The sequence below is a fragment of the Nyctereutes procyonoides genome, unplaced genomic scaffold (assembly GCF_905146905.1).
Source record: "Nyctereutes procyonoides isolate TBG_1078 unplaced genomic scaffold, NYPRO_anot_genome, whole genome shotgun sequence".
NCBI lineage: Eukaryota > Metazoa > Chordata > Mammalia > Carnivora > Canidae > Nyctereutes > Nyctereutes procyonoides.
This window is the reverse complement of record NW_026575135.1, coordinates 29,566,048-29,638,136: the sequence shown is the minus strand read 5'-3', so window position 1 is coordinate 29,638,136 and position 72,089 is coordinate 29,566,048. Positions and strand designations below refer to the sequence as shown.

General features: G+C 36.7%; 1 pseudogene; it reads right to left on the bottom strand.

Annotated features, from left to right (window-relative positions):
* Positions 1 to 13,674: 13,674 nt before the first annotated feature.
* LOC129494581 (arf-GAP with GTPase, ANK repeat and PH domain-containing protein 1-like) lies at positions 13,675 to 52,064 on the bottom strand (annotated as a pseudogene).
* Between the last annotated feature and the right edge of the window lie 20,025 nt (positions 52,065 to 72,089).

The window sequence follows — 72,089 nt, the reverse complement described above, 5'->3', positions numbered from 1 at the left end:
TATTACCTATGACAATTTAGCTTTCAAATCTTTTCTCACATTAGCTCCCAGATGTACCTTTATATACACCCCTCCCACAAAAAAATTAACTTTATGGTGTTTTACTAACTAAAATGGCTGCCTAGGACAAATCTCTACTCTTAGTATACCACTAAGATCAAACAGCATCTTGAACTTAGCTTTTCTTAACCTTGAGCCAAATAAAAGCCTTTGAGTTCCCTCAATCACCAACCAGGATTCATATTTTAAATAATAGTAAATTTCTATTTTCTGAGAAGAGGAATCCAGGGTTAATTTAGAAAGCCTGTGAGTGCCCAAGAAATTTTTTCTTGACCACAGAGTACATTAGAATGAGGATAAGAAGAGGTCTTGAGTTCTGCTTGCTTTCCATATTTGGGGGGCGTGAAAGCAGTGGAGATACAGAAACAGAAAATAGAGTAAGAGAAAAACCATAAGAAAAAGCCCAAAATCTTAACAAATTTGGTGATAGGCGATATACTACAAGATTCTAAGTACATAGAATTGTGATGGAAAAAACTACATTCAGATGCTGCACCAATACAAGGCCATTTAGGTGGATGATTTCTAGAGTGGCAAAGGGGAGCAAGCAGGGGTCATTTGCAAGGACTTTCGCCTCATTGACTTTTGCTTCCTCCAGGGTCCTTTTTTGGCTGATCTGTCATCTATGGTTCAGTAGGAGAGGAGTTATTTTCACTTTCTTCCTTTTCGCCTCTTGCCTCTTGGCTCTTTAGGATGGTGTTTAGCTCAGACAACAGCTGGCTACTGTCAGTTTTGTGTAGGGTTATGAGATACAGTACTTCAGTGTTTATTTCAGATGCTTTTTGAAAACACTTCTGTTTGGCTTCCACCTCTGACTGCCTGGACCTCTGTGTTTACTCATTATGGGAAAAAAAATGGAAAGGAAAAGACAAGAGGCTCTCTGAGACAATAGGAACACTCTTCAAAAGGCAGGCTGTCATATTTAGGGGAAAGAAATTCAACTAATGGAGAGGCTAATGCAATCTACACCATTCAGGCTGATGGTCTGGAGTCTGATGATGACGTCTGAGATCATGTCAATTTTCTTCTGAAGCTTGAGTCCCCCACACTCCCCCCGCCCCCCATCTGTGTCTCATTTGCTCTCCTTCTCAAGAATTCTCAATGATTCTCCTTCTGGCCTCTTTTTTGGCTCTTTCTCTAGGTGGCCTAGATAATATTTCCTTCACCAGCAGTCCTTCAGGAAATCTCTTCCTCTAGTATTTCTCTAACCATACAGGAACTTAAATGATAGGAAAAGCTTCAGACTTCAGCCAGACTTACATGGGTTCAAATCATATCTCTTGCCACAAACTACAAGAGCAGGGGATGTCTATGTCCATTTGCTGAGCCTCAATTTCCTATGTCAAAACCTTTGCCTATAAGGCCTTTTCATCCAAGCACAGCTGAAAAGAAGTCATGAAAAAGCTCATTTTCTAAGGAAAAACCAAACCAAACAAATATAGTTGCAAAAAGAGTCACTGACCACCCAACGGATGTATGTCTATGCTGTCAATATGTGGAATCAAAGTTTTCTAGGATTCTAACTTGCAATAATCTGGAAACTCCAGAATTTTCAGAGCCAGTCCCTTAGCAGAGGTTCAAAAACTTGAGAAACTGGAAGATTTGGAACAAAGCCACCCTTTCACATCAAAGAGCCCCGAGTTCAATTCCTAACTCTGCCACTTGCTAGCTGGGGGATTTAAGGAGGTTCCTTGACCTCTCAGACTCCATTTCTTCCCCTATACAACAATATTCATAATGTCCATCTTTTGAAGATGCTGTAAAAATTAAATAGAATTATATACAGTCTGTAATTCCAAAATAAACATTCAATACTTTTAGTTATATCAACCAACTCTCACTTCATGAGGATTCCTGGGCAAGAAGATAGTCTCAGAACTCATCTAAGGTGGACAAACTGAGCATCTTTTAAGTGACTTACACGCAATCCTACCAACACCAAACATTAGATCATAATTTACACAAAGATGTGTTTCTGTCCAGGAAATAACCCAAAATGCTCAGAAAAATATACAAAAGGAGTCCCAGCATAGATAGAGCCTGTCCAAACATGGACTCTTGCCTTATCCTAAGGCTGAAAGTGTACATAAAGGGATCAAGAGGGGCTAGTACAGCAATGAACAAATCTGTATAATACCTTGGTCAGAACACCTAAGACTCTCTCTTTGCATTCTGTCTTTATTTTCTCCGTTTCTTCCATGGGTGTCAGAGACACGTGAAGGGAGAAAGATTTTTTTCAGAAAAAAAAATAATTTTCAGCAAGAAAAAAAAAAAGGCATCTGTAGTCAAAGCTACAGAAGTAGAATTGAAAGAAAGAAATTGTTTCCTAGTGTCCTTTCTGCTCTTTGCAGAGGACAGTTTTCCAAACGTTGGGACTCAGCCAGAGTTCCTGCTGTTCAGCAAATCCACACTGCCCTCTGTTGGAAAAGCAGCACACGTGCACCCTGCCGACAAGACCCGCATGAGGATTAACTGCAGCACTTTATTAAGTAAAATTGGTGGAAAATTGTAAGTTTCCTGTCTGAAACTTGCAGAGGCCCAGCCCTCCTACTCAGAACAAAAGAAATGAACAAGAGCCCCACTCCAGTTTAATGCTACAAAGTCTCTCCCAGATACAATCCTTGTGGGAGATTTTTCAAGGAAACAAAAGAAGCACGTTTTGTTACAACAAAAAGTCTGTAGTTCAAACCTTTTCTGTTTGTAGTTTTTAACTCTTCCTGTGATTGCCAAAGGTAGCTGAGGCAGCTCCCTGACTCCACTTCCTCTAGGACTGTCAAGGGTCACTTCCAGCTTGCAAAGTTGAGGAAAAGACTCTGCTGGGCTGTTTGCTTTTAAGGACAAAAATGCCTCCGATTAAAGTGGAAAAGCAAGGAACCGTAAGGAGGCTTATATTTGCCATAATGTCGTCTAGTGCTGCCACTCTCGTGCCCTAAGTATTACAATTTCAAAATGATAGTAGCATTTAATTCCTCTTAGCACTTTCAAGCCAACCTAAATAGACTCGGAGATTCAGCCCCAACTCTAGCCTCTGTCAACTCCAAGAAGCAAGTGGAAACACGTTTTCAAACGCAAAGAAATGAACTGAGAAGCCTTTAACCAAGTAGTAAAGGGACAATCTTAACATGTGGATTAATGAGGGAAGGCATTCAGTAAACAAAGATAAAATAAAACAGAACGCACACAGATATTTATTATTCAGATATTCAAAGAAGCGGGCTGTGAATGTTGAAGGGAAATACAAAAGAATCTCTCCAGAGACTGGATTTTCAGCTATGTTAAAATCCTTAGTGAGCAATCTGACCGCGGCCATACACTCAATTTTAAAATAAACTCACAGCATGCTTTTTATTATAGCGTATATGTAATGGAAATGTGGATGTTTTCTCACTTTGTTCAATTGCTCTGACTCCAGGAAGAACAAGCCAGACTTCCAAATCAGACAACAGCCTTCGACAATGCGACGCATCTGTAGCCACTGAGTTCTAGTACTCTTTAGTAATTCCAAACAAAATAAATCCACTCAAAAGTCTCAGTTAACAACTAGAATTTCGAATCTATTTACATAAACAAACATATATATATATATATATATATATATATATATAAACCGATAATACATCTTTTGAACAATTTGACCCACACCAAATTGATCTTCCTGTAACTCGGCACTACTACCAAAACCGCAAGCAGAAACTCAGTGGTGATCCAAAGCAAAGAGGAGAGACAGAGGAAAGCTTGACTTTGGCCTCATGTGGGCACAATCAACGCTAGTGTTTTAGGATTCTTAGCCTATGAACTCCAGAGATGGGTCTTTTAGAGCTTAATTTTGGTGTTATTCCATTTAAAATATTGAGGAAGGGAGTCCATCCATGCATGCAATCACCAATAGGAAAGACTTTAATAAAACTCAGAAATCTGCAGTTGTAACAGTCTTACTCACCAGGTCTTGCCTTATTTTTCCTTCTTCTGGAGTTTTTGAAAACCTCTCAAGCTCCACGGTCCAGAGGGCCAGACTGGAGGTGGGTTCCCTACAGTGACACTGCACCCATGCTCCCTCGTGAGCGGGGATTTTCTGGGTCTGTTTCCATCATGGCTTTCTCTACCTCAGAAATAGGCTACCTGAGAAAGGTTCCTCTTGTTCTAAATAATTAACCAATCCAGAGCCTCCTTGAGACACATAGAGGAGGTACTGTTCGTGCACCTGAAACCAGTAAAATCGAAACCAGTGCTCCCTCCGTATGTATCTTTGGCCCTGAATACAAAATGGAATTTAGGGCAGCCCATGAAGGCCCTGACTTGCTTGGCCTTTCACTGAAAACTGAGAGCCCCAAACCCCTGCAGATGCCAGCTTTCAGGGCTGCAAACCCTGTTCTGTTCGTCCATAGCTGAAGGGCTGGAAGGCTCTTTCCGCCTGAGGCAAAAGCGCCAGCTGTAGCTCCACCCTGAAATCCTCACCCATGGAAGCTCTGAGGCCCACATGCCTTTGCTTGTTTCCCTGGACGTGGAGATCAGGAATGCACACGGATTGGATCCTTGCCTCTGCTGTGCCTGTTCACTAAGACCTCTATGACTCACTGTCCGCAGCCAGGCTTTGTCCAGCCTCAATCCATTCACATAACACTCATGTGGGCCGCCTCACAACTTTACCATGGCCAAGTGCTTTTGTGAAAGCCACTCACTTAAGGTCACTTACCAATGTCAGAAGACCGTGTGACTATTGGAAAGCCTCTTGCCCAGGCCATGGCAGTTAAGAGCAAACAGCACAACCATAAAACTCCCCCTGGCCTAATATAAGCCTCCACAAACTGTCAAGGTCACAATGGCCTCCCTTACCAAAAGACTTTCTACAGTAGATTTTGCTTCCCTGATTTCAAGTCTTTTATTTTTAGTTCTCACTGTCACAGTGTACCAAACACTGGAGTCTCTAAGAGATCCCCAATAAACAGCACACCTCTTCCCTGCTCGGGTTCTGACAAGCTAACACATGACAAAAGGGGGTTCCAAACAGCTGACTTTTATCATTGATAAAGGCCAAGTTGGAAAATGTAGCTTAGCAGGAGTGCCTCATGGTTTTCCTACTCCTGAATCCCTGAATTAGAGAGGTTCCTGCATCTCCGTAAAGTAGGACTGGCTTTCCTGCCTCCAAGCATAAACCATTTTTTTCTTCCCAAATTTACCAAGCCTACAAGTTATTTTATCTCTCCACAGGCAGAGTGAGTAAAGGATAAGAGAAAGGATAGAATATGTTCAGAGAAAATCCATCCTCATGAAAATAGAGAAGTGGGAGAAGGAAACACCCTCATTAAGCTGACTACAATGTGGGGAAACTGCTGGTTTCCCGGTGGGACTGCCCTCCAAACCGTGGTATTTCTTGAGCATAGTCCCTGTCCTATTAATTATTGGATCTTCAGAGCTCAGCATTGTGCTTGGCATTCACCTTTCATTATGCCTCATCTTCAAAAAAGATTTAAGAAAACTTTAAAGTTTGAAAAATGACGCATATAGACACTGGAATTAAAAGTGAAATGAGAATAAGGAAATAAACCTACAGAAAATGCAGTATGCAGAAAGACATGACCTTCAAAATAAAATTGTTTTGAGTTTTTCACACCTGGTTCAAAAAGAAAACACCTACAACCTTGCTATTCAATGTGATCAACTGACATCACCCAGAAGCTTGTTGGTACAAATCCTGTCAAGTACCTAAGAAGCAGAATTGCTGGGAATAGGTGGAAAACAGCATTAGGAGCTACCTCATTTTGTATGTGTAAATATATGGCACAGTAAGAATAGGCGCAAGGAGCAAAAGTGAGAGAGAATACAGAGAAGACCAATAATAAAAAGCCCCAGATCACAGGGGCTCTGTGTTTCTCGCCAAACTGTTTGAGCTTTGGCTCGGAGGACAATGAAGAAACTTGAAAGTTTCATTTGTTGTTGCTAGGGTTTTTTTTAAGCAAGTAATAATACAGTAGATCTCTTCAGGATTTTCTCCTCTATAAAATGGTAGAGTTGGATTTTGGTGCATTGTGTGTAGAACCAAATAATGTATTTCCAAATCAGCACATTTTTAAGGGTGAAAGGGAACACTTAAAATTGGTCCCCAACAACAGGTAACAACCTGGACTGTCTTTCCTCAAATCCTGTGATCCTCTGGCCCTTTATCTGTTGATAAAGTCACTATAGCACACCACCCTGAGTCCATTTTCCTTAGCACAAAGAAGCAGTGACAGCCAGTCTAAAGTGTTATTCAAACAATTTTCTTTCATTTCATAATTCCTCAGATGCATATTATAACCCATAAAATTCAACAGCCCATAAAAATAGAAAGCCTGATTTTGTAAAACTCTCTTTTTACCACAACTGCTCAATATTAACCCTCTTCACCTTCATTCCAGAAGTATAACGGTGATTTTCAGAACAAATTTAGTGCATGCATTTAAGAACTTTTGGAAACATGAAGACACCGGGGAATAACAAAACATGACAAATGGAAATTATCTCTCCATGATTGTTATTTGCAGGTTGAGGTTATCTTGTCTTAGATTGATCATAAAAGACTTGTCCTTACTGTATTTTTGTTCTCTTAAGCAAGAAGCTTAGACCAGTAGAATGTCCCACTGGGATCAGACATGAGTGGGATATGTTATTGAATATTGGTGACTTCAAATCGATTATTAAAAATAAATTTCAAATTCTTATTTTTATTATATGTGAATAATAAACACATAGTAGGACTTTCTACCAAGAGTTTTTCAATGGCTCAGACTGAGCTGTCTCTGCTACTTACTTGAAAATCCATTACAAAGTCACTTTCCATTAGAATTTGGTCATCCATGTTTGTATGAGATAGATGTGGGGATGGGGGCGTGGGGAACAAACTGCCATCCCTCTAAAGAAATTATCATGGAAAAAACTAGGGACAGTATGTAAAGGAAGCAGCAGTGGCAGCCTTGAGGAAAAATGGAACAGAGAAGAGCTGTGAACAGAGCTCACTTATTTCAAATAAAGGTGTTTAAAAAAAATCATGAAAAACTCACAAAATCACGTTCTGCGATGCAACAATAACTCAAATAACTAAAAGACATGGCATGAAACTGTGTAAAAAGTATGACCTGAATAATGTACATAAAACACAAAGCCTATAATAGTGTATTTATAGAGATAGGCAGAAAATAACAATGGTGAAATTCTGGATAATTTTGATCTCCTGCTTTTATTTTCAATATATTAAAAAATTAACTGTATCAGCAGAGTTATTTCTTTTACATCTTAAATCAGAAAGCTGGTCCTCAAAGTTTACTGTGCATATAAATCAGCTGTGATCTTGTTAAAATGCAGACTCTGATTTACTAGTAAGGGTAGAAACTGCGATTCTCCTATTTTGAAAAACCTGCCGGGTGATGCTAATGTTGCCAATCCAAGGACCACACTTTGGGGTCAAGGCCACAGAACAATAACTCTCCAAGGTAGCTGCACCTTAAAATCATTTGGGGAGTTTTTAAAAATACCAACGTGTGGGTCCCACAGTGAGAAGTTCTAATTTAATTGCTCTAGGTATCAGGATTTGAAAAACTTCTCAGGTGATACTAATATGCATCCAATTTTGAGGACCACTATTACAAAGGTTTGTATTCTAAAAGGTCTGATCCTATTTTATTACATATAGCATTTTTAATACTGGTGGTTCCTCCATAATTTTTAAGTTCTCTGTGGTGGTAGGACATGAGTCTTTGTAGTATACACCTTAAGATTTGTTTCGCGCAAGTTATGGCTTTTGAGCTCTTCAGAAATAGTAAAGCAACATCATCATTCATAGAGTAGAATCTCAGTGAGTTAACAGTGTTCCCTGGAAGCCGAACTCACATTACCCGTAGAAGAGCCACATTGTCAAAGACATATTACACATCACAAATATGAAAAGTTCATTCTGTGTTTCTTGTTTCATATTCAACATTTACTCATGAGAAAAAAATTTTTTTTTCTTGCTGTGCTTCTCAACTTGGGCAAGCCATTCCACTCCTTGGTGGTTTATAGAGGAAATGAAAGGACACTATCCAAGAGTCCCTATTCCTTTTCAATTCTCAATCTGCAAGTTCTAAACTTCCTTTTCCTCCTCTCCTTCTTCCTAATCCCCCTTATCCCTGTTCATATCATCAACCCCTGTCATCCTCAAATCCTTTCCTCGACAGCAGTGGTTCTGAAACTTCAGCCTATGTAAAAACAGTAAGGCTTACTGACAACAGATTCTGAGCCCCACCCCCTGAATGTCTAGCACCATGGGTCTGGTGTAGGGCCTGAACAATGTATATTTCTAACATATTCCCAAGTGATGGTGATGGTGGTGGTCTAGTTTACACTTTGAATACTATTACATGGAGCGTTCACATGTACAAAATGAGAACAGTGCAGTGGGAAGTAATTGGCAAGCATGCTATGGGAAAGGAATGGGCACTTCACTACAAAAACCACATTCCTAGAGAAGAATAAGGAGTTTTACATGTGTGTTATTAGAAAACTCTGCTTGACGGACCTTGCAGATCAATCTATCTTTGCTTGCCACTATTTGAATGCAATTTGATAACAACTCTAAGAAGAGACTATAGGATTTCTCCCCTATTCCAAAACAAACAGGCTGAAATAAAGCAATATTTTCTTAAATCTGATGAACTCGCTGCAAAACAGGGTTGGCCTGGAGAAAGTATAAGTAGCATACAAACAAAACCATACATACAAACAAAATCAATCCAAGAGGACTGTAAGTGAACTTTTAAAAAATGCCTTTTGACAACTCAGTCATAAAACTCCAGAAAATGAGGAATGATATCCAAGATCTGACACATTCCTCCTGGATATATGTGATTCAGACCATTTAGATACCAGTTCCCTGACTCTGAACCTTTCCTAACGAGAACATCATGATGAAATGTTTTCTTTTTAAATTTCACCTTTTTCCATGTAGATAGAAAAGATAGGGTAAATCTTGTTTTTTATTAGATATTGGCAAATCCATTATCCCATGTCACCAGGAGGAAATTTTAAGTACCATAAGCCCACCATTCTTGTGTGAAATCATTCCTTTGTATCAACCTATAGAATAGAATATATATATATATATAGAATAGAATATATATATTATATATATATAAACTACACACACGTATGTAATATAATTTATACTTGCATGTAAATCCATGCAGGAGATGAAAATACACATATAGAGCTAATAATCACATACATATTGTCCTTCTAAGGAACTGGTTGAGAGTTGAAAAGAAGAATCAAGTGTTTTGCTTCTGTTTGCTCTAGCAGAGAATGTCCTTCAAGCCTTCTCCAAGAGCAGGTGGGGAATAGGAGGCCACACTGGCAAGGTTGAGCCCCAAGCCAACCCCTTCCCTGCCACTCCTGGTGTTCCCCAAACCTATTTTAAGATCAATGTTATTAATATTCCTCATTAGGCCACTGTAATCGAAACAGTTTTCTTTCATAGAGAGTGATTTTGAAAAAGCGTGAAATCCTCAAAATGGTTTAGATGAAAGAAAAAGGAAGTAGTGTGGAAATAGCTTGGGTCTTTTTATTATTTTGTTTAAAGGAGGATATTAAAATGTTCACCCTGAAGCTTTATCAAATGTTTTGGAGATTCTTTGTACCTCTGTTCAGTAGTTATAAATTTGAGGACTCCATGCTGCTTCCACCATGGGCATTTTTTTCAGCAACTTTATATGAAGAAGAGGGATTTTTGAGTTTCGTTGTCATGGTAACCCTATATTCAGGTTGAAAAGCTTTATTGAATGTTTTGGGTATTTCTCCATCGCAGCCTTCATTTAATAGATTTTGATGTTCAAATGTTTAAATATACTACTTCCTCTCTCCTAGGATTGTTTGGCTATATATATATATATATATATATATATATATATATACACACACACACACACACACACACACACATATACATATATATATGCATATATACTGTTAAATGCTTAGGTACCACAGAAAAGAAAATATGCTAAATATTATTTTTCTTTCTCTTCCTCTATCCCTGTTGGTCCCTAAGATTTTCACTTGTGAAAAGCAAAGGAAGATATGCAGATAGAGTCTCAGATACAGGGAAAGTACATATCCTCTTATTGTATCTCAAAACAGTACCTCAATGTATTTCTGGAAAAAGCCATAATTTTCCCACATTATTTTCTTTATTCAGAAGGATGAAGTTGATACAAGGGTAAGGGACAGTGGCAATAAGAGGGGACAGACAAGTGAAACAGGAAATCACAGGATATTAAAAATGTGATCCTAACTATTTGTCCTTTTTCCTTGTCATTGCCCAGCATTTCTAAAAACATTTTTCTAGAGAATGCATGTGTGCCATCAAGGGTCAATGCGAGTTTCAAGGTAAAAAGGACTTGCTTGTCTATATGTTAAGATGACACTGGGTTAGGCAAAGACTTTAATATCCTTCTGTGCATTGTGATATCTTTGAAGGATCAAATATTGGTACCCAAATATTGGGACCAAGGTCCTTGGGGGGTGGGTCACCTACAGAACACACTTTGCGCAATGCTGCTTTCTAACAGGTTCCTACTGTTCCAAATGTGAACAGAATAGAAAAGATTCCTGAGTGAGTCAGCAAAGTGACCTCTTGCCCTACTCCATATCTGGAGAATACACTTGAAGAGATAGTGACTCAAAACAAAATAGGACAGAGCTCATGCGGGGAAAATTAGAGACCTCATGACGATGGGCCTCTCCATCTACTAGAATAAACTCTACATATGTGCCCCCAAGAAACTGATGGTAGCCAGCCTCCAAGAAGCAACTCTGGGAAGGACAGGATGTGGGTGTCAGAACTTACCCTGAAATTCTGCCTTGAGGATGATTCTATGGAAGCAAACTCATAGGGCAGGACATACAGAAGCAGCTTTGACAGCCTCCAGCACAAATGCTCTGCTATTTTTCCCCACTCGTGTATTTTATTCTGAATTTAAGCCTTTTATTATCCAGTACAGTAACTACAGTAATAGGAGCCTAGAGAATAATTTTCAATCAAATATAATTTTCTCTGAAACTTGAAGAAAAAAATCACTTAGTTTCTCAAACTGAAGCTTTATACCTTTTAGACTACGGTTTGCAGAGACTTAATATTTCTGTTCCAAATGCAAAAACAATTAGAAATCATTACCTGCATCATTCCAATATACATTATTTGGACTTCTTATTTTGTACTGAAACACTCTAATAAGGGCAAGTTCATGATGATGATGATGATGATGATGATGATATTATTCAATACTTACCACTTTTAACTCGACATTAGAGTGTCTCTTCCCAGCGGAGTTATTTTATAAATACAATCCCAAACAAGGGTTTTGGTGATTAATATCAGCAAAAACACCTAATTTTTTAAGGATTGTATTTATTTATTTGAGAGAGAGAGAGAGAGAGGGAACAAAACGAGCGGAGGCATGGGGGAGAGGGAAAGGGAGAAGCAGACTTCCCGCTGAGCAGAAAGCCCAACTCAGGGCTGGATCCCAGGACCTTGGATCATGACCTGAGCTGAAGGCAGACATTTAACCAGCTGAGCCACCCAGGCACCCAAAAACCAAAATTTTTGTTTATGTAACATTTGTTAGCCAGAGATGTTTCTCCTAATTTCATCTTCCAGCACCCAACCAGCATCCTCCTTTGCATGCCATTACATAACATACATCAAGAAATGAGTGGGAACGTTGCTAAAGAAGCAGAAAGTGTGCTGTCAGCCTGACCATGGCCCTTTCATACCATAGCACTGTGGCTTTGCTCGGGAACAAGAAATCTCTCCCTGACAGAACCCATTCCATAACTAAATTGTTAGTTGTTGGGTACCTCACTGTCTTAAATCTGTCTAAATCAATTCTTATACTCTCACCATAAAGGCCCAGTTTCCCCAAAGCTCACTGGTGGAATCTGCAGAGTGCATGTGCTCACATAACACGGGCTTCTTCAGGCTCTGCCGAATTGGTTTCTCCACCGCAGTGAGTTAAGGAAGGCAGCTCAGTCGGTGGTGGTGGTGCAAAAGCCAGACCCCTTTACCAGGTCGCAAATTCATCTTCCACAGGCTGTTGAGTGTTGGCCGCCAGCAGCTCACAGCTTTCCTCTTCTCTGGAGAATTTCTCTTGGCTTTAACTGGGCCACCACATACAGGAATAACCATCCTGATTTGCTGTGACAGTCCCAGTTTCAGCACTGAGAGCTCTGCATCCCAGAAAACCTCTCAGTCACCAGCAAGCAGAAATGGTTTCTTTCCCACCTCCCTCCCCTTGTGACTAAATGATACAGAGAGCACCCCTAAGGGTTAGTTCAAGATTCCACTACAGTCAGCGCTGTGGTGCAGTTCCTGCTCTTGAGTTCCAGACCAACTTGGAGGGTATAATTGCTTACCTCCCTCCCTTGCTCCTTCCTCCCTCCCTTATTATGCTCTTTTTCCTTGGGGTATTCCTCCCATAAATCATGTGTACCCAAATCCTTGTCTCAGGCTCAGGAACCCTACCCTATACAAAGACAGAAAGCCTTTCAGTTGTAGGGAAAGGAGCTCCAGGAGGACAGCAAAACATAGGAGGAAGTGGGTTTTGAAGTAAAAGTCACCCACATTGATATTCTACTTATTTTGCTTGCCAGATATGTGACCTTAGGCAAGTTACTGCAACTCCCTCTTCCTCTATTTTATCACCTGTTAAATGGTAATAGTAACATCTGCCTTGCAGGATTACTTAATAATGGGTAATACTTTAGGCATAGTCAGTGCACAGGAAAAGATACCTTTTCTAAAAATCCTCAGTATCTATCTAAACTGGGTGCTCCACTGAGTGAGTTCTTCATAAATGTTAACTGCATAAATCAACCACCCTAGAAAGACATTCTACTGTTATAATCAATCTAAAAGGTGTTTACTGGAAAAAAAAACATTATAAGTCTAATTTCATATATGGAGGTGAATAAAAAATTTCTCCAAACTACCAGACAATTCTGATCAAAATTCTTTTAACTCTTAAATTTGTCTTCAAGGGTTATTCCTAGATTTTTTATTAAAAATAAATAACACTTTTTTAAAAAATTTTTTTACAAAGATTTTATTTGAGAGTGTGAGTGACCAAGAGCAAGAGAGAGAGCATGTGCATGTACATAAGCTGGGGCAAAGGCTGAAGGAGAGACAGAGGGAGAAGCAGGTTCCTCGCTGAGCAGGAAGCCTGACTCAGGGCTTCATCCCAGGACCCTGGGATCAAGACCTGAGATGAAGGCCACCCGGGTGCCCCCACCCCACATTTTAAAGTACAGCTCAGATGCTGTTTTTCCAGTGACACTTTCCTGGAGCACAGTGGTTTTAAGAATGCCCACCATGCAGTGAATTCTCCAGAGTCCTGGCACCCTCAGCTATGGCCCTGAGAACATTCACCAATTACTGTAGGGCAATAATCACCATTTATCACTTCTTTTCTATGATAAAGTGCTTAGTGAATATTTGTTGAATATTAATTAAAAATGAAACTCCCCGAGAGAATGACAAAAGGCACAAAGAAGCATTCAATCCTCAAAGGTGTTCATCTTCAGTGGAAACACCATGACACAGCATTGTCCTCACCATAGCCTTGAAGAGGGCTGCAACTCAGCACAGCTCTTGAGGACAGTGAATGTGACCCAAGAAGAGCTGCGGTCACTCCACTTGTGAGAAAGGAAGACTTTGAAATGTCTCTGTGTGGAGTCCAGGGAGGGCTTCGTCTGCCCCTGGCTGCTCTCTTCCCAGACGCTGTTGGCCAGCTCAGTCCCAATGGATGACATCACCTTGATAAGCTCGATGGCCAGTCGTCGAGGTCCAGCGACCGGACTCAAGAAAGGTGGGTGCCAAGGTTCTTGGATCCCTGAGCACTCGATGCACATGAGGGCTCCCAACTTCAAACTGGCCCAGTTAGGATTCTGGGTCTCGCAGTCCACGCAGTGGGAATTCCTGTGAATGTTTCTTATCGACTGCAGAGCCATGGCCTTGCTCTGGCTGGTCAGCTGGGCCTTATTCTTGCTGCTCTCACAGGATTGTAAGCTGGCTAGGATCAGACTCTCCATGGCTTGGACCCACGCATCCTGCTCTTCATATATGGTGGCTTCAAAGTGCCTTGTCTGGCCAGTGAGGGACACAATGATAAACTCAATGTTTTCTTCTTGTTCTGAATTTGGTGAAATGTGTAAACTGCTCATGTCCTTGGACAGGCCATTGGTTTTATGGCTGGAGATGGGCACGCAAGCTGATGTGGCTCAGGGTGGCCTCTTCTCTGGGACTTTCACAGTGGTTCTCAGAAGATCAATCTCTTTACCATGAACATTCTGCAGGTAATCATGTAAACTTGGGTGGAGGGTCAGCATGCCGTTGTTGCACAGGGTCACGTATTTTTTTCCACTCCTTGTTCAGCGATTTGCCACTTCACTTCAACAGCATGCCCTGATTAATTGGGATGGCTCGATCGCTCCTGATGCTGTCCACCCGGCTTTCCAGGCCTTTCTTCTCAAGAGAAGAAGTTCCTGTGAAGACCCTCCAGGCTGCTAATGCAACACTTAACCCTGTTTATTTTCATAACACAAATGCCAATAAAGGTGAATTTGACTTAGTGGACCTTTTGAAGCTGGATGCCGTCTCTCTTGATCAAGATAAGCATTTGGCATCTAATTCAGAAATAATTTTGCCTATGGATAAATGTTTAGACATTGAAACTCCTAAAGTAAGCGTCTATTCAAAAATATGTGGGCAAAGCATCTTTGAAACCTCTTAGTGACAATGGAATTATTTCCCCTAATAGTCTTTGGTCACCAACTATTGAAAGGTAAATATATGAATGTTACAAGTCCATTGAAAAGAGTAAAGAATGTAAGTAGATTTTTTTAAAAAATGAAAGTAAAATGAATAAAATGTTTATACATTTTGAATAGAATATATTTTTAAGTGGAAAAAATTTGTATTTTTTGGAATAATCATATTTTGGTGGGATATCAGGAAGTTCAATTTTGGAGGTAAATATTAAAATAATAATTATGTAGCTGTAACAGTTATTTTATTGTATAGTTATTTCATATGCACTCTTCTAACAAATTTTTAAGTGCACAGTACAGTATTGTTAATATAGGCACAAAGTTGTACAGCACATTTCTAGAATTTATTCTTGTATAACTGGAATTTTATATCACTCACTTCTTTTCTCCTCTCGCAAATGCTTTTCTACTGTTCTATGAGTTTGACTATTTTAAATGCCTCATATAAGTGGAATCATGCAACATTTGTCCTTCTGTGACTAGCCTATTTTACTTAGCATCATGCCCTCAAGATTCAACTATGTTGTTACATATGGCAGGATTTACTTTTCTTTAAGACTCAATAATATTCCATTGTATGTATACACTGCATTTCCTTTATCCATTCATGGTCAGTGGACATTTTGGTTGTTTCCATATCTTGGCTGTTCTGAATAATACTACAATGAACACAGTAGTGCTAATATCTCTTCTGAATCTTGATTTCAATTTTTTTGATAAATACCCAGAATATTGGATATATGGCTCCAACATAGTAGTTCTGTTTTTAATTTAAATTTTTCTGTAACCCACTGAATTCAACCACAGTTTTTGATGTGTAATAGAGGTTCTGAGATACAATAGAGGTTTTGAGAGAGGTTTGGCGTTCTTAAAAAGTGAGCAATAACTTCTACTGGGTGGTTCAGTGGTTGTCTGCCTTTGGCTCAGGTCATGATTCCAGGGTCCTGAGACAAGTCCTATTAGGCTCTCCACAGGGAGCCTGTCTCTGCCTCTTTTTTTGTGTCATTCATGAATAAATAAATAAAATCTTTAATAATAATAATAATAACTCCTACTTACTAAGTCCTTTCTAGAGTTCTGCAGCAACTGTATTACTTATATAACTTTTAGCTTTCACAATCTTGGAGTATTGAGACTACCAACGTTACAAACAAGTAGTGAGATTACCAATGTTACAAATCAAGTTAGTTAATGCTATATCACAAAGGAAGAAAGAGTACGAGAAATAACAGGGAGGAGGAAAATAAATACCAACCACAAGACTTTCTAGAAATTTCTCTTTAATTAGAAATCCTTAAAATTAAGCCATCTTGCAATCAATTTGACTTGTGTATGATGACTTTGCATTTAGAAATATGCCCTTCTTTTTCATTGACTTATGATCCAGTAATCATGATACATCCTGAGAATTTCAGAATTGTTCACAAATTTATCTGTCATATCTGATTTCTATTCATCCTCCATACCAAGTAAAACTTGTATAAGCTGTATAAGCCTCCTCATCTTTATATAAAGTAGCTGTCCATCCATCAACATTCTTTACTAAGGACAAAGCAGAATACTTGACACCCTAGAAGAATTTATAGCTACTCAAATATGAATTCAAATAACAATTTTATCCTGAAACCATGGACTTAAATACCAACTCTATTCAAAAGCAGAGGGAGGGGAAAAGAGTGTTCAACTCATATGTAGAGTCCTGAGAATAGATTTTTTTTCATAGAGCCTAATTTATGAACTTATAATTGACTATGGGCATCATGCTTTAATTATGATTTTGAAAAGGCCCTGGCAGTAGACTGGCTCTGACAGCCTGTGACATGGTGTGGGCTTAAGAGAATAGGTATTTATACAGGCTGTGTCAATCACCCAGTACATGCCATTTCAACTGCCTGTCCCAATCAGGGCCAGCATCCAAAAGTATAGCAATTAGAATGAAGAGATGAAAAGCACTGGGGACATTACAATGGAAGTCAATGGCCAGAGGAACCCACAGAGACAGCACAAAATGTCACCTTCATGCAGACAGCTATTTTAATACTGATAAGGAAAACTGCAGTCCTTTGAAATGGGGTCACATAACTTGTTGAAATAGAGAAGAAAGAGCTAATTTAACAAAATCAAAGGGCTCCCATATTTCCCAAGGAATTTAGAGATTCAACTCTAGATTTCACTTTCATATATGACATAACCTCTTAACCCAGGATCTAACCGGTTAATATTACATTCAGCAAAGTCATTAATTAGATTCAATGCTGTCCCCTTTCTGTCAGCATTTAGTGAAGAGAACAGTGAAGAACAGGGTCATTGCTGCAAAAGCATTACATTTAGAGTCAGAAGGTATAAAGCCACATGTTGATTCAACTTATTCTACCTTTGAAACCTTGAACAATATTCCAAATCTCAATTCTTTTACTATGAAGTGTGACAATAACATAGAGCCACTATGCAAATCCCTTGATGCCAGACATGCACTAACCATAAAAAGACAAATAATACAAAGAATCATCATTATTGAAGATTGTAGTATCTATTGCCATATTAAAAAATATTCTCAAATTTTCCATCTGGAAACAACAAACATTTATTATCTCACATATTTTAGAGGTCAAGAATCTGGTGGTGGGCCTGGCTATATGGTTCTGGCTCAGGACCTTCATGAAAGCTGTGATCAAAGTGTTGGCTGAGGCAATCTCAAGGGTCAACTAGGGTAGGATCTGCTTCCAAGCTCACTCATAAGGAAGTTGGCAGAAGTACCACTTTAACACTCACTTGTGTGACTATTCACAGACCTCAGAAGACTTGTTTGCATGTGTATTCACATGGGCCTCCTTACAGGGCTATCTTACCGCATGGCAATCAGCTTTTCCCAGAGTGAAGTATGCAAGAGAAAGCAAGAAAGACTAGCCAAGAGGAAACCACAATCATTTTGTAATCTAAATTAGCAATTATATGCCATCACTTTGGCTGCATTTAATAGAATACTTAAAGCAAGTTACTGAGTTCAGCCCACATTCAAGATAGATTATATAAGGCTGTGAATGCCAGGAGGGGCCACTGGGCCCATCTTAGAGCTTACTCCAAAAACTAGCAGTACCTGTAGAGATTCGGCTAAGCCTAGCAATTAATTTAGTCAAGGAGTAGATGAAAGCAAAAACAAACCTAGCTATTTAGGTTCTTTCCATGATTTTTACTTTATTTAGGACACATAACTAATCCATTCAGCTGTTTTATCTATACATACTCACTGTGTGTTAAGCAATGAAAATTCTGAAAGTTCATGTATAATTTTTTTCTCCACTCTTTGGAATGCAGACAGCTGTCTACTTATAAGCTACTATGCAAAGTCTAAGGGTCAATTATCCATTTCACAGAGTATCCATGAGTAAGCTTGTCAATCTTATGCTATGCTTTAAATTCTTCTTCATTTCCCCATTTCCTTGGCTAACTAATTTTATCTACAATTTGCATTCAAAAGTAAGTGACAAGATAAGTGGTTTATACCTTGAGTCTGTCTCCTCTATTTCCCAACCTTTGATTAGCAACCAGGAAAAACTTACCCTTTCAGGGAAGGAGCTAATCAGATAGACCAGCACTGACTGTGTCCCCACACAAAATGCCTGAATTAAAATTTAAGTTTAAACATAATGTACTAAAAATCAAGAATTTTAAAAACAGTCCTCTAATTCAACCTAATTTTCAAGAAGGAAAACTTAGGCCAAAAAACACCATATCTGAGAGCAGAAAAACAAGTCTCTTAGTTCTAAACGTATGTATATAGATAGATAGTTCCTGAAGAGGAGGAGAAAGGTAATAAAGCAAAAGAAATATTTGAAGGAAAAAAAAAAGAAATATTTGAAGAGATAATGGCTGGGAATTTTGCAATGTTGTCAACAAATAAATAAATAAAACCACGGACCAAAATGCCATGAACCTCAGACAAGATAAATAGGACTAAACAATAAAATCACAGATAGCCACTTAACAAAATGCTGAAAAATCAAAGATAAAGAGGAAAACTTTCTAAAGTTAGAATGGGAAGAGACATGCTTGTGCACAGCGGCAACAAAATTAAAGCCAAAAGACAATGAAACAATAATATTTTAAGGAGCAGAAAGAAAAAAAAATGACTGGATATAATTCTACCCTGGCAAAAACGATTTTTCAAAGTGAAAGCAAAATAAAGAATTTTTTTCAGAGAGACAAAAACTGAGATAATACATTTCTAGTGGGCCTGTAGTACAAAACATGATAAAATAATTTATTCAAGCTTGAAGGAAAAAGATACCAGATGAAAGCCCAGATCTGCAGGGGGAAAAAAAAGCCACCTCATATGCCTTTGCTTTGATTGGTTTACATTCTTAAATATATTTTTGATGTAATATTTTTCAAATGCAACCAGATGGAAGACATAAAAACAGCTTATTAGGCAAATATTCTATATTTATCTTCACACTTTACAGTCAATATATAATTTGTGAATCTCAGCATTTTATGGTCTCTATCAGAAGTCACAGTGTATTTCACATATCAACTTGACTCTCTACAAAGCTGTTAATTCTCTGCCCCCCCCTCCTCCTTCAAACTGCTTCCTTGTTGGCTCCATGATGTGGCTCTAAGACTCCACATTGCTCTCAAAGTGTCAAGAGAGGCCAGACAGTACAAAGGATATTCATTCTCACAAGTCATGAAAGGACTGATATTGCCACCACAGGGCCTATCCCTGATCTGGGAAAAATAGAAATTTCATAGAAATAAAATTGTCTTTGTTAATATAGAAAGTTAGCTTTGCCCTTGAAGTTGCTGTGTGTGGGTTTCAACAGTGAAGTAAAAAAATTGAATTTGTGTTTTATTATTTGTTTTTGTTTTAATTTTGCCCTTTCAGCACATATCTGTTATCTTAATAATGTCTTTGACCTCCAAGTTTTCCAGTTTGGCTCTCACATCCTGCTTATTCTCTAAGTTTAAAGAGTTAGTAAAAGTTAATAAAATAAAATCAGGCCTATGGAAAGGCATTTGTGTAAAATTCCTAGAATTGAGATGGATGAATTCTATAACAGTATGCTATTGTTTGTATTAAAACAAATTTTGAGGGGCACCTAGTGACTAAGTGGTTGGTTGATCGCCCGCCTTTGCCTCAGGGGGTGATCCTGGGATCCTGGGATTAAGTCTCACATCAGGCTTCCTGCAGGGAGCCTGCTTCTCCTTCTGCCTCTGCCTCTGCCAATGTCTCTGTATCTCTCATGAATAATTAAAATCTTTAAAAAAAATAAAATAAAATAATAAAAAAGTTTGAGCAGTATTCATAGTTTGTTGCTATAAGAGTTTGTTAAACATACTTTTAATTCCCTTTTTAAAAACTCTTAAACGTAGTCTGTTATACTCAGAATTTCTTAAGGCAATCTTCTCAAATGGCTCCAATCTACCTAGCTTAAACATGACAATTTATTATATTCAACAAAGTCCTAGTATGGATAGCTAAATATTTGACAAGTTCTTTAATTTGGGAATTATAAGAAAAACAAATAAATTATTTTGAATAAAACCACAAGTTGTAATGAGAAGTATATACTTTGAGAGTTAACATACATACAGGATATGTATCTGTGGCAGAATGTTAAAATTCTCCAACCCTTTGCTTAATCCTCTATAAAAAGAAAAAGAAGAAAGAAAGAAAAAAGAAAAGAAAAGAAAAGAAAAGAAAAGAAAAGGAAAGGAAAGGAAAAAAATCAAAGAAAAGAAAAAAGGAAGGAAGGAATATCCATGTTCTTTACTACACGAGTTGCTAGTTGGCTATGCTTCAAAGCAGGTGGAGGATTCTTCCCTACTTCATTTTCAGGACTGGCCATGCAACTTTCCGTGGGGTGGAAAATGGGCAGACATTATACATACCATATTCAAACATAAGCTTTAAATGAGATTGCATTCTTAAACATTTTATTTTAATTTTTTGTTTGTGTTTCTTGCATTCCTGCCCTATGCTATGAGAACAACGTAGTCTGAATAGAAACTACTCTGCCATCCTGCGTTCAAGAACTGGAGGGCATATAGAATAGAGGTGATCGTGACCAAATAGAGTTGCAGCCAATTTACACACTTGCCAATGAAAAGTAAATACTATCTGAAGCCACTGACATTTAGAGGTTATACATGACCACAACAAAGCTGTCTAATATTGTCTGTGTGTGTGTGTGCACATGAACACTTTCTCATGTAAAGTTCCTTAACATGAGACAATTTTCATTCTCCCCATATGAAATTAATTCACATTCAACTATAAAGAAGCAAATCCTCCATATAGCACTTTCTGTAACTGAAGTCAATTCTTTTTTAAAAAAAAAAAAACTTTTATTTATTTATGATAGTCACAGAGCGAGAGAGAGAGAGAGAGAGAGGCAGAGACACAGGCAGAGGGAGAAGCAGGCTCCATGCACCGGGAGCCCGACGTGGGATTCGATCCCGGATCTCCAGGATCGCGCCCTGGGCCAAAGGCAGGCGCCAAACTGCTGCGCCACCCGGGGATCCCTGAAGTCAATTCTTAATTATAAATAACTTAGGAAGTCCTCTATGCTTCTAAAAACTTTGTAAAATTCCAGACTCTCTTGCTCAAGGTATCTTTCTGTTTGTGTATTGCCCTAATTTTCCATTCTTTTTCTGTTTGAATGTTCTATGAGGTATTTCACTCTTATGGGAGATGTTTTATACCACTCTGGCTCTTGTTGGGAGAGATTTATTTTTTTGGTTAAGTCTGGTATAAAAAGTGCCTCTTAACAACCTTTGTGGAAATCATCTTAACCAAAGATAGTCTCTGTTTAACACTATTAAATAGTCCTCTGTACTACCCAGATAGAGAAAACCAGGGAGATATTGGTTAATTATTTGACTCATTCAGTTGTGTACTCATGCATATAGTTCTGGTTGATAAATTCTTAGAATTCTTTCAATGTTCTTGGCATCTGGGCTACCATTTGTCCCTTACATTGATGATAAAAAGGTCAAAATAACTGCAGAACTTGTGAAGTTGTTTGGATTGTAACCTTACACATGTTCTCCAAACCAAACATCTCCATGTATAATGATCACCATATTTACATGCAATTATTCTTTAAAACATGCAGTTTGTTCAAAAATGACTTCTTCCAGTTATAACCTGTCCTCATGAAGGAAGGTGGGTCACTTTTATACCCCAAATACAAGTCTCATTAATATCTACACATGGACTTTTTAGTCTGTTAAACTACGTAATATATCCACACCAATAATTGCCCACAGTCAATTCCTAGTAGCAGTTCCCTTCTCTCTTACAATTTCTTTAAAATTCAGCACATTATCTTAAAGTGCAAATAAATCACTGAAGAGATGCCTTCTGTCACCCCGAGTGTTTCTAAACTGGCAACTTCAAAACAAGTCATACACACCATCTATAAGCATAGCAATATTTAGGCAGGCTATATAGCCGTATAAACCTCCCTTCAGGCTGGAAGCTCTGTTAGTTGGTTGCTTTCCATGAAATATGTTTTGAGAACCAGCAGCAATATGTATTTCTCACTTCAGTACATTCTAGTACAGGACATCTTCCATTTCTGAGTATTTGTGAATAAACGCGGATTATGCTTTTGTCTTGTGAAAAAAGAAAGACTCTTGAAAACATGTCTCATAAACTTTTTTTACTGTTCATTCTTGTTTTAGAAATAAATTATTTTAGTTCTCTCTGTATTAATATTACTTGAGTTTTTTCCCCTAGGTACAATGTCACTTAGTGTCCCCAGGTGCCAAAATTTGAGCCAGATAGCTTCATATTTCAATTTCTGTCTGGAAAATAAAGTGGGGAAATACTCAATAGATGAAGCAAGATACCTTGGTTCTCATTTTTTTAAATTATTGCTATCCTTCTCATTTAGTTGTATAGTTTCTTGCTCCTCTTCAGTCAGTGAAATGTGATGGTGTAGTGCTTCATGGTTGTCCATACAGAGGCTTCTACACTGAAGAGACAAACTCAGAACGATAATCAGTCTGGCTGAATTACTGGAAACTACACAACCAAATATCAGATCCATGTTAATGCAAGTGTTTATAAGCATAAGAAGCAAGTAAGGTTTTCTGCATTATCTAGCTTTCATTTTGTCTTTTCAAATGTCTCATTTCTCAGCACTCTTTGAGGCAAAGACTATTTAGGAACATTTTTTAAAAGAAGGGATGTTCTAAAGAAGAATTTTATTAAATGTTGTCCCAAATAGATTTTTGAGAAAAGAATCAGCAAGGTTTCAGTGTTGAGAGATGTTTACCTAGCAGAAAGACTATTCGACAAATCATGCAATCAACCTAATTGTGAATCACGGAATGTGTGCACTGGAACGTCAAGTATCTGGCAGAGAGGTTTCCTCTTTAAAATTCATGACATCATACTCTGGTGCTTTGAGTTTGGCTCAATTTGAGAAATATCCTTCTTTGGATGAATTAATTGGAATATTGGCTCTATGGGAAAAATAATCCCTCCAAATCTCTTTATGAGGAAATTAGTATCTTGGATATATTTTCAATTCCCTAAAGGGAACAACATCTCTTGATAAAGAAAATAAACTGCTTCCTCAAATTTTTAAAAACTAGTTCAATATTCTGCTTTAATTGTTATGTCAAATGGTACAGTGAAAAAAATTTTCATTGTCTGGATAATTTATGAACCAATCCACACAACAGAATGAGCATTGAAATAGTAAATGGGGAAGTTTATGTTTTTTAAATGTACATTTCATTTATTTGTAAGAAAGATTTGTTTTTGGAAAATAGAAAAAATAATAAAAGAACCTTTCAGGCTTATTAAAATCAAAGATGTATTGCAAAATAATGTACTATTGGGAAATTTCCCACATCATATATATTTGTTCATGATCAACAATTTTAATATTCTATCACGTATCATAAAGCTCTTTCTTCTGTTGATTTTTACACATATCCCTATTCACAAGGTGGAAGTCAGCAACATCACTTCCATAAGTACAGCTCAACTTATATCCTCTAGCTCTTCACCAGTCTTGACTCAAATTTGCCCTCTGTGTGTGTGTGTGTGTGTGTGTGTGTGTGTGTGTGTATGGGAGGGGAGATGGTTGCAGTTTGTGCTCATTATATATTAAACCTATAATAAACCACCCCATTCTTTATTACAAAGAAAAATGGACCTTCTTCTGTCTTTCAGAGGAAGTATAGTTTCTCAAATAAAATGTAAATACTTCACTTCAAAATGTTGAATAGAAATGTACTTAAAGAATTCTAGCTGGTTAAATTTAGAGTGCTAAACAAAGTCTAATCTAAGAATATTCTTTGGCTTTATGCCCACAGCATTTTTATTTGATTGTAAATTGGACATATTTTCATTCACTTTAGAATTTTGCTGCTCAGTGTTTTCTTCCCTGAAGCGACTCAACAGGTTCTGATTACCATGTAGCCACCAATATTAACTCCCTACCTTCTGAGGACAGTTGTATCATTTCTAGCCAAGGGTGCATCCCCACCCCACTCTTTCTGCTTAGAACATTTTCCATGAATAATTGTGACTTGGAAGTTAACATTTCTTTTTTTATAAATCAGTTTTTTAAGGTATAATCTACACATGGAAAAAAATGTACCCACATTATGTCAACTTTTCCATGAATTTTGACAAATATGACCACAATCAAAATATAGAACATTTCTGTCATCCTCATAAGTTTTCTTGTACTACTTTACAATCAATACTCTCCATGTGCCTCATCCCAAACAATGACTGATCTACTTCCTATAAATAATAATCCAGCCATACAGTGTGTGCTCTATTGTGTATGACTTCTTTTATTTAGCATACTGTCTATGAGATTTACTCATAGTGCTGAGTGTACCAGTAGTCCGTTGCTTTTCCTTGCTAGATAACATTACATTGTTTGGATATGTCATAATTTGTATACCTATTCATCTGTTGATGAACATTTGGAATGTTTCTAGTTTGAAACTATTATGAATATGATAGTCTTTGTGTGATATATTTTTTCATATTTCACTTTCTTGCATAAAAACACATTTTGTAAAGTTTGTCTCTGAGTATTTTGTTTTGATGCTATTATAAATGGTGTTATTTTTCCAACTGTTCATTACTAGTACGCAGAAATCCAACTGATTTTTTGTATGGTTTTGATTCTGTGATCTTTGTAAATTCATTTATTTTAGCAGTTTTTTTGTTGACTTCTTAGGACTTTCTACACAAAAAATTTTATAATCTGTAAAAAGTGACTGTTTATTTTTTCCTTTCCAATCTATACACCTTTATATCTTTTTTTCCCCATCATTGTAGAGCTAGGACCTCCATTACAATGTTTATCAGGAATTGTAAGAATGAACATCCTTGCCTTATTCACAGTGTTAGGGGGAAAGCATTCAATGTTTTATTATTAAGTATGATGTCAGCTGTAGATTATCAGAGATGTCATTTATTTAATTAAGGAAGTTCTCTTTTATCTCCTGGTTTGCTGGATATTTAAGTTCATCAAATGCTTTTCCTACATCTGTTAAGATGATTCTTTCAATTTTTTTAACATTTCAAAAACATTTTTAATACGGTTGCTTACATTGGTTATCATTATACATGTACATCATATGAAAACATTGCTGGAAACAAATCACTTAGTTGGATGTTTTATCCTTCTTATATATTACTTGATTCATCTTGTTAATATTCTGTTAAGGATTTTTGCATCTACGTAATTGCTGGCATTACAGCAACATTTTTGCAACCATGAGGTAAAATATAAGAGATTTTTCAGAGATGTTAATTCAGATATCATAAAGTTTCTAAACCCAGAACAATAATTGTCCATCTCTGGACTGTTTTGTGAAAATAAATACTTAAGTAAACCCTGTTCGTATAAGCCATAATAGTTGGGATTCCTGTTACTTGAAGTTAAAAGCGCCCTTAATTCAAATGCCATGTGGAAAATGCTATATTTTAAAACTACTCAGGAACATAGAAGAATCTCACTTCTTCACTGTGTTTTAGCTCTGTTTTTGTTTTAATGGCAAACGATAATCATAAAAATTATAGTAGTGCTACATTTTCTTATTTAATTTCAAAACTTTATCATACAATGGACGCTACTATTCTTGTTTTACAGACTCTGAGAAGTAATTTGCACAAGGTCATCCAGCTTTTAAAACCTAACACAAGATTTTGAACTAATTTTTAAAATAACAAGAAAGGTCATGCTTTTAACCATGGCTGATCCAACACTAAGAGGTCTTTTGTTAATTTTTTGCTAAACTGCTTGGAATTCATTCTTAGTAATCTCTATGGTCCACTTTGGACTTAGTACCTCAGGAAGGTGTAAAATTTTGACAGTGAAGGCCTTCTATTGAACAGTAGGGCATAAGAGCGTCATCTGGCAATTCGAAAGAGGACTATCTAATAATAGTCAAAGAAGTAAAGTCAAGATCTTGTAGATTTTATACCCCATGTAGAAATATGTAGAAAAGGGAAACATTTGAAAACATAAAAACTGCTATGGTATCTTGAATCTTCTGGAGGGGCAATACTAACAAATAATAATTTTACAGCTATTTTCAAGTTTCTGAGAATTATCTTGCTCAGAAACCAGTACAAATATAACATCGATTGGCTTTTTGCTATATAATGTTTTCAACAAACCTTTAAAGGACACTAAATTGTGCTACTAAATTCCAAGAAAAAGAAAAGCTCTCAAAAATAACTAGGGTTGTAGTTTTTCAAGGCAGAATTTTGTCAAGCTGAAATGCTCAGGCTTAGTGTGACTACGTAAATACCAATACTAGAAAGAAGAATGAATTTGAGAAAGGTTTTAAGGATCAAACCAAGTTTGACTGAAACATTAGAAATATGACAAAAAGGGATGCAGGCAGACTTGGAAAGAATGTTTAATGGGAATAAATGAAAATTCACTTAGACCTAATTTTTTTTAAAGCCTGAAAGCACCTATTGGCATTTTTGAGGATGCACTCATGTAGCAAACTTGTTTAAACTGATAAAACAGAGCCTAGGGTTTTGTACACAATCAGAAAAATAGACAATGTCTTCCTTCAATTAAGCGGTAGTGACTGCTTCCGTACTGATTAGGTCTCCCGCACAGTAAGAAGCAAAGAAACCAAAGGAGTCCTGGTGACCAGATAGTAGAAAATGAAAAATAAGTCAAGCAGGAAATTGAGAGGGGTTGTTCTGTAATATACAGGACTGCAGTTCAGTAACATTTTACTTTGTGTCAGGCCAGTATCCCACTCTTCAAAATAAAAACAAAATTTCTTTAGCTGTGAGTTAATTTTGTGCAACACTATTCATTTTAGAAAGTACCTTCAGAGACATTTGACTTCCATAACCACAAACAAGGTAAAGAGTGGGACTGCTGTTGGACAGATGAGGAAACTGAAGTCAAGGAAGAAAACAAAAATTACTGAAAGCACTTGTTTTTATGCTAGGACAACCACCACAAAAACAAGACCATCATTTATTTGCCACCTGCTAGATGGCAGAAATTATGGTAAACACTTTAAATACTATATCTCAAGTGATCTTCATCAGAATTTTGCAAGATACGTATTTATTAGTACCACATAAGGAATATTGAGGATAAGACAATTTCAATACCTTGTCCAAAGTTACATAGCTCATGAGTTACAGACTCAGAATTCAAGTCCATGTCTGTTTGGATGTAAATCCTATGCATTAAAAAGAAAACAAGTGAGTGTATCATACAATATTTTATAAGATTAATGACTTCTTTACTCCACTCTATTAAAGTTGTGTATCGATGTATTTTATAAATATTTAAATGCATTATGCACATACACCCATATAATACAAGTCTTACCATACATGTGTACATCTCAATCTTTTAGAAGCTTTATTTAATGCCTATATTAAAAGAAATGATTGAATTGAGTTTTTCATTTTTATCATCCAAGGCCATTTGTCATTTGTTACATAAACTTATGCAAATAGCTTATATTTGCAAAGATATGCTTAAATTGCACAAGCTCTGAATTTCACACCAGGGAACCAGGCTAAACAAGTTCCATCATGTTCTAAAAAGTCTGATAAATAATAAACAATTTGTTGAATAAAATAAAGTCTAAAAAGAAGTATAACTTGATTTTGACCACTGCTACATGACTAACAGTACCAATGTAGCTTTCAAACTTATTTCAACATTTATAGAATGTCCATGTCATACTAAACATTGTGTTACAAAGATAAATGAGACTTACCCTTCATTCTTGAAGACCTAAGATGCAAGTATATGAGAGTATATTGGTCAGCAGACGATTCAAGTCAATGAGATAAATACAATGATAGGGCTGTCAGGGTGTTTTGTAAGCTTGGAGAAAAGTGACAAAACAGAATCAAGAAAGTCTTGGTAGGGATGTTAGGGATGTTACATGAAACAAAAATGTAAAGGACAAGTAAAACTGAACTAGCAAAGAGACAACATAGCATTGTAGAAAGGGACACAGAACATAAAGACTCCTAACTCTGGGAAATGAACTAGGGTGGTGGAAGGGGAGGAGGGCGGGGGGTGGGGGTGAATGGGTGACGGGCACTGAGGGGGACACTTGACGGGATGAGCACTGGGTGTTATTCTGTATGTTGGTAAATTGAACACCAATAAAAATTAATTTATTAAAAAGAAAAGAAAGGGACGGAATTTTGGAAACTTTTACATTCATCTTGTAACACCAAGCTAGTACATGCATGAAGACGGAGAACAAACTACTACCCCTTATAAAGCCAATTTAGTTTAAAGAGTAAGTTTGAGTTCAAATAGGCTTGTTTTTTTATTTACATCCGACTTAAGTTGAACCTACTCTCTTTCTATGCTATTATTCAATCCCCAGTCTGAAGAAGGTCACCAGTCAATATTTTTCATTAATTATTTTGAAGACAAAAAATTATTTACAGGTAAAAGAAAAAAAACAAAGCAAAATACTAGACATTATAAAATATAAATATTAGACATTCTTTTCCATCCCTGAGGCTTTCCACAAGCATTTTGATAACAAAAACCTGACTTCAGACTGTCATTTTGGATGAGCTAAATTTTAATACCTCAATTTTAGTTGAAATGTTAACCCCAAATAATCATATGCAAATAAAGAGTTGCTTATCTCTGCTTAGTAAATTGGCAGAAACATGCATTAAACACTAAAAAGAGAAGTCCTTGAATTATTTAGTCCCAACTGAGAGTACCTCAGATCTAAAATGCATCATTTTTATATAGTAACAGTATCTGTGCTCTTGGCTGTCTTTTTAAAATCTCTTGATAGTTTCTTTTATTTGAAATAAACACTCTACTTTTCAAAATCACTAGGTACCTAATATGATAAAAAAAATTGAAAGAGTTTTTGCTAAATCCAAACAATGACTCTCTTCATCCATCTTTTGTCACTTCTGTTTGCTAAATTAGGAAAGCCATAGCATGGCAGACCCTGGAATTAAAACTCGGTTTTGAGGAAGAAGATACGTTCTAGTCACAGTGACCCTGTACTCCTAATTTGGGGAGACAGTTCTGATTGCAACTAGGCTTCCCTTTTGCACCTGTGAGTAAATTACTACATGCTGATTCATGTCTTAATCGAGGAGTTTGAAACTTCAAATTACCATAATGAGAAGAAGAACAGATTCTAGAGGAATGCTACCTGGGTCTTGATCTCAGATCCACCACTTACTGTGTGATCTTAGGCAAATTATTATCCTCTCTGTGCCTAACTCCCTTAGCTAAATATAGGGATGTTAAGAGCATCTGTATGATAAGAATGTTCTGGAGTGTGAATGAGTAAATATAATTGATTAAAACAGAGACAGACACATAGTAAGCATGATACGGACATTTTATATTAACATTGTTATTACACATGGAAAATAAAAGCCAAGTAAAAACAACAATAGCAGTAACAAAGCCAGAAGTAGCTATCTGCAGCATTGGCTAGAGTAAACAAGTGAGGCTCACCTTCAAAATGAGATTTGAGGGGAGGATGCATCAGATAATCCCATTATTCAAGAAGACAGAGAGTTATTTAGAAGCCAAAAAATTCTAGTAAGAAGAATTCCAGATTTGTCCCTTTGATGGAAAGTCTGTGCTTTTTAAAAAATATATTAATATTAGAGTGGTAAAAATGACTTAAAAATTTTTAAGTAGAAGAGTCTAGAATTACTTAAACCCTGCTGGCTTATTTTTATTATGCGTGGGTCTCCATATTTTATTCAGAAAAAAGAGGATTAACTATATAATAAAAAACTATGAATATTCTGACAAAAAAATATGAACTGAGGCCCAACTTTGAGGACTAAGGCTAGGCAATATGCAAAAGGTGGAAAAAGGAAAAAACAAAACAAAACTACAGAACAGAACACCATCCTTTATTGCCTAAGAATGGGTGCACTTCTTTTTTTTTTTAAGATTATTTATTTATTCATGAAAGAGAGAGAGAGAGGCAGAGACATAGGCAGAGGGAGAAGCAGGCTCCCTACAGGACTTGATGTGGGACTTGATCCCAGGACCCCAGGATCATTACCTGAGCCAAAGGCAGACGCTCAACTGCTGAGCCACCTAGGTGCCCCAAGTATACTTTTTTCTTAAAAGTCATTTGTTGGAGATTCTTTAGAAATTAATCTATAAAATTGATTATATTATGATTTTCATTAAAAAGGAAAGAAAAATTATTTAGTCATACTCTCATGACATCTATTATTATGTACTGCAAATACAAATTATCCTCATTCCTTCATGGTTTATTTTTTAGCCATTCAATAACTATAGAGTCTTTACTATATGCCAGGTTTGGGATTGAACATTAGGAAACAATTGAGGGAAATAAAGACATTCTCTGCTTTCAAGAATTTTATGATCAAATGGGAGAGATACATTTGTAAATTGATAATATTGACACTGGCTCATCACTTTGGAATCACTGCATTATAATTTTATTTCAACTGTATTAAACTCTGGTGTATTTCAAGATTTGTTCTTGTTGCACATATCCTTAAAATAATTTATTTTTCAGGTTTATTGGTGAATGGTTAACATATAAAATGGTGAAACATTTGCAGTGTACACTGCGATGATTTATCTGTTATTTGTATATACCGTGAAAGGATTCCTCCCATCCTCTCATATAGTTAACACATCCATTACTATATATATATATATATATATATATATATATATTATGTACATACACGTGATGTATATGTGATATACACATATATATACGAAAACATTTCAGTTCTACTCTTCCAGCAAATTTCAAATATAAAGTAAGGTGTTGGGACGCCTGGGTGGCTCAGCAGTTTAGCGCCTGCCTTCGACCCAGGGCGTAAATCTGGAGTCCCAGGATTGAGTCCCACCCACATCGGGCTCCCTACATGGAGCCTGCTTCTCCCTCTGCCTGTGTCTCTGCCTCTCCCTCTGTGTGTGTGTGTGTGTGTGTGTGTGTCATGAATAAATAAATAAATTTTTTTAAAAAAATAAAGGCGTGTACCAGCTATAGTCACTATATTATACATTAGACTCTCAGACCTTATTCATTTTATAGCTGAAAGTTTGTATCCTTTTACCAGCCTCACCCTATGTTCCCCACCCCCTGGCAACCACTTTTCTAACTCTGCTGCACTGTTTCTGAGTTGTCTTTTTTTTTTTTTTTTTTAGTTTCCACATGTAAGAGATTGACATGCAGTATTTGCCTTTCTTGGTCTGGCTCATTTCACTTACATAATGCCCCCAAGTTTCATCCATGGTGTTGCAAATGGCAGGATGTCCTTCTTTCTCATAGTTGAATAATAATACTATCTCTATATATATAGATATAGATGATATAGATATTACTTGTGTCATTTTATCCATATTTAATCCATTTACCCTCCTCTTTCTCACTGCCCAAGAGGAAGTTATAGATACCAAGGTCAATAAGTCAATAGCAGTGGAAAATATATATTGGTATAGTGCTTTCTAATTTACAGTGTGCTGCCACATACATTAATTCTTTGATCCTCCTTGCAGTAAGTACTACTACTACCATCCTTACTTTACTTTTGAGAGAAGAGAGATAAAGAGGTTAAGTGACTTGCTTTAGAGTAGATAGCTGTAACAACTAAAACCAAGTTATTTGATTCAAGATAAAGATTTAATTATAATAACAAAGATATAGGTACATTCCATAAACAAAATAAAGGATTGTACATCTATTAACAACTTAATTCCTCATAAAAAAATCCCATGACATTTGTGCTGCGATTATGTCCATGTTTTCATGTGAATGATAAAATAAATTCCCTATGGCCACACAGCCACTAATTATTAGAAGCAGCTTAAATGTGGACAGTGATACATCAGAGTGAGGGCTCTTTACTGCCTGTTACATTTCTCTTCTGCTTCCACCTGTCTCTTTTGGCATGTATCATCAAAAATCACACACAATTTTAAGATTTATTTATTTGTTTATTTATTTGAGAGAGAAAGTGAGTGTGCAGATGATGGGGAGAGAGAAGGGGAAAGGATGTCAAGCAGAATCCTCCATGAGTGCAGAAGCTGACATGTCATGACCCTGATATCATGACCCCAGCCAAAACCAAGAGTCAGATGATCAACCAACTGAGCCATCCAGGCACCTCAAAGTCACATTTTTATTTTCTAAAAGATAAACAAAACAAAGATAAATTGACTACAAATTTTTCATGCTTTGCTGTCAAACCAACAATGGATCCCCCTATCCTACCAAGTGTATCAAATGTAGTCTACTTGGCAATTCATTCACATCCTAAGCAAGAGAAAATAACTCCAGTAAATATGTTCTTATCAATTTGTCTTCCTCCTTAGTACTTTCCTTTGATCCTACCATTTTCTTGACTTAGCATCTTAATCACTCCCTTCTAAGCCCTATGTAACCTTAACCACCCAGCTAAACTGCAACTATCCTGTTATACTACCCCTTCTTACCTTCTTTAAATTTTGCTTAAACCATGTAATGTTCAACATAATTTGTCATCTGGTTTTATCCTCTAGACTATTCTCATCTTGTGTTAAGTGAATATATCCTTGAGTTTATATACCTCCTAGGAGGGGGCAGATCTACTTAATTAATGAAATAAAAACATATTCACAGATGTTTCCATTTCAACAGAAAGGATCTTCAGCATCAAAATAACACTTACAGGAAATAAACTCCCTGACTTAAAAATAAAAACAGTTCAATTGTCTTCAAATTTAAAAGATCTTACAAAGTCAAAGTCAGGAACAAAAGCTATCAGAGTTGACTCTCTTGATGTACCTTGACCTAAAACTAAAGATGGGTGAGGGAAAACCTAACAACACAATCTGATTACTTGGCACATTTTGAATTTAAAAAAATTAATCAAATATTGGGACTGATTTTGTTGATTAAGTCATCCAAAGACAAAGTAATTTGATCATTTAAATCTCAACTGTGTGGTATGCTAGATATATGATTCAAACACCATTTTTCAAATGAATTATTTTTCCGTTTTATGCTAATGCATCTTTGAATGTCACTAAAAGGGGGGAAATATGAAACTTTACAGGGTTGAGGGAAGAAGAGAGAGTGCTTTGGTCTGTATTTTCTATTTATGAATCATTCTCTGTATAGGTTTGGCATTCATTCTACAAATTCCTAACATTTAACAATAAAATGCACCCAGAAATGCAGATCTGTTAAGTGGCATTAAACCATATAAACAGTTTAATAAATATATTATTAATAACTTTACAATTTCAGCCAAGCTACTGATCCTTGTTTGTTTTCCTGATGTGTTTTTTTCTCTTTAATTACCTGTCTCAGAGATTTCTCCTTTTGTGTCTCTCTTTCCTTGTGTTCCCTTTAGGCCTCATAATTAGAGCTTGCAGTATCTCCACACTAAACAGGAAACCAAGAAAATTTTGCTTGGTTTCAGGTTTTTGTAAAAATCTGAAACTTGGAACTGGGTTTATCAAAAGTTTTCCTGAGGTAGACAAACCTTTCAGCAAGTTTTGTGTAACTCTGGGATGAATTCAAAGTCAGCCTGAGCCAATTAGTTTTTTGGCAGGGAAAATTGTAACATATGACGGTTGTGTCTGGGCTAGATGGCTTTATATAAAAATGGGTGACTTTGGATGGATTGGGCTTTGAATATGTTGGCTGTTTCCACCTACAGGGACAAAATGTGATGCAGGACTTGTAGAATTATGTCCTCTTAGATTCCTTGAGGCAGATTTGTCTGCCACCATTTTATTTCCCAGGCAGACCATTTCTTTATTCAACATTGAATAATTTTCTCCCATTTGTATGTATTAATACTAGAATTTATTTTCCTTTAAAAAGAGTGAATCAACTAGTAACTTAAACAGGGACAAGTCACAAAAGGGAATAAGTCTCAAGCTATAGGGATTTCTGTTCTATTTACAGCTACTAAAACAGTGCCTAGTATGTAGTCAGTGATCAATAAATATTTGTAGAATGAATAAATAAGGACTCATGCCTTTAAAGAAATAACAGAGCAGTAGAGTGAAGAGGAAAAGAAATTCCCCAGTATCTATTCAAATTCCTTGGGCTCTCTGTTATTAAAAGTACTTTTGCTTCTTCCTCAAATATTCAGTTTACCAGATAATTACAGGATTATCCAAACATACCTTACTATATGTACTATATAAGTACTATATAAAGTACTAGACCTTAGCTATATGTTTTTGCTTAAATATAGAATAGTAGTATTGGTGGCCACGTAAGAGAAGAAGCGGTCCTTGGAATACTTACATGATTCTCTCTATGGAAAATAACATAATGTGTTTTTCTTCTGTATATTTCACAAAACTGAAAGACTAAAGAAACTCTTATGTTATATACAAAGAATGTAAGTTTAGAGAAAGGATATGATTACCCAAAGTCTTACTCATAGTTTTTGATTAGGGAAAAGACAGGTATGTGACTAGGGTTACTTGGCTTTAAGTGTTACTTTCACTCTACCACGCATGAAATTTTTCTTTTCTTCACTTTCTTTTCTGCACAAAAAATGCGCCACAAAATATTGGGCTTTATTTATTTATTTATTTTTAAGATTTTATTTATTCATTCATTAGAATACACAGAGAGGAGAGAGGGAGAGAGAGGCAGAGACACAGGCAGAGGGAGAAGCAGGCTCCACGCGGGGAGCCCGACGCGAGACTCGGTTCTGGGTCTCCAAGATCACGCCCTGGGCCGAAGACGGCGCTAAACCGCTGAGCCACCCGGGCTGCCCTGGACTTTATTTAAATTTATCATTAGAATGTATCTGAAAAGAACTATGCCACAGATGTATGAACTCATCAAAAACAAAAACAAAAGCACTCCCCTTCACAACATTATTTTTCCTCTTCTTTCTTGCAAATGTGTGCTCTCTCTCCAGAACTTTCAGTTATCCTATATTCATCCACCATTAAAAGACCCTACATGGGGTGCCTGAGTGGCTCAGCCGGTTAAGCGTCTACCTTGGGCTCAGGTCATGATCCCAGAGTCCTTTGATTGAGTCCTGCATAGGGATCCCTGCTCGGTGAGGAGCCTGCCTCCTCTCTCTCTGTTGCTCCCCCTACTTGTGCGCTTTCTCTGTCTCTCTGATTCTCTCTCAAATAAATATTTTTTTATTTTTAAAGATTTTGTTTATTTATTCACGAGAGACAGAGAGAGAGAGAGAGGCAGAGACACAGGCAGAGGGAGAAGCAGGCTCCACGCAGGGAGCCCGACGTGGGACTCGATCCCGGGACTCCAGAATCACGCACTGGGCCAAAGGCAGGCACTAAACCGCTGAGCTACCTACCCACGGATCCCCTAAATAAATAAAATCTTTAAAAACAACAACAACATACATTTATAAAGTCTGCCATTACCCTCAGTTTTTGATTTTGCTCAGAGCTGGAGGAAAGAAGACTCTCAGGTTAACCATATCTTTCCAGGGCTCACATACACACACCTTGAAATGTCCAGAGCTTAAATAGTAACTCCTGAAATTTATCTAAGGATCTCAGGTCTTTACTGTGAAGGAAGTGAGTCATCATATTTGGCTCTTTTTCCTATCAGGGTCTGTTCTTACACAGTGTTCCTGCTCCATATTTATCTCATTTTGTTTTGTAAGTCCTTGACCCAAGTGTCAAGTGTGTCAACCTGGTGCAATTTGAATGTCACTCTATTGACCAGATAGCTAATGCTACTCAATAATTAATGGTACACTTCTATTTTGGCACCCAGCATAGGCCTCAGAAATAGAACATGAGAGAAAAAAATAAAGCTGGTCACTGGAAAATCAGGATAAAAACAGAGGAGTCAATTATTCAGAACCATGAACTTAACCAAAGGCATTCTCCACAGCACCCGGTATTTCCACTTTTATATTCTGAAGAATCAGACATTACCAGACCCCACCCACCATCCCAAGATCCTTATATGTTCACCTCATTATTCACCATGATTTTTTAAAGCAAGTAGTTAGATAATGCATTTGCTCAGTCCCTGAAGCTATGTATTTATTCATGAAAGTGTTAATAATCATTAAACTTGCACAATATTTATAGTATCCTAGGTCCTGGGGATATAACTAAGGACAAGATAGACTCAGACCTACAATGTAGGACTTAGATTCTATTTTGTTTTTAATCCCATTCTCTTTCCCCTCTCCATCTGGAACTGTAGTGTCCTATATGTCAAACCACTTAGTATTGCTTACATATCTCTAAGGCTCTGTTCATTTTACCTCAATCCTTTTTCTATTCTTCACATGGATACTTTCTATTAATCCATCTTCAAATATATGTACTTTTTTCTTTATCTTCAATATGTAGTTACTGTATATTGCAATTGTATATGTAAGCTCTAGAATATCTTTTTTATTTAGGTTTTATTCCTTTGCTGAGATTCTTCATCATTTTATTCATCACACATATATCTTCCTTTATGTCCTTAAAAATATCTATACTAGCTGCTTTAAAGTCCTTTTCTGCTAATCGTATCATTCAGGTTATTGAAAAATCAAGTTATATTATAGCTTTTTTCCTGAGTGGGGGTCACATTTTTGTTTCTTCACATTTTTTTCATATGCTAGGTTTTATGGATAATAAGTTGTAGAAAGTAGATACTGCTATGTTACTGTGATGAGTGATCATTTTTTTCTTCTAGAACCAGATAACTTGCCTATATTCAAACTCCAAATTCTATCCCCTACTAGAGACCATAATATGACATTTCTTCATATGTCTTTCAACTTACAGACCCTGTATTTGTTTGCTTATTGCTTATTGTTATTCTTTTGTTGGGCTCCGTAGAATTTTCCCCAATGATGCCACACAGTTTAGACAGTTTAGCAGTATTTCAGCAGATTTTCAATGCAGTTTTGAGGCCCAAATACTTTGTATCTTTTCCTTCTAGGATTTCTCCTAAACTTTAAGGCTATTTTCTTCCCTCAGACTCTGTTCACTGATTCAAGGCAGCAAGACATTAGCTTTTTGCCTTTAGAAGCTTCTGTAGGTTTGAGCATACACACAAGCAAAGAACTTCAAAATAGCAAGCCTCACCTGTTACATTTCACCTTTCAAACCTAATATCCTCTGCTATTTTTGCCTGGTGTTAGCCATTGTCTGTTGCCTTCAAGTTGTTCAGTACATATAAATAAATATATATAAATATAGATATGTAAATATATATATACACATATACATACAAATACCTTATTTCTGGATTTTATAAATCTTATCTCTGGGAGGATTATTCTAAGCAAATTACTTCACCATTATTTAAAGCAGTAACCACAAAACATAGTGCCATGTTTTTAAAAATCAAGAAACAAGTCTTATTCAACTTAGCATTCCCAGGGCCAAAATTGTTTCCGGCCATATATTAGCTGATCAATAAATGTATGTGGGTTGAATATTTTATTTTGACTTCTAGGCTTATAGTTATTTGTTCAAATTTGTGATAAGTTATTTATAAACAATTACACATGAACTGTTTGACATGAATGACATTTGACATGAAAGAAATAACAAGGGAAATAGCATTGTCTTTGATTCTCAGGAAAGCTCAGAAAAGTCAACAGGATTTGGGTCTCTAAAGGTACCTGGTAATTTGGAAGGCACGTATTTCACAGGAGTAAATTTCCCATGGTGGACCTACCTAAGTGAAGAAGAGAAGGGAAGGGAATGGAAGGCAAGGGAAGGGAAGAAAAAGAAAAAAGAGAAGAAAAGAAAAAACCTTTCTTCTATTAAGATTCCATTATCTGTCAGAAGTAAAGATGTACTGAAATCAGATAAGACTTGACCTTCGAAACAGCATGCTGAGTTTTCTCATTCTAACAGGACACAATAAACCTAGGGCTGACCAAGTCTTTAAAAAAAAATTCAATCATAATCTCAGGCTAATCAATAGATTGTCCATTATGGTTAGGTCTATCTATGCTAAAATGATAATGTCAGTGTTAATCCAACTCACAATTACCTGGAGTTGGGAAAAACACACGTGCAAACTCAACAACATGGCTTGAATATGGTGATTTTCTCTTAATATATTGAAAATATTTGTTGCTTATGAGTAATAGTGTAACTCCTTGCTTTAATACACAAGAACAATCTAGTATTCTTAAGGAAAGGGGTTATTTATCAGTAACTTTCTCAACATGTTATATGGAAGAATAAAACACTAGACATCAGGGTCAGGGTAAGGTTTTTGTTTTGGATACACTGCTAAGAAAACAATCAGTTTTATCATCAGGAAAGCCTTTATTCTATTTCTGCGGAAAAAAAATAAGCTTCCACTTGCTGTTAAATATACTTAATTGAAGAGATCCGGATTGTACTGCTTATACTTGTGGCATATCACTTGAACTTTTGACTAAGTATCATTCTTCTAACATTATCACAGAATCCTAGCTCATCATGAGAACAGAGGTGCTAATCAAGAGGAATTACTTAGTAATTATATTTTTATTTAGAATTCTAAACATGAGCATTGCTATTTTTGGAAGCACCCCAATTATAATTTCTCCATATGTATTTATCTAAAAAGTTCCAATTAACTCTCTATTACCTGAGCAAACCTAGACATGTTGCCCCTCTTGTAGCACTGTTTGATGGGTACATGTTTTACAACAAAGTGTTCAAAGCTGTGATTATTAATTATAATTGATACACACATATCCTATTGATTCTGTTTCTCTGGAGAACCCTGAAACTCTGAGATAGACAGATAATAGATAGATAGATAGATAGATAGATAGATAGAAAGATAGAATTGGCCCAGGTGATTATGGAGGATGACATGTTCCAAGATCTTCATTTGGTAAGGTGGAGACCCAGAAGAGTTGGTGGTATAGTCCTGTCCAAGTCCAAAGGCCTGAGAACATAAAAGTCTGATGGTATAGATTTGGTCCAGAGACCAAGTAAGCTTAAGACCCAGGAGGAGCCAGTGTTTCAATTCAAGTCCAAAAACAAGAAAAAAAAATTATGTCCCAGCCTGAAAATAGTCAAGCAGGAGGAATTCCCTATTACTTATAGGAGGATCAGCCTTTTTGTTCCATCCAGACTTTCAACTGATTAGATGGTGACCATCTACATTAGGATGGTCAATCTGCTTTACTCAGTCCACTGCTTCAAATTTCAATCTCACGTGGAAACACCTTCACAGACATACTCAGAAAAATGTTTGATTAAATGTATGGGTACCTTGTGCCCCAGTCAAGTCAACATAAACTTAACCATCACATTAAGTCAAAGTGAAATGGCTAACTTATTTCAGCAATTTCTGCTCATTATATATTGTCTTGAAAAAAACATGAGATTCAGTTTTAACTCTCATAACCAGATAAGGAAATTATTTTAATAATTCATGTAATATGTTTTTCTCAAGTGTGAAAATTAAGCTTCAGCTTATGCCTGATGCATACAATTTATGCTTCTTTGTTTCCAAGATGATATCATGCTGCCCCTTTTTGGCATATATTTTTCCTATCTACCAGTGTGCCAAAATGAAAATAACCTTCAAAAAGCTGTACAGAAACATACTGTGAGACACATAAATGACATTAATGAAAATGCAATGATAGTTTTTAACAGAGGTATTTTCAACAAAAGTTTTAATTATTTAAATATGTAATTTTAATTGTTGTACCTCAACTGAGAAGCAATAATCATGGTCAAATTGGTTAATTAAAATAACACCACCAACTACAAGCTGAACAGCTGGGTTTTAGTTCCAGTTAAAATATTTCACTAGATCTATAAGCATGGGTATAGCATATAATTTCTCTGATCCTCAGTTTCTAGAACAGTAAAATAAGGAGATCAAATTATAAAAATGGAAAGTCTGCAAACTTCTTGATAGCTCCTTGAATTATAATTTTCTCTCAATTCAGCTCAACAGACATGTATTCTTGCCTGTGAACCAAATGTGAAGAAGCCCTGCATTAGGCACTTGTGGGGATACAAAGATTAATAATACATAATTCTCTTACCTCAAGGAGTTCCATACCTAGAGGGAAAGAGAAAGATGAATCCACAACTTCTTACTATTAGAAGGACCACAGCAAATATTTTTATCAAGTTTCAAAGCAAAAGCCATAAAATGACAGAGATGAGGATAATCATTTTTAACCAAGGTAATGGAAGATATGACATTTTATGTGAGCAGAAATTCAACATATTATGCAACCCACTATATTAAACTTTATTTTTGTTTCAGTACTTAGAATGAAATAAAACATTATATTGCATAACTTAAACACAATATTGGGCTGATCTTGGTGGAACTAGAGTATGTTGTAGAGGTAATGCTACATAGCACCAAAATGCATTTCCTCCTTCCTGGTCACACAACCAGTCCACATTCCTCAGCTTTTTCCTCCAATTAGAATGGCTCGGCAACTGAGTTCCAAAAGAATATAGGCAAAAAGGGAAATACACCCTTTCAAGGCCCAGACTAAAAACAGCGTGTCTACAATATTACTCATTCTTTTCCCTCTTTTTTTTTCCCCCTCTTTTATTAGCCAGATTCAAGAAATCCCTGATGATTCTCATGTAATGAAGTAGTGAGAAGATACTCAAAGAAAAAGCTAATGTCCTGAATGACTGTGTAGGTAAGAACCCTTTTCTTAGCAACATACACTGGATTGTGACATGAGCATAAAATAAGCCTTATATCACTGCAAATTTGGGATTGAAAAAGCACTTAGCCAACTTGGGTTCATAGAGAAATCAGTACCTTGGTATGTAATAATTTCATAACAAAACAGATTAAGTGGTGTAGGGGTGGTGGTAGCAATAAAATTCACCCAGCAGCCTATATTATACAATAGCAAAATGGTAACAGGGAATTAGACTAGGAAAACCAACAGAATTAAAGGGGGAAAAAAAAAAACAGAGAAACCCACAATTAGAGATTTTAACATCCTGCTTTTAGTACTTTAAAAAACAAATGGACAAAAATCAAAACAATATAAAATATCTAAATGCTTTCAGCCAACTAGATATAATTGAGATTTATAAAACATTACACCCAAAACACTGAAGAATATATTACTGACCCTTGAACAACACAGGTTTGGATTGTGTGGATCAACCTATATTTGGAATTTTGTTCAATACAGTATCATACTATAGCTTATGATTTTCTTTTTTTTAAGATTTGATTTATTTATACATGAGAAACACAGAGAGAGAGGCAGAGACACAGGAAGAGGGAGAAGCAGGCTCCCCGCACGGAGCCTGATGTGGGACTCCATCCCACACTCCGGGATCACATCCTGAGCCAAAGGCAGACGCTTAACTGCTGAATCTCCCAGGCATCCCTATCCTTATGATTTTCGTAATAAAATTTTCTTTTCTCTAGCTTACCTTATTTTAAGAACGTGGTATATAATACATATACAAAACATGGCTTAATCGTCTGTTTATCTTATTGGTAAGGTTTCCAGTCAACAACAGGCTATTAGTAGTTAAGTTTCTGGGGAGTCAAAAGTTATACCTAAATTTTCAGAGGTAGAGGGTTGAGGCTGTTAGTACCCCTAACGCTGTTTGTTCAAAGGTCAACCGTATATTACTTTAAGGCAAACAAAAACGTTCACCAAGACCATATTTGGAGTCATAGAACAAATCTCAAAAAACTTCCAAAGAATTAAAATCATCTAGATTATATTCTCTAATCACATTAGTTACATTATAAATAAAAAGAAAAACATAAAATATCTAGACAATCCCCAAATACTTAGAAATCAAGCAATACCCTTCTAAATACTCACAGGTCAAAGAAGAAATTACAAAGGAAATTAGAAAATATTTAAACATGAATCATAATGGAAACATAATGTATCAAAATTTGGGGAATGCAGAGAAAGCCCTTACAGGAAAACCTTTGCTTTTTTTCTATTTTAATTCCAGTGTAGCGAATATATAGTATTATATTAGTTTCTGCTATACAACACAGTGATGCAACAATTCTATACATTACTCAATTCTCATCATGTAAGTGTACTTTTAATACCCTTCACCTATTTCACTTAATTTTTGCCTTTAAATACTTATTAGAAAAGAGAAAAGGTTAAGTATTAAAATGTCTAGCTCAAGAAGGAAAAAAGGAAATTTTGACAAAAAGAAAGTATAAAAAAAGGAAATAATAAAGATAATAACAGAATCATACTAGTTGGCTCTCAAAAAAAGATTAATTAAACTGATAAACCTCAAGAAACACTGATCAAGAGAAAAAAAGAAAAAACATGAATTATCAATATGAAGAATGAATTACAGATTAGAAACGCAGACCCTACAGAAATTAAATGGAAAATAAGGGAATAATATAACTTTATGACAGTCTATAGAAGAAATTAGATAAAATGGAAACATTTCCTTAAAAAATTAAATTTACCAAGACAGAGTCAAAAACAATAAAAAATCTGAATAGCCATTATACTGTTTTAAAAAAAGACTATATAATTAAAAATTTTCTGCAAAAGAACCTCCATGTTCAGGTGGATTTAGTTGTGAGTCCTGTCAAATATTTCAAGAACTACAACCCTTATACTAATCTTTTCAGGTAATACAGAAGGAGGGAACACTCCTCAACTCATTTTGTGAGACCAGTATAACCCTGATACCAAAACCTAACATAAACATAAAAATTGTCACCAAAATATTAGGAAATTGAATCCAGTATTATAGAAAAATAATAAAAATTATTACCAAATATTCTCTCAAAGTTTTCCAAAGAAACAGAACCAATATTATAATTTGTGTGTGTGGCATTAAAGAAATTCTTCTTCAAATTACATTGTTTTCAGGAAGAGTTCAGAATGGAAATTATAATATACAGAACTATGTAAAAATAAAATCACTAAATATCTGACTTGTGGGATGTAACTAAAGCAATAATGAAAGGTAAATACATAGCATTTAAATGCATACATTAAGAAAAGAGGAAAGCTGAAAATCAATAAGCTAAGCATCTTATCCAAGAAGGTAGAAAAAGCTCAGCAGGAATAATGTATAAAAGATCTGTGCAAGAAAAACACTGAGAGTCTTATATAGTAGCAAAAACCACTTAGAAACCGCAATATTTTAAGATACTACTCAAAGTAGCAAGAGAAGTAAGACATACCCACAATCAAGACATTACAAATATATAAATTTTTTGAAGGACAAAAGGAAAAGGCAATTGCCTTACCATATAGATCATGTTAGACACATATTATCTTAAAGTATATTTATTGAAATTTAAGTACCCAATGTGCCTTGCCCCATAGCTGTCTAGTTTAGTGAACTGAGAGAAATGAAATTTAAGCTTAAATATTTTATCCCCCTGAAAGTCACCCCTGAATCCCAAAATGAAATTAAGTGGTGCTCAAACAACACCTTTGCCTACTTGCACCTCTACACTTGTCCTGCTCTTTTGAATGCATGTGTTTGTGTGTTTACCTTCTCCCTGTGACTACATGTTCTCTGAAGTGAGAGACTATGTCATATCCATCTTGATTCACTCAGTATCTACCACTGTGCCTCCATCAAGGAAAGTACTCAACAAATGCACACTTGTTGAGGATGTTACAAATTGTAGATGTTACAAATTCTGATGAAAAGAACAATGGTCCAGGGAGTTAGAGAAGCTGGATTCTGCTCCCAAATCTGCCATTAAAAATCTGGGTGATCTTAAGATATTTATACTTCCTTATTTGTAATGTGTAGGTAAATATTCTTGACTTACCAAGTTCAAATGAAACTTAAAATACTAAGTATAAAAGTAACTGACATATTACAAATCATTATGTAGATATGATAAATTATAACAAGTGAGCAGTTTCCATCAGTTTATGATTTATGTGACCAAACAAACTAGGAAGCACAGACAATACTCCCAAAGTACCAATTAGTTTAACTTTTCTCAAATGCACTTGAGAAACAGATTGTGTTTTGTAATGAAGAGCTCACCAATAATGTGAGGTTCTTCTCACAATGGGCTATTGACCTCTCTTCATGTCAAGGTTCCTTTGAACGTGGGCAGACTTTGTAACTGCATTAACCACTAAGATGTGTCAGAAGTGACCCTGTATGGCTTCCATAGGTCATAAAAATCAGTGTCTCTCTTGAGACACTTGCCCTTGAAATCCAGTCACTTGCTGGGAGGAAGCTGAAGCCATGTGTTCAGCCTAGCCAACTTCTTGGCCAAAAGCCAGCATCAACTCTAGACACATGAGTAAATGAGCCTTTAGTTGATTCCAGTCTTTAGTCTTCCAGTATTCCTCCTGCGGCTAGACATTCAGAACAAAGATATCCCTTGTGAGCCCTATCTGAAAACCTGACCCACGGAAAGTGTGAGAGATAATAAATATTCACAATTTCTAGGCCATTTAGTTTTGGGGTAGTTACATAATAGATCACTAATACAACTTGATTTCCACAAATACTTCTGAACACTTCATAAAATATAGTAGCTTCTGCTTCCTCCCCTATTATGTGTGATAGATCTTTAGCAGGACTCAGAAGGCAGAGCTGACAAATTTCAATAGAGGAGATACCTAAGACAGGAACTGTAATTTCTGAAGAATGCTTGCAGTTGGAGTTTCCAACTTGGGTGAGAAGGGGGCAGAGAAGGACAAGCTAATGAGAGACTTTAATTTGGAAAATACCAAGCCAGTAATACATCTTCAAGCCAGCCTTCCCATGGCAACTTTTTGTTCGAGCACAGGCATGAAATATTTAGAATTGCTAGAGCTCCACTAGGAAGACTTTTATCCCTGCAAAAGAGTTTGTGGCCGGAAGCTGCCTGCTGGCACTGCATGCAGGAACGCACCATTTGTTCAATGCCAGAGTTTACTCTTTGAATGACTGACACACTCCAACCCATCTCCAAAGGCTCCTTTGCCTTCACGACTGACACCTCCCAGGAAAGAGGGGTTGTAATTGCCTCTTCTTTAGGGACTGGAGGCTGTTGGGGGATATTGCTTTGGAGTGCCAGAGACCTTCCACTCGGCAATCATCACAGGCTCCGTGGGAGAAATATTTCAACTCAGTGGGAAAGACAAAGGCAACAGATACAAAGAAATTCACGGGGCTGATGTGTTTCTGTCCAGTCTTCCCTTGTTGTCACTTCATTTCACCCAGTTACAGGGACTTGTTTAAAATCTGTCACAACAGGATTTTATGACACATTCATTTAAACAACAACAACAAAAAAATCCTGGGTATGTTCTTCTCCCACTCACATCCCCCTCAGAGAATATTAAAAATGGGAAATAAGCAATGTCACGTTCTGCCCAAGCACAAAAATAAATAAATAAATAAACTTGCTTGCAAAAAAATAAACAAATAAAAAACAACAACAACAACAATAACAACAACAAAACTACACACTCCTCATTTCCTGGGGAGTAAAGATGGAGGCACAAGGAGTGTGTGACAGAGTTCAAAACGGCCTGAGTTAAAAGAGGTTCTTAGATGGTTTTTCTCAGATGAACCAAAAATGTCCTTAAGAGGCAGGGAAACTAGAGATTCTGTTTAATGAAAATACAGATTTTCATAGAGTGAAACATTATATATGTGTTTGGGTTTGACCTAATCATGACAGACATGGACAATATTATAGGCCAATGATTCCCAAACTTTCTACAAGAATTATTACTATTATTATTAATTATTATTATTATATTAATAGTAATGGGATATATATTCGGAGTCTATTCTATAATTCCATTCAAAAACATGCAATCTTGATATTTTTGAAGTCTGGTGCTATATTATTACAGGGTAAATATATGGTGTACATTAGACATTCGGAAAGATTGAGGTGAGGTTGTACATACCTACTATTACTTCCGTGGACTCTTAATATTGTGAAAAATACAAATAAAGAGCAATCAATCTAGAAGAGTCCAGGGAGATGTCTCTCCCCCATAGGTGGAAAAACTTCAAAGATCCAACAAGAAGTCCCTTTGCTGAATCCTCTCTAGTCTGAAACTATGAAAATGCTGAAGCTTCTCGAGCAAGCCAGTTCACACAGCAAAATTTTTGTAGGAAACAAAAGCTAGAATACCGATGTTTAAGAAAACCCCAGTAACATAGTTGCTAAAAACACACTGTGATAGAAGGCTTGAGTCCAAACCATTGCTGTGCCACTTACTGACTATTTGCCATTGGGTAAGTTATATAACCTTAGTTTCTTGTCTGTAAAATGGGGATCACAGTAATTACCTGCATCCAGTAACTGATGGAAACTTTAAAATGTCATACATGTAAAGTACTTGTAACAGTGACACATAATAAGAAATGAATAAATGCTAACTATCTATGAGCAGTAGTTTGTAAAATACCATCCCGTATGGAAACTGATTTTTTACTGAACTCCTGTTTGACAAAATTGTAAAAACCAGAAAAGCATTGTTCTAGGTCACAGAATAAGAAGTGCAGGTAAGAATCAAATCTGGGCAGGCTGGTAATAGAAATTTACATCTGGAAAGTACAAAACTGACATACATGATTTCACTTTCAGTTTCAATATCTAACACAATACTCTGAAGTATTCTCTTTAAAGTGAGGAAACAGGAAGCCCAAAAGGATGTGTAATTTGCGCAGCCACAGAGCAATATTAAGGATGAAACAAGCCTTCCCACCCAGGTACTTTTTTACCCTCTTCTCTTTCCTTTCTCTATATTCCTAAGGCATACTTATTTTTTGCTAAAAATTGTCAACTTGACTTCTTCACTCATGTTGCTCTGGTTTTTTTTCCTTACTACCCTATCCACCAAATCTCAGCCACCCTGAATGTCACCTTGTCTAGGACTTTTCCCTTAGAAAAGTTGCTCTACTTATCATTTGTCTCTCACTTTTCTAATCTTTCACCATACTTACTGTCTGTAGTACTGTTAATCTATGGTCCATAGACCAGCAACATCAGCACCATCTAGGAGCTGGTTAGAAAAAGCAGGTCAGGATCCACCCTGGACCTACTGAAGACAGTCTACATTTTTACAAGATTCCCAAGTGACATGGGCATATCAAATGTTTGAGTGGGTCTCTCAACAACAACATAATTGGTATTTTGTGCTAGGTGTTTCTTTATATTAGGGCAGTGGTCTTGTGCATTGTTGGATGTTTAGCAGTATCACTGGCCTCTACCCACTAGATGCCAGTAGTGTACCCTCTCACCCCATTCCTCTCCCCTCCCTCCTCGACCCCCTCCCCCTCCCATCCTGATTAAAACTATCTCTAGATATTGTCAAATATCACCTGTAGGGGGTGCAAATCAACCCAGTTGAGAACTACTGGCTTACATGGAACAGTTGTTTCCTCAGTCATATGGTTGCCCATATTCTTCACTGCAGTTTTAGCATACTGAAGGTTTATGTCTTCAGTACTGGATTATAAATGCCCCATCTCTTTCCTCCCTTCCATTGGATATCTTAGTGATTGCCTACAGCAGTAACCCTCCTTATATTCTTCTCTTCTCTATTCCATCCTCTCTTGATCTGTAAGAGTAATCACCAAATAAACTACCTGTATAAGTCTTTGTTTCAAGCTCTGCTTTCAAGTGACCCAAGCTAAGTCACTCCTATGAAATCTAGAAGAATGTTGGGGCACCAAGGTGGCTCAGTTGGTTAAGTATCTGCATTCAGCTCAGGTCATGACCTCGGGGTCCTGGGATAGAGCCCCCGCATAGGGCTCCCTGCTTACAGGGGAGTCTGCTTCTTCCTCTCCCTCTGCTCCTCCCCCAGCTCATGCTCTCTCTCTCACTCATTCCCTCTCTCAAATAAATAAATAAAATCTTTTAAAAATGATAATAGTAAATAAATAAAATCTAGAAGAATGTGGGTACTATAATCTATAAATATGAATCAATTGAGTAATAAAGCAAAATATCATTAACTCTAAAATGGTCCATGCTCATTGAGGGGAGTGATAGTATGTTAGATGTATCTATCTCTCCAGTAACCATGAGAATAGCATATGAGTCACTCAATAAATAATTATTAACTAAATTAATAAAATCTTTTAAATTATATCTCCTTCTGTTTAAATAATACCTTTTAAATAATATCTTTGTTGCTATTGCTACTTCAATTTTGTAAGCCAAAAGTTAGGAAAGAATAATGTTTGAAGCATTTTCTTTGAAATGACTATAATTAATTACTTCCTAGCTATTAGATGTGAAACAGCAAGCAAGGGTATGAGAAATTTCTAAGTCAGTCACAAGAAGGAAATTCTGTCTGGGATTACCCAAGCCATCATTTTTGTTACTTTTTTACTTTTAAGGGGAAGATTGAAGGAGGGCTAATTTCTGAATTAATTTTCCTCTAAATAAGGTTTCCAAGTGCAACAATACAAGTGTCCCCTAATGTTTCTGGAATTCATCCCGAGATTTGTCTTGATGTTTGTCTGCCATGATCATAATTGTTTTTCTGTTTTAATTATTAGAATTCTTATAATGGAAAATAGCAAAGCCCTTGATAGTCTGGTTTTACAGTACTCAAATGATTAATATCAAAAAAGGAATAAGAAAAGAGTGTATAGTGCAATGCCACTTGGTTAAAAAAAAAAGATGCATGGCAAATAAAATGCATAGACATCATGTCATAGTTATATACTTACATTTCTTTAGCAAGAAAATTACAAAAACTATTTTCATACATTTTGTTTGTTATAGCTCTCTAAAAGGAATTTCAGCTAACTATTTGGGATAAACCTAAAAAGTTTCAAAATGACATTTCTATTATTGAGTAATAATGTTCATTGACATTATTCTTCTTAATGTTACTTTAAAATATTTGCAGAAGGAGAAGGTCCTGGGAGAGGTATTTATCATAAACTATCTGAGTTCTAGCTACCTTGTAATGTTGGTACAAGATGGTGAAGCTGCTGACAAACATTGATTCCATTTAAAAGGATGGCTTCAGCCATTTCCCCCACTGCATTTTATCCACAGAAGCATTCCGTCAAGGCTGTCAAGGTTCCCCTACCTTAGCAAGTAACCGATCACAGTGATTTGTAAAAACTGACTTTAAACCCTCGCTCAGTGGGGGTGTATCTCAGGAAAGGTTCTTGGGAGATGCAAGGTTAAACTGATGGATCACTTGAACTACAGCGTGATGGTGCTCAACATCGCTATTAGCATCCCAAGGGCAGAGAAGGAGCCTGGAAAGTAAGAAGGCAAAATGTGCCAACAATTGAAGATCAGTCCAAGAAGAAGTGAGGGGCCTCAGAAAGAATGCAAATCTGGGAAATTGGGCAAACAGTTCCAAAAAAAAGCAGGCTCAGATAAGTCTCAATAGGAGTGATTTACACCTTCAATCCATGATGTTTGTTCATAATCTGGTTATAGGTTAATGGAAATGGTTAATTTAACCTTCGGTTAAAATTTTAAAATAAATAAGACTCACATATGGAGTTTTTAGAGAGATAAATATATTTAACTTGGGGCGCCTGGGTGGCTCAGTCAGTTAAGTGTCTGCCTTCGGCTCAGGTCATGATCCCGGGATCCTGGGATCAAGTCCCATATGGGGCTCCCTGCTCAATGGGGAGCCTACTTCTCCTTCTGCCCCTCCCCTTGCTTGTGCTCCCTCTCCCTCTCCTCCCTCTCTCTCTCAAATAAATAAATAAATGAAAATCTTTAAAAAGAATTTACTCAACTCTAAAGCCTGTTCTTTATTATGCTATGATTGTATCTTTTTCTCATTTTTTTGGTTAGGTATACTACTTTGGGTTGATAATATGCTAATATTCTCTCCTCTCTGCTATAACTAATCTGAAATTTCTGTGCCTCCAGATGAGCAAGTTTTATTGTGATCCTCATCACAGTTCTTATAGTCATTCCTGGAAAGAAAAAAAAAAGGTTGACGACTACATGCCAGCTCTGAAATTTTTTTTAAATTTTGCTAATACTTGAAATATCAAAATATGGGAAGCATACTTTTAAAAAATGTTAGACATACTAAGATTTTAAACTTTAATTAATTGCAACTTTAATTAATTGCAATTTTAATTCCATTCTTAAATTCAGATGGACACTACACCTTCACATAATACCTTCTAGCTCTTCTTCCTTTTTTTACTTTCCAGACTACTTCTCGAACATTCTCTAAAGACAAAAAGAAGTACAAAGGTCAGGAACAGAAAAGACTGTGAAATGTGACAAGGAGCCAATCCATTGCTATGGACATTTCTACTTCGAGTCTCTATTATTTGTACATGTTAATGAACTTTCCTGGATCAGGAAATAGGCATCCTGGTGGAGAATTCAATGAAGATGTGAGCTCATTAAGTAACAGAGGTCTGAAAAGCAAATAAAAAGGCAAGAATAATGAGAAAGCAGTAGGAAGAAAAAGAACATATGAGAATGGTACTGCTTAAATCAATAGATTCTCATCTTAAGTACTTACTCTTTTCAGCTCTAACTAACACATCCAAAATAGATGCAGGTTAAATGGGAAAGTTTTTCCACAATGTGCCTACTTTCCTTTCATGGTACTGGCAGTCTAAATTAACACCTATTGTGGTAAGAATGCCTGGTTCAAGGTTCTAGTACCAAAGTGTAGAAGCTCTTGTATTTGTGCCTTGGCAGCCAACATTTCATCCTCCCTGGCATTCTTTTCCTGTAAACTGACTCTATTCTGTAATAGAAAAAAAAAATTGCTAACCTTTTGGCATTTTTTGTTTTAGGTCTTGTTTTGGTTTTTGGTTTTTGGGTTTTTTTGGTATTACCATTGGGTGCTGAATATTTGTATGCTCATAACAAGATGCTAACAGTGGTGCTTGGGTGGCTCAGTGGTTAAGCATCTACCTTTGGCTCAGGGCATGATCCCAGGAGTCCTGGGATCAAGTCCTGCATTGGGTTCCCTACAGGAAGCCTTCCTCTCCCTCTGCCTATGTCTCTGCCTCTCTCTGTCTGTGTCTCTCATGAATAAATAAATAAAATATTTAAAACAAAAACAAAAACAATAAAACAAGAGGCTAACATTACTGGAGTACTAAGTATGGACCATGCAGAGCTTAAGGGAACTTTGAAGATAATATCTTTATTTTAAATATAAGGAAATAAAATTCAAAAAATGTCACTAAAATTTAAACTGTGGGCATAACACTGCAAGGATTTAACTAAATGAAGAAATTCTTGAAAATACTGAATTTAGATCACTTAAAACAGGCCTTGGTAATACCCCATGCTCTATGGAGCACGGGAAGCTGATGTGCTCACCTAGGCACCAGATTTTCACTACTATTGCCATTTGAGCATTCTTACTCTAATTTCTTTTCCATTTGGAGGTTCACTCAATCTAAATAATGATCTATAACAATACATAGAAGGTCCTATTACTCTAACATTTATAAAAACATCAAAAAGAAAGAGAAAGAATGAAATAATACTCTGGAGAGAGAACAATATGCATGATTACCATTGTTAGTTTTAGAAAAGTAATATGTAACAAACTACAAATCGAATACAATATAGTTTTTACATTAACTTCTATTTTAGTTAGGAACTGCTTTAATTAATTTATTAGCGCAAAAATGATACTGGCTGAAAGAAGACAGAAGTTTAGTTCTCCCTCACACAAAAGATAGATGGATGGATTTCTATACTGTTGCTCTGCCATTCTTAACATCTAGCTTCACCTTGAGATCCAACACGGCTACACCAGCTCCCATTATCACACATTCATTCTAGTCTGGGAAGCAAAGTCGAGCCCCTTCCTTTTCAAGCACAACGGGAAACTTGCACATGTCATTTCCAATAAAAATCCACTGACCAGGGACGCCTGGGTGGCTCAGTGGTTGAGTGTCTGCCTTTGACTCAGGTTGTGATCCCAGGGTCCTAGGATCGAGTCCCACATCATGCTCCCTGCAGGGAGCCTGCTTCTCTCTCTGCCTGTGTCTCTGCCTCTCTCTCTCTTTCTGTCTCTCTCTCTGTCTCTGATGAATAAATAAATTAAATCTTTAAAACAACAACAACAACAAAACACTGGCCAGACTTTCTTTTTTTTTAAGATTTTTTTTTATTTTATATATAGAGAGAAAGCAGAGGGAGGGGGTGGGCCAGGGCAAAGGGAAAGGGAGAGAGAGAATCTTAAGCAGACTCCCTGCTGAGTGGGGAGCCCCACGTGGGACTCAATCTAACAGCCCTAAGATCATAACCTGAACTGAAACCAAGAGTCATTTCCTCAACTGACTGAGCCACCCAGGTGTTCCTTGCCTTCCACTAACCAGACTTTAGTCAGATGGTCACATAAAAATTCTAAGAAGGCTGGGAAGTATAGTCTAATCAGGTGACTGTGCCCAGCTAATATTCTATTATTAAGGAAAACTGGATGCTCTGCTGCAAGTGTCAATTCTGCTACACTGAAAAAAAAAATGGTGAAAATCCTTAGCTGGTATCACTAAGGGAATTGTTTCTAGCTTGATCCAATTGGCATTCTGTTGTGTCATTATCTTATGAGTTGGGCATCACTTTCTAATATTTCTTCATTTCTTCATTGCATAAAATACTCTTCCTCTGTCAGAAATTGCTCAAACTTCAGTCTTTAAATCGTGTTATTATGGAGAGTTTAATGGGAGTGTCCCATCTCGACTCACATACCCCTGCTGTGCTTCCTCTGTTTTCAGTATTCTGAGAATTTCTGTTGTCCTTCAGAGAAGGAAATGTTAGCTTTTCAAAAAAGTGCAATATAAATATCACATTGAAACTAAGAGGCTCATCTCTTGCACAAAAGTCACGTGGGTCCTAATACCTGCTGGTAATACTACTATCCAGTTCCTCTGAATGCAGTTGTTAAACATTCCAACTCTGAGGTGTACAATAAAAGCACTTATAAATTATACCAAATGCTATGGAAATATAGGAAATAGGTTAATTTACTATGTTCTTTTTTACTGTATAATCTTAAAGAAAGTGGCCAGCACTAGAATAAGAGGATCAGAGATCCAATTTGACTCTGCCTCTAAGAGTCTCTATGATCTACAAGTCACTTAACTTCTCTGCAAACCAGTTTCCTCTTTTTTCAGAGAAAAGATCAGATGTTCTACCTGCTTTGTTGAGTTATTATGAAACCCAAGTACATTTTACAAAATCACTCACTGAGTAAGTTGAGAGAATAATTATTGCCAAGAAGGAAAATATTTGTCCATTACTGTTATTGGAAACAAAAATGGTGTCAACAGGTCAAAAAATAGGTAAGATTAGAATACAGTCAGCAGATATGCAGAAAATATGAATTCTGTATTTTTAAAATAGACTTTATAAGTCAGAGCAGTTTTAGGTTCATAGGAAAATTGAGTGGAAAGAACTGAGAGTTACTTTACATCACCTGTCTCTCCATCTGAGACAAACAACCTGCCCCACTATCAACATCCTATACCAGAGTGGTACATTTCTTACAACTGATGAACCTCCACTGACACATCATTATCACCCACAGCCAATAGTTTACATTAGGGTTCATTCTTATTGTGCATCCTATACATTTGGACAAATGCATAGTGACACGTATCTATCTTTATTGTATCATACAGAATAGTTTCACTGCTCTAAAAATCCTCAATGCTCATCCATTCATCTCTCACCCCCTAAAAACCTCTAGCAAGCACTTACAGTAAAAAGACTGTCTCCATAGTTTTGCCTTTTCAAGAAATCTTACAGTTGGAATTATACAATATGTTGCCTTTTCATATTGACTTTTTTCACTAAGCAACATGCATTTAAATTTCCTATCTCTTTGTGACTTGATAACTTATTTCTTTTTAGCACTGAACAATATTCCATTAAATAGATGTAACACAATTCATTTATCCATTTCAGTTATCCACTGAAGGACATCTTGGTTGATTCTAAGTTTTGGCAATTATGATAGAGTTGCTATAAACAACTGTGTACAGGTTTTTGTGTGGACATACGTTTTCAACTCATTTAACTAAATCATGGGGAGTGATTGTTGAATTATATGGTAATAATGTGTTTAGTTTTGTAAGAAACTGCCAAACTGTCTTCCGAAGTGGCTGTTCCATTTGGCATTCCCATCAGCAATGAATGAGAGTTCTTACTGCTCCACAGGTTCACTAGCATTTGGTGTTGTCAGTGTTTTGGATTTTTGCCATTCTAATAGGTATGTAGCGATATCTCATTGTTTTAATTTGCAGTTCCCTGAGGTATATGATGTTGAGCAGGATTTCATATGCTTATTTATCAGCTATATATGTTCTTTGTTGACGAGTCTCCTTAGATCCTTTGCCCATTTTTAAATCAGCTTGTATGTTTTCTTATTATTGAGTTTTAAGAGTTCTTTGCCTATTTTAGATAACAATCCTTTATCAGATATGACTTTTGCAAATATCTTCTCCCAGTCTATGTCTTATCTCATCTCTTGCAGCATCTTTTACAGAGCAGAAGTTCTTAATTATAATGAAGTCCAACTTATATTCCTTTCATAGATCATGTATTTGGTGCTCTATCTAAAATGAAAAAAGAGATACAAAGTCATAACAATTTTCCCCAATGTTATCTCTTTGGAGGTTTATAATTTTCCATTTTCCATTTAGGTCTATTATCCTTTTTGAATTAGTTTTTGTGTAAGGTGTGACCTCTGTGTGTAAATTCATTTTTTTTTTTTTTTGCCAAATAGAAGAGATGCATAGGGCAAAGAACAAGTGTGGTATGTGGCATGGTACTTCCATGCCCTTTTCAAATGCACCTTGAAGTATTAAACAACCCAGAAGCAAACTCCTACATTTTTAACTCTTTAAATTATCCATTTTCCCACCTTCAATCCCAATAGAACGTAAGCTTCACGAGGGCAAGAATTGTTGCCTGTTTTGTTCACTTATATCCCTGGTATCTATTACATATTTTAAGAGATCAACAAATAATTTTTAAAGCTATAAAAACATCAGTAGGCAATAACAGAGCAGCAATACAAAACACAAATCTAATTCTTGGACCATAGTTAGGGTCAACTACCACTGGAGAACAGAATAGAATCTGTAGAGAAAAAAAAAGGTAAAATATTAGCATATGACTGTAAAATAAGGATAAGGAAAAGAAGGCATAGAAAGAACAAAAGGAAGGAGGTGAGAGGTAAGATGCCAGAGGAGTAGGGTGACCCTAAGCCTGCACCCTCATTCCAACGCAGTTAGATAAATATCAAATCATTCTGAACACCCACAAAGCCTATCAAAAGTCTTAGAGAACAAAGGTGCATATCTACAAACCAAAAAAAAAAAAAAAAAAAAAAAAAAATGACCTATGTAAGATGGAAGAACTCACCCCAAAGGAAAGAACAGGAAGAAATGACAGTCAGAGATTTGATCAATGCAGATATAAGTACAATGTCTGAACTAGAATTTAAAACAACAATTATGAGGACACTAGCTAGGCTTGAAAAAAAACATAAAAAACACTCAAAAATCCCTTAGTGTATAGATAAAAGAACTAAAATCTAGCTAGGCCAAAATTAAAAATGCTGTAACAGAGACACAAACACAAATGGAATCCATAAAAATGAGGATAAAGAATCAGAGGAATAAATCAGTGATACAGAAGATAAAATTATGGAAAATAATAAAGCTGAGAAGAGGGAAACAAAGGTAATGGATTACAGAGGTAGACTTCGGGAACTCAGTGTCTTAGTAAAATGGAATAAAATTCATATCATAGAAGTCCTATAAGATGAAAGGAAAGAAAAGATGGCACAAGTTTTACTTGAGCAAATTACAACTGAAAACTTCCCTTATCTGGGGAAGGATAGAGGTATTAAAATTCCAACAAGCAAGAACTCCCATTAAATTCAACAAAAACCAACAAATGCCAAGGCATATCATATACAAATTCACAAAATGCATAGACAAGGAAAGAGTCCTGAAAGCAGCAAGGGGAAAAAAAAGGTCCTTAACCTATGATGAAAGATCAGATTTGCAGCAGACCTATTTTTTTTAGATTTTATTTATTTATTTATTTATGTATGTATTTATTTATTTATTTATTCATAGAGATGCAGAGAGAGAGAGAGGCAGAGACACAGGCAGAGGGAGAAGCAGGCTCCATGCAGAGAGCCTGACATGAGACTTGATCTCGAGACTCCAGGATCATGCCCTGGGCTGCAGGCAGCGCTAAACCGCTGCACCACCAGGGCTGCCCTGCAGCAGACCTGTTTAGAGAAAAGTGGCAGAACAGAAAAAAGTGTCAAGATATATTCAACATGCTGAATGGGAAAAATAGGCAACCAAAAATTCTATCCAGCAAAGCTTTCATTCCAAATAGAAGGAGAGACAAAGAGTTTCCCAGACACACAAAAACTAAAGGAGTTTGTGACCACTAAATCAACCCTGCAAGAAATATTTAGGAGGATTCTATGACTGGGTAAAAAAGACCTAAAGCTACAAAGACTAAAAAGGACCAAAGAACATCACCAAAAACACCAAGTCTATAGATAATACAATGGCACTAACTTCATAACTTTCAATAATCACTCTGTATAGGGACTAAATGCTCCAATCAAAAGCTATAGGGTGTCAGAATGAATACAAAAATAAGATCCATCTATATGCAGCCTACAAAAGATTCATTTTAGATCTAAAAACACCTACAGATTGAAAGTGAGGGGATAGAGGACCATCTATCATGCAAATGGATGTCAAAGGAAAGCCAGAGTTGCCATACTTATACTCAATAAACTAGATTTCAATACAAAGACTGTAACAAGAGATGAAGAAGGGCACTATATCATAAGTAAGGGGTTTATTCATCAAGAAGATCTAACAATTATAAATATCTATGCCCCCAACTTGGGAGCACCCAAATATATAAATCAATTAATAATAAGCATAAAGAAACACATTGATAGTAATAAAATAATAGTAGGGGACTTTAACACCCAACTCACAGCAATAGACAGATAATATAAGCAGAAAATCAATAAGGAAACAATGTCATTGAATGACTCACTGGACCAGATGGATATATATTATATATATTCAGAAAATTTCATCCGAAAGCAGCAGAATACACATTCTTTTTGAGTGCACATGAGACATTCTCGAGAATAGATCACATAGTGGGTCACAAATCAGGACTCAACTGGAACAAGAAGATTACAATCATACATACATATTTTCAGAGCACAACACTATGAAACTTGAAGTCAACCAAAGAAAAAAAATTGGAAAGACCTCAAATATATGGAGGTTAAAGAACATTCTACTAAAGAATGAATGGGTTTGCCAGGAAATTAAAGAAAAAATTAAAGAATACATGGAAGCAAATGAAAATGAAAACACAACAGTCCAGAAGTTTTTGGATGCAGCAAAGGTAGTCCTAAGAGGGAAATATATTGCAATACAGGCCTACCACAAGAAGCAAGAAAAGTCTCAAATACACAACCTAACCTTACACCTAAAGGAGCTGGAAAATAATAGCAAATAAAGCCTAAATCCAGCAGGATAAGGAAAATAATAAAGATTAGACTGGAAATAAATGATATAGAAATTTAAAAAAAAACAAAAACAAAAAACAAAACAATAGAACAGATGAAGGAAAAAAGGAGCTGGTTCTTTGAAGAATTAACAAAATTGACAAACCCCTAGTCAAACTTATCAAAAAGAAAGAAAAAGGGCCCAAATAAAGAAAATCATGAATGAAAGAGGAGAGATCACAACCAACACTGAAGAAATGCAAACATAAGAGAATATTATGAGCAATTACATGCCAAAAAATTAGGCATTCTGGAAGAAATGGACAAATTCCTAGAAATATATAAACTACCAAAATTGAAACAGGAAGAAAAAAATGTGAACAGACCCATAACCAGAAAAGAAATTAAGTCCATAATCAAAAATCTCCTAACAGGGATCCCTGGGTGGCGCAGCGGTTTGGCACCTGCCTTTGGCCCAGGGCACGATCCTGGAGACCCAGGATCGAATCCCACATCGGGCTCCCGGTGCATGGAGCCTGCTTCTCCCTCTGCCTGTGTCTCTGCCTCTCTCTCTCTCTGTGACTATCATAAAAAAAAAAAAAAAAAATCTCCTAACAAATTGAATTTAAATAAAATATTTTTTAAAAGAGACTTCAAAAAAGAAGAAGAAGAAGAAGAAGAAGAAGAAGAAGAAGAAGAAGAAGAAAGAAAGAAAGAAAGAAAGAAAGAAAGAAAGAAAGAAAGAAAGAAAGAAAGAATCTCCTAACAAATAAAAGTCCAGGGCCAGGTGGCTTCCCAGTGGAATTCTAGCAGATGTTTAAAGAAGTGTTGATACCTATTCTTCTCAAACTATTCCAAAAATAGAAATGGAAAGAAAACTTCCAAATTCTATAAGACCAGCATTATTTTGATCCCAAACCAGACAAAGACAAAGATTACACATCAATATCCTTGATGAACATGGATGCAAAAATTCTCAACAAGATCCTGGCTAATCAGACCCATCAGTACATTAAAAGGATTATTCACCAGGATCAAGTGTGATTTATTCCTGGGCTACAGGGGTGGTTCAACATCTGCAAATCAATCAAGATGATATGCCACATTAATAAAAGAAAGAATAAGAATCATATGATCCTCTCAATAGATGCAGAAAAATCATTTGACAAAATATAGCATCTTTTCTTGATAAAAACCCTCAACAAAGTAGGGATAGATGGAACATACCTCTACATCATAAAAGGCCATATACAAAAGGCCCACAGCTAATATCATCCTCAATGGGGAAAAACTGAGAGCATTTCACATATGGTCAGGAACAAGACAGGGATGTCCATTCTTATCATTACTATTTAACATAGTACTGGAAGTTTTAGCCTTAGCAATAAGACAACAAAAAGAAATAATAGGCATCCAAATCAGCAAGGAAAAAGTCAAACTTTCACTCTTTGCAGATGACATGATACTCTATGTAGAAAACTTGGAAGACTCCACCAAAAAATTGCTAGAACTAATTCATGAAGTCAGCAAAGTGGCAAGATAAAAAAAAATCAATGTGCAGAGACCTGTTGTATTTCTATACACCAATAATGAAGCAGCAGAAAAAATTCAGTGAGTCATTTCCATTTGCAATTGTACTAAAAACCATAAGATACCTACAAATAAACCTAACTAAAGAGGTAAAAGATCAGCACTCTAAAAACTATAGAACACTTATGAAAGAAATTGAAGAGGACACAAAGAAATGAAAAAGTATTCCACACTCATGGACTGGAAGAAAAAACATGGTTAAAATGTTTATACTACCCAAAACAATCTACACATCTAATGAAATCTCTATCAATATAACACCAGCATTCTTCACAGAGCTAGGATAAGCAATCTTAAAATATGTATGGAAATACAAAAGACCTGGAATAGCCAAAGCAATTCTGCAAAAGAAAAACTGGAGGCATCATGATTCCAGATTTCAAGTTATATTACAAAGCTATAGTCATCAAGACACTATGATACTGGCACAAAAACAGATACATAGATTAATAGAACAGAACAGAGAATCCAGAATTCGATCCACAACTATGTGGCCAACTAATCTTCAACAAAGCAGGAAAGAATATCCAATGGAAAAAAGTTTCTTCAACAAATGGTGTTGGGAAAACTGGAAAGCAACATGCAGAAGAATTAAATTAGATCACCTTCCTATACCGTACACAAAAATAAATTCACAATGAATCAAAGACCTAAATGTGAGACAAGAAACCATCAAAATTCTAGAGGAGAACACAGGAAGCAACTTCTTTGACCTCAGCCATAGCAAGTTCTTATTAGACACATCACAGGAGGCAAGGAAAACAAAAGCAAAAATGAACTATTGGGAATTCACCCACATAAAAAACTTCTGCACAGTGAAGGAAACAATCGACAAAACTAAAAGGCAGAGATGCCTGGGTGGCTCAGTGGTTGAGCGTCTGCCTTTGGCTCAGGGCCTGATCCCAGATTCCTGGGATCAAGTCCTACATCAGGCTCCTTGTATGGACCCTGCTTCTCCTCCCTCTGCTGTCTCTGCCTCTCTTTCTGTGTCTCTCATGAACAAATAAATAAAATCTTCAAAACAAGAACTAAAAGGCAGCCTATGTAATGGAAGAAGATATTTGCAAATGACATACCAATAAAGGGTTAGTATCCAAAAATCTATAAAGAGCTTATCAAACTTAACATCCAAAAAAACAAGTAACCAGTTAAGAAATGGGCAAAAGACATGAATAGACACTTTTCCAAAGAAGACATCCAGATGGCTAACAGACACATGAGAAGATGTTCCACATCACTCATTATCAGGGAAATGCAAATCAAAATAACTATGAGATACCACCTCACACCTGTCAGAATGACTAGATTTAACAACACAAGAAATAACAGGTGTTGGCAAGGATGTGGAGAAAGAGGAACCCTCTTACACTGTTAGTGGGAATGCAACTTGTTGCAGCCACTCTGGATAACAGTGTAGAGGGTCCTCAGAAAGTTAAAAATAGAACTACCCTATAAACCAGCAATTACACTACTAGATATTTACCCAAAGGATACAAAAATACAGATACGAAGGGTTATGTGCACTCCCATGTATATAACAGCAATGTCCACAATACCCAAACTATGGAGAGAGCCCAAATGTCCACTGACTGATGAATGGATAAAGAAGATGTGATATACATATATAATGAAATATTACTTAGCCATCAAAAAGAATGAAATCTTGCCATTTGCAATGACATGAATGGAGCTAGAGTGTATTATGCTAAGTGAAATAAGTCAGAGAAAGAAAAATATCACTTGATCTGACTCATATGTGGAATTTAAGAAAGAAAACAGATGAACATGTGGGAAGGGGATGGGAAGGAAAAGGAGAGAGGGAAATAAACCATAAGAGACTCTTAATGATAGAGAATAAACTGAAGGTCAATGGAGGGAGGTGGATGGGATATATGGGTGAAGGGTATTAAGGAGGGTACTTATGTGATGAGCACTGGGTGTTGTATGTAAGTGATGAATCATTGAATTCTACTCCAAAAATTAATATTGCACTGTATATTAACTAAGTGAAATTTAAATTAAAAAAAAGAAAGTGCAAATAATGGCAAAAAGAGGAAAACTTACTATAAACCAGAAACTTTACATACATTATCCATTTTATCATTCTCAAGAACACTATGAAGAAAATATTATCTTATTCATGGGACAACTTTGGTTAAAGATGTCAGGTAACCTATCCAATGTCTCACAGTTAATAGGATTCCAATTCTAGTGATGGTGATTTCACTCCAGGCTTGATTGATTCTAAAAGCCAAAGAAACTGAGAAAGGAAAGAAAAAAGAATGAGTTCCCTTCTGAGAAAGGAAGACCATCTGACATTCAGTAGGAAAAATGAAGGTAGGAGAGAATACCTTGTGACATTAAAGTAGATGAAAGGCAAAGAAAAGGACTGACAAACACAGCAGAGGAGAAATCAAGGAAAACTGCAAGAAACAGAAACAAGGGACTAGAAATAGAAGAGGTAGAAAAAGATTTGTAAATGAGGACAGAAAGGGGAACTTTCACTTCTATATGCACAAGTTAAATACCCCTGAAATAAAAGCACATACCACAATAACTTCAGGACATGGAAGACTAATTCCTTGGGAATCAAAGATAAGCACTTTAGAAGGAAAGGGGAAGAAAACTGACATATTACCGTGTATTCTTGGAAACACATACAAGTAAAATGTAAATAGGTGACAAGTAGACTGCTACAAGAAAATGCCCATAAAATGTGCTTGTACGAACAGAAGGGTTCATTCTCCACCCCAAAAAAGCCTTTGGTGTTAGGCTAGTAGGGCAATGACTGGTTCCAGCCCTTGGAACAGTATCACTTCTACATCCCTGAGGTCCTCATGGTTTTATTTCTCACACGACTCATTGTAGACAGGGCCACATTCATTGTGACACAGCCCTGGTGTTTTCTGTTGTTGTCAAATTGTATTTATTTATTCATGAGACACATAGAGAGAGAGGCAGAGACATAGGAAGAAGGAGAAGCAGGCTCCCGGCAGGGAGCCTCATGCAGGACTCCATCCCAGGACCCCAAGATCATGACCTGAGCCGAAGGCAGATGCTCAACCAGTGAGCCACCCAGGTGCCCTGAGACAGCCCTGGTTTTAATCCTGATCCATCAATTGTCCAACTTGTGTGCTTTAAGGCAAGTTTCAGAATCTGCTTCCTCAGGTGTGAAGCACCCTTCTGCTGAGTTCTACCAGAATCAGATGAGAGAGCGTAGGTCAAGTTTTGTCCTGCACTCAGTAAATGGTAGTTATCCTATGAACAACCTCATGACGGAACTATAAGAACTTAACTTTTCAAATGAAGAAATTAATAGGAGAGAGAGCAGGGTTTGAGGTTTGTTGATTTGTGAGATTGAAGGAGCCTTGAAGGTAGAGACATACAAATCATATAGGCCTAGTCATTCAGAAGATCCAAATGTCCATCCCAAAAAGTGGAATAGGTAGTGAGTAGGCCTGACTAGTTCTTAAAAAGTAAAAAACTGTTCAGATGGGACCTGGGCTATCCCTCCCCCAACCCGCCTACATCAACCCTATTTTTCTAATAATAGCCTGAGCATACTGATTGCAAATCAAAACTTCCCTTAGAAATTTCCAGCTTCTCCCTGAAGCTTTGCTTAACTGCATTAAGAGTTGCAAATATATTTTGCTACTAACTCTATAATCTAGCAGTTCACTGACATTTACAGTCCAAACTTTTTCATTTCCTCTTGGTCTTTGGGGGAGTCAAGATGTGTAGAAACATGCTGCTTAGTTTCAAATTTTGGCAGTGAGATAATATATACCCATCTCTTTCCCCTCCTTGAGTTTTTTTCCTGCTTAGTTTACTCACAGCCCTGTGGGAGCTCAGTAAACAAATGGACTACACTCTTCCTTGCCACCCATTTTAAGAAGTCTCTTGTGCTGAGGTGCTTAGGATGGAACATTAACTCTTTCAAGCTGCCAGGTGATTCTCCAGGGGACTAAGATGTTAAACAAGAAAAAACTGTTTATGCATCTTTCTGCTTACTTTAAAAAGGCAAGTTGTCTTTTTTTTTTTTTTTTTTTTTTAGCAGCAGTCTCCATGGCCAGCGTGGAACCCCCAACACAGGGCCTGAACTCACAACCCTGAGATCAAGATCTGGGCTGAGATCAAGAATAGAACACTAAGCTAACTGAGCCACTCAAGTGTCTCAAGGCAAAGTTGTCTTATAAGTAACTCCTTTAAAGAGACCCAACTTCATTTTTTTTATTACCACCACCATAATCTCATCATGTGTTTCCGATTAGTACGCAATCCAGAAATCTGTGGATTTTGAACTCTGTCTTTTTTTTTTTTTATTTTTTTTTTTTTTATTTTTTATGAGAGTCACAGAGAGAGAGAGAGAGAGGGGCAAAGACACAGGCAGAGGGAGAAGCAGGCTCCATGCACCGGGAGCCCGACGTGGGATTCGATCCCTGGTCTCCAGGATCACGCCCTGGGCCAAAGGCAGGCGCCAAACCGCTGCGCCACCCAGGGATCCCCTGAACTCTGTCTTATCAAAGTGCCCTGCACCCAGCTTCCAGACTGATCTTGTGAACATATATGTTTCGTTATATATCTGCTTTCTGCCCATGTAACTTCCAAGTGGCCTATAAGATCTTTCTGTTTTGGTTCCAATTTATCTTTGTGCCTCACTAACATTCTACACAAGTCGTAGAATCATTATATTGTTTTTAATTTGATATTTTATATTTTTAAATTAAAGAATAATTGGGGAATGCCTGGGTGGCTTAGTCGGTTAAGCATCTGCCTTTGGCTCAGGTCATGATCCCAGAGTCCTAGGATTGAGCTCTGCATCAGGCTCCCTGCTCTGTGGGAAGTCCGCTTCTCCCTTTCCCTCGTCCTCTGTGTTCTCTTTCTCTCTCAAATAAATAAATAAATCTTTATTTTAAAAAAATAGCATATGATATTGTATTCATTTTGGGAGTATAATACAGTGATTTGATATTTATGTACATTGCAAAAATGGTCACCACAATAAGTCTAGTTACCATCTGTAACCATACAAAATTGTTAACAATATTGTTGACTATATTCCCGATGTTGTAACATTACATCCCTTTGTTTTATTTATTTTACAACTATAAGATTGTACTTCTTAATGTACCCACCTAATCCCCTTCACCCTTTTCATCCAACTCCCCATCCCCTCATCAATCATTATATTGAATGAGATGGAAGTGGTAGTGACAAAGCAGAGAACTCTTCTTTCCCATCACTCTGCCATTAAATATGCTGCCAACAGTTCTTTCTCTACTTTTGTGTGAAATCTCAAACAGGTCTCAGAGCTCAGTCATTTGAGGATAATAAATACTCCTCCAGTTTTCTTCAATCTCAACAACAGTTTTATTTTAATAATAAAGTGCCATTCACAGTAATAATAAAAACTTCCATCCAGCCCCTTCCTTCAACCAAAAGCTTCTCTTGCTTCTCAGGCCATGTGGGCTTCAGGCTCCAAAGCCTACAGTGAGAGAAGGAAAATGTGGACCACTTTATTTCTGTTAGCTCTACCTTCTCCCACAAACTAGCCATGGCTTCTCACCCCAACCCCAAGGGCTGGGCCAATGTCATGAAGGGTTCATGGAGGAGAACCCAACTCAGTCTCACATTGAGATGATGTGGAGCAGGTTCCATTTGAAAGTGATAGAGGCAAGGACTGGTTCTTTCTCTTGTAGGGGCTCTATGGGTTTTTTGAGAGAACCCATAACATAAGTAATGCCCCTTTTCTGCTTGCTTCTTAAGACCCCATCCCTTAGCCTCTGGGATTCAGACATTTTATTCTATCCAGGCACCCGATCACAGTCCTTTGCTCCACCAGTCAGTCCTATTGGGAAGGATCCCTTTTAAAATAACCTCTGGCCAACTCATCCACCCACAAAAGCCCATGGAAATTTCGTGTATCACTCACTCACAGGCAGCACAAGTCCAGCTGGCACCCAGAATAGCCTCCTTTATTTTTCCTCTGCTCTCTCAAGCTGAAACCCCAGAAGACATACATCAAGGCAATCATACTGCCTCCTTGAAGTACCTGTAACTGACCTGGATCTGGAAAAAAAAAAAAAAAAAAAAAAAAAAACTCACCCTCCCTTTTCTCTCTGATGGAGCAAATGTGAGAAATGGAAACTTCAAAGACAATTACAGTGAAGAAAAATTCTTCCTCATCCAAGTATTTCATTCCTCTTCTAAGTATTTCATTCCTCTTCCAAGTTTCAGATCCTACTCTTTGATAGATGGTTGCAGGCCTAATAGCTTTCATAATTTCTTAGCACATCCTCTCTAGGTCTGTGGCAACTTGATTTGGAATTTTGGAGACTAGCTGCTATCACAATGATGCAAGCCTTAAAACTCAACCAAAAGAGACCAAGAAGTCCTACTTGAATTTCCTGCCATACTGCTGCTTGCAATTTGCTCAGCACTCTATGTATTGCCCTTTCTTCTTACTTTGATTATTTTGTTATCAACCTAAAATCTTTAAACTATTCCCAAAGACATCTTTCAGAGGACCTTGCAGAACACATTCTCTCTCTACTTACAGTTGAAAAGACTCTTTTTTTAGAAACTCTTATACCCTTTTTATGGTATTCACATTCTCCCTCCTAGTCTAGTGATTTCTAGGAGTCTAATGATTTATAAAATTGTTTTATCTTTTTATGAATCATAAGCTTCTTGGAGAAAGAATTGTTTCTTCACATTTATCTTTGAAAACCCTGCTGCTCACCAAGCCATGCACTCAAACTTTTTTTTAGCTTCTTAAAAGTACAACTTACACAAAACCTACCATGAGATCCAGCAGTCCTACTCCTCAAGAAATGAAGATATTATGTCCACACAAAGAGCGGCACATGAATGTTCACAGCAATATTATTCTTAATAGTCAAAAATTGGAAACAACTCAAATGTTCATCAAGTTGTGAATGGATAACCAAAATGTCATATATCCATACAAGGAATGGAATTCAAAAATAAAAAGGAACAAAGCAGTGATATACGCTTAAAGACGGATGAACCTCACAAACATTATGCTGCATGAAAGAAATGAGACACAAAAGATGACATAGTGTATGTATGATTCCCTTCATAATAAGTGTTCAAAAAAGCCAAATGTATAGAGATATAAAGTACACTAGTGGTTGCCTGGGTGGGGGTGGGGGGTGGGGATGGGTATTTCTGTGAATGAGCATGAGGGATCTTATAGGAGTGATAAAAATGTTACACAACTCAGTAAATTTACTAAAAATCATTGAATTGGACCCTGAAAGCAAGTGAATTTTATGATATGTAAATTATACCTCAATAAAGTTTTAAAAACCTGCTTGCTCAGTGAAATTTGGGTTTCTTTTTTCTGATGTCAGCTTCTCAGAGGTGTTAATGCTGCTAAAGCCTTCAACAGTCCAATAGGAGAGAACAGGCCCTCCGGGCCTATGCCTCGCTCTCAGAGTCATAAACAAACATATTGCTTCCGTATCAAAAACCAGAATTCTTGAAATTTCAGGCGAGGTCAGACCACAGTTAGATTGAGTGCAGCTGCAATGCACCAATGGTTTTTTTGGCAGTGAAAAGAGCTGATGGTCTCCCCAAGTGTCTAGCTTAATAATAAAAAGTGACTTGGGCACTGAGCATTAAAATTTCCTTGTAACCTGAAAATCTTGTCTTTGTGGAATTTTAAATCCTAAACTGGATCATTGTAGCAAAGTAATTTCAAAATCAATCAGCTTCATGAGTATAAAATGAAAAATGCACAATCAATATTTCCCTCTAGATATTTAAAATAAAATTGTGCTTTAAGGATGATCTATACTTCTGCCATTGGTAAATATATATTTCATGTAAGAGAATAGATACAACTCATTCATCACCAGAGAAAAGGCCTGAAAGTCCCATATAAGGCTTAAAAGTATATTTTTAAAAAATAAACATAACATTTCTAATTATTTTAACTTATATTTTAAAACGCTTTGGCTATTTGCATTGTTAGGAAATCATCTGTAAGAATCCATCTAAATGAATTTGAGTGAATTATGATTTGGTCTCCGAAGAATTCTCTCTAAGGATCTCTTTATGAGCTCAGATTACAAGGGTAGTGATTTATATTTCCAAATTCCCAGTACTTAAATTATACTTGTATAGCAACCACAAATAAACATACAATAAAAATTATTAATGCTCAAATGCACATATGCAAGCAAGTAAGTGATCTGTTTATGGTAACAACACTGCCCACTGAGTAATAACAATTATATACTTAACACAATAATAAAATGTATCAAAATCCTCAAACATCTACTGCCCTTCCACTTCACAGCCAGTTATGCAAAGATCACAGTGACTGGTAGCTTTAGTGTTTAGCATCTCCAGAAGGCATCAGGATTTAAACTCAGGCTCAGCCAATACCAGAAAATAGAAATGTATATCAGGAATATCTAACAGAAAGTAAGTATTCCTATTTAACTATGCTAAGGACAAGAAAATAACAGGCAACAACCAGTAAAGAGACATCAAATCACTAGTCCAAAAATTATTTATTGAGTGTTGTGGGGTTTCTTAAAAGATGTATTTATTTATTAGAGAGAGAGAGAGAGAGAGAGAGGGCAGGGGAGGAGGGACAGATGGAGAGGGAGAGGGAAAGATTCCCAAGCTGACTCCCCCACGGAGCAGGGAGCCTGAGGCAAGGCTTGATCCCATGACCCTGAGATCATGAGCTGAAATCAGGAGTCAGAGGTTCAGCCCACTGAAACACTCAGGAGCTTCTATTTATTGAATGTTAAGTGTGTGTCCAGCATTGGTGACACAGTAGTCACTCTCTTCATGAGGCATCGAATGCACAAACCAATAAAAACCATCCCATAATGACTGGAACAGTGGCAGCAGGCAGTGTCTGTGCAGGAGGGGATGGAAAGAACTCTCAGGGAAGGCCTGAGGCAGAAAGCAGCTGGCATATTCAAAGAACTTAAACTCTACCTCAGAAAATAAGGGATGAGTGAGACAGGTAGGTTGAAGAGAACAGGACAGAACTTGAAGAGCTTTATGAGGAATTTGGATTGTACTCTAAGTCAAGAAATGGCACAATATGATTTATGCTCTGAGAACATCTTTCTGCTGAATTGAGAATGAATATGTATTTAGAGTTAGAATTGACAGTTTTTACTGATAAATTGGATTCTGTGGATAAAAGCTAGGGAAGAATGGAATAGTTGCTCCACTCAGATCCCCATGGGTCCTTTCAAACAATTTTGCATGCAATTCCTGTCTCCTTTTTGGTGTACTTCTGTTTCCAAGAGCCAGCATCTGTGGGGCTTTTCAGGGGGGTGGGGGTGTTGTTTTGGCTTTGCTTTTGGTAATGGGGGAATGTTGCTCTCCAGCTATATTGCAAGCCACCTGGCTTGCAGACATAAACAGCTCAGAGCCTGGGAATGCACTTGCTCCTGGGAAAATCTTTAATCAGTGATTGAGGAATATAAGAGTGTGAAAGCTCTGGCTCAGTTTCCAGGGTCAAGACAATCGTGAGACTTAGACTACAGTCCTAAATTTCCTTGAGAGTCCGTCCATAGGAATTTTGCCTGACATCTCCTTCTTACTGGATGCTTCTCCTATCTCTCCTGTTTTCCCCAACTTCCTTGCCAGTTTCCCCTGTGAGCCTTTCCTCAATCAACTATTTGCAAGAAATCCATGTGTTGGGATATGCTTTCAGATGTTCCAGTATTTATCCCAAGATCTTAGAAGACCCTCACATCTTCTCCTCTCTTTTCAAATCTCTGATACTTCCTACCTCAACCACATTCCAATGACTTTGCTTCCTATCTCATTCAGAAAGCACAAATAGACAAGAACTTTCTAATGGCCCTATCTCAGGGACTTTGCATTTGCTATTCTTTTGCCTGAAATATGTCACCCAGGAATCTGCATATGGCAATCCCTTATTTCCTTCATGTCTCCAACGTCACCACATCCATGAGACCTTTCCTGTGGCTCTTATATAGTAACTATCCTGTTATGTTGATTTATTTTGAACCATAGTTTTTATCACTGTTTGGTATATTATATATTTCTTTTTATATTTCTTATTTTCTTTCTCCCCTTTCTATGTGCTCTATGAATCTAACTTTTTTTCTTATTTTAACCCAATTAGTTCATTTAATTTATTAGATACTGTAATAACTCTATTCTATACTTGTGGATTGTACTTATGGAATATTCTTTTTATTCTCCTAAGAGGATTTGAGTTTTTTCCCTTTCTTTTCTTTTAATTCCAGTTAGTTAACATACAGTGTTATATTAGTTTCAAGTGTACAGTATACTTCCATCCTTCACCATTCCATACTTCCATCCTTCACCCTGTGCTCATCACAAATGCCATTCTTAATCTCCATCACCTATTTCATCCATTCCTCCACCTACCTCCCCTGTAGTAACCAACAGTTTGTTCTCCACCATTAAGAGTTTGTTTCTTATTTTGCCTCTCTCTCTCTCTTTTTTTCTCTTTGCTTGTTTGTTTTGATTTTTAAATTTCACATATGAGTGAAACCATATGATATTTGTCTTTCTCTGACTGACTTATTTTGCTTAGCATCATACCTCTAGCTGTATCCATGACATTGCAAATGGCAAGATCTCATTCTTTTTATGTCTGGATAATATTCCAGTGTGTGTGTGTGTGTGTGTGTGTGTGTGTGTGTGTAAAATATATAAATGCCAGTTTATATATAAGTGCCACCCTATATATATATATATATTATATATATATAATCACTTCTTCTGTATCCATTCATCAGTTAATGGACACTTGGGCTGCTTCCATATCTTCCTATTATAAATAATGCTCCTTATAAACATAGGTGGGCATGTATCCCTTTGAATTAGTGTTCTTGTATTCTTTGGATAAATTCCCAGTAGTGCAATTGCTGGATTGTAGAATAGTTCTATTTTTAAATTTTTTAAAAGATTTATTTATTTATTTATGGGGGGGGAGGGAAAGGAGGGGTAGAGGGAAAGGGAGGGAGCAAAAATCCCAAGTAGACTTCCTGCTGAGCTCAGAGCCAGATGTGGGGCCAATCCCACAACCCTGAAATCATGACATGAGCCAAAATCAAGGGTTGGACACTTAACCAACGCTCCTATTTTTAACTTTTTGAGGAACCTTCATGCTGTTTCCATAGTACGCATTGCCAGCAACAGTGCACGAGGGTTCCTTTTTCCCAAATCCTTGCCAACACCTGCTGTTTGTGTTTTTTATTTAAGCCATTTTGATAGGTGTGAGGTGATATCTCATTGTGGTTTTGATATGCATTTCCCTGATGATGAGTAAAGTTGAGCATCTTTTCATGTGTCTGTTGGCCAAGTATATGCTGATACTTTGAGATATTTAAGTCTCCAGTCAAAATACCAGGTCTGAGCAACTGTATTTTTTCTATAGGAGTTGGGCGTTCTCACCATTCAAGTGCTTTATGTGTATTACTGCAATTATTCTGAGTTTGAGTATTTTATTTTTAACTTAGTATTCCAGATAAATTGCATTGGACATTTAAATTTCGAGCATATGTCCAATTTTTATCAAATGAAATAATTATATAATGAACCATCAATTATTGAATTATTGGCTCACAAAATTAATAACAACTCCAGACTTTCTATCAACAACTTTTTAGCCAGATGCATATCACTTTGAAAAGCTGGAGAGATTTCCTGACCAGGAAAATAAGTATATCCTGTTTAGCTGGATACTTACAAAGCAACTATTTGGCTTCTATAATTACAAAGCAACTATTTTTTCAGGCTTACATAACACACCTACAAGCACCTCATATAGTCAAATTGCTACATTTTGGCTCTTTAGCAATCAACACTAAAGAGTTTCCCAACCCTCTTTAAGCATGTGATCTTACACACCACACACACACACACACACACACACAGATTACACATAGAGACACACCCAACCTGGTATTGATTCTGTTTGGCAGGATAGCAGAGGGAAAGAGAGGTTTGACTTATTACTATAGACATATAAAACACTTTTGGCATTTGATTGTCCTGAAATATTCAGTACCCAACTATCCCTGCATGGAATATCAGCCTTTATTGATTATTTGGAGGAGTATTCTAGAGAATAGATAAATGATTTCCCATATTGGCCTCAACTCACCTCAATAAATCCCCAACCCATATACACAAATGGGGAGAACCAGTCCATGTCAAACAGACTGACTACCCCAGTTACGGGCCATTCACTTTACAGGTGGAGAGATGACAGAGGTGTTAGGGGTCTGCCCAAGAGATCTGGAAGCCAATCAATAGCAATGTGCACCCAGTAAATGCTTTCTACACACCGATATTTCTCAATCATATCCTCTAAGACTACAAGTTTTCCATTATGAAAATTTCTGCCTTGAGAAACTGTAATTTTACACTGTTTTGTCTTTATAACCAGTACAATAAGTCAACATCAGAGGACATGTCAGATGTGAAGCAACTGAAGAGCACTTCTCAGGATCCATGAAATTTCAAGTTTGGGCAACACTATGGGACATCACTCTGTCTTCTCCTTTCATTCACAAGTTGATCAGTACATGTCTTTAATCATTCCATACAATGAGTCCTGTCCTTATGACTCCAGCTCACATTCTCCATGCATAGAGACTTTCTATCGCCTCTCTTTTTCTTTAAC